Genomic DNA, 72,089 nt, shown 5'->3' with positions numbered 1-72,089 from the left:
TGAGGTACTGTTAAGGTGCCTCGGGAAGACAGAATACATGAAAGTCATGGGAGAAACCCATGAGGGGATCTGTGGAGCTCACCAAGGGGGAAGAAAGATGTGCTGGTTAATCAGAAGGTATGGCTACTTCTGGCCAACCATGATGAAGGATTGCATCAACTATTCCAAAGGATGTGAGGCCTGTCAAAGGCACGGCCCAATCCAACAGGCCCCTTCGGTTCCCATGAATCCAGTAGTAAAACCATGGCCTTTCAGGGGATGGGCAATGGATCTCATTGGCAAAATCTATCTAGCCAGCAACCAGCAGCACTGTTTCATTATCGTTGCCACAGATTATTTCACAAATGGGTAGAAGCCAAGCCAGTAAAAACCACAACATCCCAAGAGATCATCACTTTTATAGAAGAACAGATCATACAAAGGTTTGGCATTCCAGAGTCAATCACAACCGATAGGGGTTCTTCTTTCATATCTAGGGATATGCTAGATATGGCAGAAACATTCAAGTTCAAACTGCTTCAATCTACTCCTTACTATGCTCAAGCTAATGGACAGGCAGAATCAAGCAACAAGGTGATTATCAATATCATCAGAAGAATGCTGGAGAAGAATCCAAAGCAGTGGCATGAGAAGTTATCAGAAACTTTGTGGGCATACAGAACTTCAAAGAGAGAAGCAACCGGCATGACCCCCTATGCTCTAACCTACGGCCATGATGCAATTCTTCCCATGGAGATAGCAGTCCAGTCTCTTAGAGTTGCTCACCAGCACGGTCTCACTGGCGAGGATTACTCTCAAGCCATGTTGCTGGAATTGGAAGAATTGGATGCAAGCAGAATTGACACTCTCAACAAACTCTTAGCAGGAAAACAGGCTGTGTCAAGGGCCTACAACAAAAGAGTCAGAAACAAGAGTTTTGAAGAGGGAAAGATAGTCTGGAAGGCAATTCTGCCCCTTGGAGCACACATAGCGGGACATGGAAAATGGTCACCTACATGGGAAGGCCCTTTTATAATTAACCAAATCCTCGGAATGGGGGCATACAGGTTGCAGGACCGAGATGGAGTTATTCATTTTGCCCCAATTAATGGTAAATGGTTAAAGAAGTTCTACCCAACCATGTGGGATTCGCAGGCTGTACAAACAGATCCCGGGATGGAAGAGGAACAAGATTGACCCTTTTTGTTTCTTGAAAAGAATCTTGTTTAGATCTATTTTTGCTTTAAAGTCATTTTGCTTTTACTTTCAAGACCGTGTCTGGTTATTGCATCAAGAATGAGTAGAAAGCAGTAAAATATTTTGAAAGATTATATAAGAATAGCCACCTTCGCGGCAAATTATTCAAACAATAAAAAGGAAGAAGAAACTAAAATCCTAGTTTCCTAAGAGTCTCTTGCAGGTTCGCCTTCTTGACAGAAAGCTCTTTCTAGAGCAGCACCCCTTGATGAATTGAAGCCTCTGCAATTTCCAGGGCTGGCCTGGAAGCCGCAACCATACTTTGCACAAGGAAAGTAGCCTTGGTCTTAGAACTCAGTCCAGCCCCAAGCCTGCTCTGCACCTCCCTGCATTCTGCCAGTTGTTTTTGGAGCTCTTCAATCTGCTTCTCCAGCTTGTCCGCAGTAGCCCTGGCTTCCTTGTATCCGGCCACCATCTGATCCAGTTCTGCTTTCTGCTTTGCAAAATCAGCCAGGTTGGCTTCATGAGTGGCCTTGCAGAATTCAGAAGTCTTGAAAGTGGGCCTGAGATCCTCATAGCGATCATGCAGATTGAGCACATCTCTGGCCAAGCTTAGGCCCATCTCAAGAATAGGCTTTGGAGCTATGTTCTGTCTGTGAAGCAGGTCCAGGTCCTTCACCAGCTGATTTAAGGCTTCATTGTCTTGATCAAACTCCAGCTCATTGGACTGCTATATTTTCAACCTCTCCATGGCCTCCTCCACTGCCCTAGATTTTGCCTTGCCTGGAGGAGAGCTGAGCTTCTCCAGTCTGTCCAATTGGGCATCCAGATCCATGGCTTCAAACTCTTCAAGTTCTGGATCAACAAAAGAAGCCGTGGCAGATGACCCTGGAAGGGAATGAATGGGCATCTGCAAGAAGAAAGCATAAGTTAGAGACCAGGCAGAAAATGAAAAATAAAGGCCCAAAAGATGTGAAGACTTACAGCAACAATGGGAGGCTTCAGGGGACTGGTCACCGCTGCCAAGACGCCAACGGCTGTAGGCACTTCTACCTGAAAAGGCGACAACAGTTTAAAAAAAAAAGGGGGAGAATTGCAGGAAAATCTGGACAGATAAGAAAGAAGGTTACCACAACCACAGGGGCAGTGGCGGTTGTCTCCACTCCAGCCTCCGGAACTACAACAGACAGTTCTGCCTGATCCACAGGCTCTGATGCAGACTGCTCCGCCTGATCCTCAGCCGCTGGAACGGCAGTAGAGTGCTCTGCCTCGACATCCTCAAATAAGGCCAGTTCTGAGCTAGTCAGCTCAGCCCTTGGACCCCCTTGTTGCTTCTGTGCCAAGGCAATGCTCTCTGCAATCACCTCAGCAGGGATATCCTCCTACAAAAGAGGGGTCAGAACAGAAGAAATGGGGGAAGAAGGAAATTGATGCAGATCACGGGAATAAAACTCACCTCTCCTTCCATCACTGCCGTTTTCTCCTGAGGCGTCTCTTCCAGCTCTTCCAGTTCTTTTTCCTGCTCCACCTCCTCAAAAGCCTCTCGCAGCTCTTCATCCGTCCCAGAGGAGGAGGGGAAGGACTCCCAGCTGCACAGAACAAAAAGCAATATTAGGGAAAAGAGGCAAGACATAATAAATTTAAAGGGAATGGTTGGAACATCACGAGCTTACCTGAAATACCAGGCCGCGTGGTATTGTCCGAAGGAGGAGCATGTCCTTTTCTTTTTCTTCTGCCAGAAAGAGCGGCCTCAGCAGGGGTTTGTTCTGCCTGGACCTCATCTCCTTCATCTGCAGAGGGGAGCTCCAAGTCCCCGGCAGCTATAACAGAAGAGACTGCACCAAGGCATTAGACATGAGAAACCAATCCAGCAGGAAAAGACAGAAGAGAATTAAAAAGAAAAAGACTTACCAATCACTTCTCCAGCATGACCGGACTGCCCACCTACGCTGGTCAAAGAAGGATCTGATACAGACAGAATAGACATTAGAAATCGATCATCAAGACAGAATGAATCCCAGATAGAATCAGAAATCTACCTTCTATGATTTGTGCGTTGATGTCTTTGATAGTCTGGATCATGTGCGTCTTGGCATCCCCATCCGCAAAGATGGCCCAGTTATCCCAACCATCAAAAAGCACCTTGAGGGCAGTAACAAAAGCAGGCAGACTTTGGAATCTGGTTTTCCACCATGCGTCAAAGTGGCAGAACTGCAGGAATTCAGCTCCCACGAGGGATAGAGGGCATCCGTGCTATTGTTGATTTTGTTCACTGCACATCGAGCATCCTTGTGCACCTCCAGATCATCTGCATCCCTCCAAGAAGAGGCCCGGTTACAACTCCGATATGATTTCAGCGGAATGAGTTGGGGACAACCAAGCTGCCTTGCGCAGAAGTTGGGATGGTAGACTTCTGCCCCCAGATGATAGTTTGGAGGTTTGCCCCCACCATGGGGTAGATCTCTGGGCGGAGTAATGCTCAGAAATTTCCTCCTGAAGTCTGTTCTGGCGGCTTCATCTTCTGGCTCCTTCTCAAACAACCGAAATCCGGTCTGGAACCAAGGATAGGTCCTTCTGATGACCACTTGCCACTGAGTTGCCGACCTTTTTGTACAATGCCTGAAGAGCATCAAATACTCCTCAATAGAATGCTTGGGCAGTTCTGCCGACATCAAAGGAAGAGCCAGGACTTGGTCTTCAGGCAGAACTATGTCTGGGAACCTTAGTTCTGGAAAATAAACCTGCAGCCAGATCTGGATCATCCAGAATGCGCCAGGGGCTGACAGGTTCAGTGGATTCTCCAGGGTAGCAGTGTGCAGATTCTTGAAAAGGTGAGCCAGAACTGTAGGTCCAAGCCCCACATCAGTATGGTTGTGAAGTGCTTCTACCAAGTGTCTGTACTCTAGCAGAACTGCAGAAGACCGATTGGGGAGAACGAACCGATTCAGCCAATACAGAAGGAACAACATGTGTTGCTGATCCTTGTCCTTCTCAGCACTGAATTTCTTCAGATAGTTGGAGAAAGAGCAGTTCTGGTTGATCACGGCTGGAGGGATAGTAAAAGGAGTGGCCACTTTCTCTTGATTCCTTCGCCTATGATAATCTCCAACGGCATCAACAGGCCTACCATGGGGCCTGAACCCAAAAATCTGGGCCATATCTAGCAAGGTTGGCGCCATTGGACCCACACGGAAATCAAATGTATTGCTGGCAGAATTCTAGAAGCATAAAGCAGCGGCAAGCAGATTCTCATCTCTGTTAATTGACTGCTTGGACAGAAAAATGGCGTCATAAATCCCAGCTCTCCTCTAGTGACCCCCATATCTCGGGAGGAGTCTATCAATCCAGTCTGCCCATTTGACCGGACTGTTCCTCACCTTGCTGGACGGGAAGGACCGACTCAAATTCTTGCTGACCCAAGAATAAGAAGCCAGGGCAGAAGAACTCTCAAAACACAAAGGAGCCTCGGCATCCTTTTTTAGCAATTCTGCCATCTCAGCTGGAACAGGACCAAACCAGTGAGGCCCTAACACCAGGGTGTTCTCGAACAAATGAAGGACATTCTCGTCCAGATTCTTTTGGGCAAAGGGATGAAGCTTGCTCCTGATTTCTATCGCGTGAGCATCAATCCCGCTCCCGGTGATATAGTCGGGAGGAACTGGAGCGGAAGAAGACTGAGCGCGGGACCTTGGGGAAGACATTTCTGATTCAGGGGAAGAAGCAGAAGAAAGGAAGGTCTGAAGAAAGCTATGGAAATCTCAGAGAAATGCTCGCAGGAACAAGAGTCGAAAGGTCTACGGTTTTTCTTTTCGAAAGCTATGAATTTGAATTTCTTTTAAAGAGGGGCTCGAAAACGTGAGAAGAAGAAGATGGGACGGCACCTGATGATTATTAGCTAGTAACTAGCTAATAACAAGCCGTTTTCCCATGAACTCTAGTTCGTAGCAGGCAAACGTGGCAGACGTGGGCGAAAACACGGAAGAAACTGGCGCGCGAATTAAATGGCAAAACATTAAGTCTGAAAACGTTCCAAAAACGATTCAGACTTAGGGGGCATTGTTTGGGCCCAAATTCGGCACGCCCAAGTCCGAAAGACAGGCCCATGATAAAATTGCCTGCCCAGCCCAAAGACTTGAGAAAAACAAAAATAGGATCCAGACAGATTGGGCTTCACACCAGAAATGTTGAAAATAAAGCCTCTGCCCAAAGAAAGCCCAAATGTGGAAACTTTCGAAATGGGCTTCGAAGATCAGCCCGTAATTTTTGTTAGGTTCAAACCCAAGGGATCAAAGACACACCCACGTGATTGCCTCAACTTTGAAAAAGTCAGCAATTCCAACTAAAGTTTAAAATGTGAGAAGGACGTCTCTGAAACACTGCCAATTGAAGATCAAAAACCCATCTGTGTTCGAGATTTTGCTCCAAACCAATACACCATCTCCCAAGGAATTCACGGATCACGCTTTCTAAATTAGAGCAGGAAACAGGGAACCATTCAGGAAATACAAAAGAAAAAGAGCCAAACCGCCATAAATCAGCTCACACAGACGGTGGCGTTGGTTGAATTAGAAAGTTGCCACCTAGGAAACCAGGGAGGGGACTGCTTTAGGAGGCGACTGCTCAGAACCTATCTGCCTTGATTGATAAGAAACCCTTCTTACTTTACATTATAAGAGATCTTTTTGCCGCCCATTATTTAGGATTAAAAATTACCTCATTAGGAGGATCTCTTATAAAAAACGAAAGTAGGTAAAAAAAAAGGACACTCAATTCATCGATCAATCAAAAAAAACAAACAAGAAAACAATCAAAAGCTCACTTGGATCCCAAGAGAAAAATAGCTTTAGATTAGAATTCCAAAGTTCAGACTTAGAAAATAAGTCTTCTGAAAACGAGATCCCTCTCGTTACAAATCTGGTTCAGTAAAAGCCAAGACAAACATAGTTTGAGTTTTCACAAATATGAAAACCTCAACAAATTTTACAGCGTAGTTCCAGCTTGCTAAATCCTTGAGAATAGCCACTTCTGTCCCTTCAAACTGAAGAAGCTGCAGTTCTGCCCGCTCAAAAGTCTCCCAAGGCTTGAAGTAGATTGAAAGCTCTGCCAAAATTGAACTTTGGTATCGATTTACAGCTGAAGCCAAGCAGCTAAAGTTGTTGACAGCACAGTCCAGCACAGACATACCCAGTCCAGCCCGGATAAGAAGTTTCTACCCAGGCAGAAATGGGATTCCAGCCATCTTTTTGTCTTTCTAGAGTTGATTTCTCCCTTCTTAATTTTGTAAAAGGCAGTTTTGCCTGAAACAGTCTACCTTATTATTATCTATTCTGGCCAGAACAACCATTTGATACTGAGATAAATTATGAAAGTCCCCACCAGTCTGAGGCAAGAAAAGAACTTACTTGGGAGATATTCCTCACCCAAATTCACAATCATTTGTTTTAGAAGTCAGTAACTTGAGGCGCAAGTTATCCACTCTAAAAATAGGTCTGCTAGAATTTACATTGCTAGCAGTGGCACGCTCACACACACCAATGAAAGCTGACTTGTCGACCAACAAGTGGTCTCCAAGCCAGTGGGGAACTTCGCCCTTCCACCTCAGGAGTAAACACAAGAACGGGTGAACAAGTACCTTCATTAGCCTCGTCCTCCTCATCAACAGCAATACCATCCTCCTCATCATCTTCATCCTCTTCATCCTCCTCATCCTCCTCATACATACCTTCATAACCAGATTGTTCAAATTCAGCAGTTATGTTTCTTGCAATAGGACCCCTCTCACTCCAAGCCACTGCAGATTCATCCACATTAAAAACAGTGGGGTGTTCCAAGTAAATTATAATCATCTTTGAAAGCTAGGAGGCACCAAATTATACCAATCAAGTAGCTAAGCGTCACTATCTATACACATTTTTTTAACATTTTGTATCCCTGTCACAACCACTTGGTCATGATGCCCAAGCTCTTTTGCGTAAGCATATATCTCAAACAAATTTATGTAGTCCAAAAGACATCAGTCCAAATAATCAACAGAACCCTCCACATAAAACCACCACTCATTGAGGTTTGGGGATTTTACCATTTTACCTCCATGGTGTACTTCAAAGGTGACTATTCCTTTGTCATCTGCACAAAGAACATAAAAACACACACTTCAACCACTGCCTAGTCATATGTATAGCAACACAACCACCAAACTACCAATCAACACTAAAACGACCCTTAAACAACTAGCAAACAAGAACTAATAAACAAGAAAACAACTAGTAAAGCACTAAAACGACCTTTAAACAACTAGTAAACAAGAAAACATAACAGCAACACATAGGGGACCACAACACCTTTGGACCCGACCCATCAAAGCAAGCAGATACTAAAGAAGTTAAACCTGGACCACACTTTATAAATCTATCGCTTTCGTCAATTTCATTTCAAAAGCAAAAGCAAAAGGCCACTTACCGTACTTGGGTTGAGTACCTCCTTTGTCTCTCGGCACCGTCATTGTCCAATCTGTCCAATATTTGGGCAATGCCTAGATTTTAATTCTTCTGATTTTACTCTTCTGCAATTGTCGGTTCTTCTTAAATGTTCGAATCTCTCTCTTCGATACAGTCCAAACCTTAATCTCCCCAAATTATATCGATTGAGAAGGGGTCTTTGGCTAGATTTTACGAACTCAGCCGCTTAGATTAGGATTTTCAATGCATGTGGGGTCCAATATGCCACATAGGCAGCTGACTAAGGTCAGCAATTGGCCCACGTGGGTGCTTTTACCATAATGCCTCTGCCACGTTAGCCTTTTTCACGGTCTTTTGGATGGCGTTAACGGTTTTGGGGGAGAGAGGGGGAAGTGGAAAACAAAACCACGGTCAATGGGGCAAAGTGAGCCATTTTAACTTTGGGGCGGGTTAAGTAAGATTTGACCGAAATTTCAAGGGGTGCTACAGTAAATAAGCGGTTTAAAAATGTATCTTCATGTGACTTTCATTGGAACTATTTGTCGAGTCAAAGGATGTAATTGCCTCAAAAAAAAGTTCATGGACCCAATTGTAACTGGGAGCAAAGTTCAAGGACGTCTACAGTTAAAAACCCTTAAAACAATTACCTCTGCAACTCAAAAGGAGGCTTTTACCCCTCATTTTGACAGACAAATTGACAAACTTGAATGGCAGGACCCAATTGGAACAACTTGTGAAGTTAAAGGATGTAATTGCCTCAGAAAAAAGTTTACAGACCCAATTGCAATGGGAAGCAAAGTTCAGGGACGTCTACTGTTAAAAACCCTATAAAATATATATAAAAAATTCGAAGTCTAGTTCGATCCAGCTTAGTGTCATACCAAACAAAGGACACGACTCAAAGTTCAAGCCAACCAATACTTAAAGCCCAATCCAAATCAGTCCAATCCGACCTACAAAACGAGTCCTTAAAGAAATGGATAAGGTCTTATGAGTCATTTTATAGTGAGAGCCTTATATATGGCCATTTTGGTCCCATCTCTTAACTGTAGATCATGCTAATTAATTTGATCCAACGGTTAAGAGATAAGGATTCATCTAAGGGCCATTGATAAGCCTATATTTTATATATATTTTATGCCTACTTTACTTATTTATTTGTTAATTTCCTTGGGTTAAATTGGTTGTTTAATTTGTTTTGTGAGATTTGTGAAGGAATTGTGAAATATGATAAATTGAGGTAAAAAGGGGCAGGAAGATGAAGATTGGAGATTAATCAAGTCAAGAAGCCAAGTCATTCCTTTTGTCGCAAGGAATGTTGTCAAATTTCTTAGTTCAAGATGGTTCAAGTCTTACCAAGACAAACAAATAGGGAATTTAGATCCATCACCCATATAAGGCTTAAGGAGAAATATCATCCCAATAGTTTTGAGGTTATAAAGCATGGAGCGCAGTTGAAGAGAGTGTTAAGGGCTAGTTTGGTATTGTTATGCATAAAAAAAAAATTATATATATATATATATATATTTTCCTGTTATACAAGAATAATCAGATGTAAAGTAGCTAGGCGTTTGATAAATTGTTTTTAGAAAAGTAACCTAAGTACTTTTACATTTTTTGAATATTGTTAGCCCAATTACAAAAAACAAACAAACACACGCACAATTTGCTATGTACTTTTTTTATTTTCTCGTATATCAAATCATCCTAAAATTCAATATCCAATAAACTTCAAATTTCAATAATCAATGTAGCAACAATTCAATTATCAATAACTCCAAAGGTCCATCAAACTTTAAATTCAACATCCATATCTAGTTATTATATCATTAGAGGACTATATGTAAAATAAAATTAAAATTAAAAAAAAAATAAAGGATTTTAGGTGTAATAGTCCCTGAACTTTTGCCCGTTTCGCATTTTGGTCCTTCAATTTTCAAAATGGTTGCGATGGTCCATAAACTCTAGTTTCGTTAGCAATAGAAGTCTTGTTGTCTGATGTGTTATTTTTTCGGTTAAATTCAAGGGTAAATGGGTCTTTTTATATTGATTTTAGAGTCCAACTTTCTAAACCCATCTTTCCTCATAAATCAATTCCAAACCCTACCCAAAACAACCTTAAATTGCGAATCCTTCCTCTTTTGGCATAACTTCTTCTCCATCCATTTTTCTTCTCTTCTGGACTCACCCACGGCAATTGAACTGTAAATTTTGTAAGATGGGTTTTTCTTTTCATGCTTGTATCTATCTTTTTTCAACGTGTTTACCCACCTAGACGATTCCAAAACAAATCACTCTGCGGAAGCTGGAATAGTATTGGAGGACCCCGTAGGTCATGTTCTTCATTCTCTTTTCAATTAGATTTTGAGTGCACCAACAACGGAGCTGAATATGAAGCTTTAATCATCGGATTGGAAATTTTACTGGAACTTAATGTCACAATAGTAGATATTTTGGGTGATTCTCAATTAGTTCTGAAATATATTGTAGGAGAATACAAATGCACTAATCCCCAGTTCGCTACTTATTTGGTAGCAACTCAAAATTTGTTACAAGAATTCATAGATGCCATATGGGGGTACATTCCTAGGGAAGAAAACTTTGCAGGTAATGAGATGGCATAGATCGCTTCTGGCATTCAATTTCAAGACAGTTGTTCAGAACAGTTGTTTCAGGTCAAGAAACGTAACCTACCCTCATTTCTGACCAGAAAAATGGATGTTGATATCCATCCAATAGATTTATCATAACCAAATTGGCGAACTCCTATTCTCCATTATCTCAAATATTCATAATTACATGTCGATCGTAAGACTAGAACACTTCCTCTCAACTATCTCCTTTGGAATGGTGAGCTAGTCCGACGCAATAAAGACGATCTTCTCTTAAAATATCTAGGCTTATTTGAGGCAATGAAGGTCATAGGTGAAACCCATGAAGATCTATGTGGAGCAAATCAAAGTGGTCGAAATTATTTTTGGCTTATCAGTAGTTATGGCTACTATTGGCCAATAATGACTTTCATTGCCTTGAAATCCAAGTAGATTTGAGTTTAGATCCTTTCAAAATTGTTGTGTGATCCTGAAGAGTCTGAGCATAGGGCAACTCTAAATCCAAACTTGATAGAGCTTTTATGGGACCGTCTTTTAATACCTTTCTTTCATAATCTGCTTGAGCATCCATAGGCCGCTCGTGTGGTCTGAAACAAAAAATTTGGGCCATATCTAACAGAGTTAGGGTCATTGAACCAACTCTGAAATCAAATGTATTGGTGGCATTGTCCCATAAGCATAGAGCTGCTTCCAGTAAGTTTTCATCCCTATGAGCATCCGATAAGGAAAGCATGATGCATCATATGTGCCATGCTTTTCCCAGATGGCTGCATATTGACCATGCATATCTCTGGCCCATGAAGACTAAGAAGTTGGACTCTTTTTCATGTCGGACATAGGAAACCCTCTATTCAGATTCTAAGTGTTCCAAGAATCGAAATTTAGGCATGTTTCACAGTTGTAGGAATGTAGAACAGTGCAGTCTTGCTCTATGAGTTTCTTCATGGTTGATGGATTGTAGTGAAAAATCTGGGACCCAAAGTGAACACTCCTTCATTTAAACGAGCCGGTGCAATGTCATATGTGTCTAGAATATTACCCAATTCCCCGCAAACTGCATTGGCATGCTTGACGACATCAGTTTCACAGGTAGGGTGGAGGGTTTTGGATTAGGAGGCCATTTTTGGGGAAATTAAGAAACTTTGGTTTGGCAAGCAAAAAAGGTTGAAGCTTGAAATTGACACAGTTCAGAGTTGGTCGGAAATAGAAGAATCTTTATCTGTTTAGGTTGTCTACTAGACGAATTTCGATTCGGAATGTATTGAAGAAGGAAACATTTTCGAATGGTTAAGTGGAAGGGGAAATGGCACGACTAGAGCAATTGAATAGGGAAGGCGCATGATTCTCACAGTAACGGTCAAATCCGTGTCAAACACGTGTGAATAATCCCAAACGTCTCTTTGTTATTTTCTTTGCCAAGCCCCCTTGGTATCGATTGCCAACTAACTCCTTCAAATGAAGTCCATTCTGGTGGCGCTCTATTTATCAGCTTTCACTTGTTTTCATTGGTTTATTTACCTTTATCGTCATTTCCATTGTATTAGATAAATTATGAAGTCCTTATTTGTCTTCAGGCATAGAAAAGAACCTTCATGCATTCAATTTACTATTTCAATCACAATTGTTTGATTTTAAGTCATTTACTTGGTGCACAAGTGACAAGACCTGCCACGGATTCCCGTGATGAGCCTTGTTCTAGTCCCACATCAGGTAGATGTCAGACTCATTTCACTAAAACACCATTTTCTCTTATAATTTAACCAAAAATATGCTTTGACTTCTACCAAGGATTTGGCAGAGTCTCTCCTATAATTGGAACATTTCTCAAATTACAAACATCTGCAATCAAGCACAAAATAATCCCAACTTTCAACATGCACAAGGTTAAGGCACACACGATAATTAGGACGATTCAATGAACCTCAAGCCCTCTGCCCAAACTTAAAACAAGCAACTCAGAGCAACTAAAGATTTAATTTACAACTCAAGAGAATGGGGTAAGGGAAGAAACAAGGAAAATCCTACGATAGAAGATGGAGGAACGAACACCGATAATGTCTCGACGTGGAGTGGCGGACCTTAGCTAACTATATCCTGAGGGCACAAAATAGAAAAAATGTGAGTGGACAAAAATAAAATTTTAATATAAGTTATATCCGAACATACAAACCCCACCATTTTAGAAAAAATGATGTAAACCATGCAATGAAATCTATCTTTACATATATATATATATATCATTATTTGAAACCATTGTAAATCCATAGCCCATATTATAATATGTTATATAGTTTTCCTTTTCCACAAAGCCAAATACAGAAACATTTATATTATAAATAACATATAAACAAATTGGAAAGCTTTTAAGGTATAATGAAATTGAAGAAAACAAAATAATAGGTAAGTAAAAGCAAAATAAATAATAAGTAAGAAGGTGAGTTTGGTACGGTGAAGCACATCAAAGAAGCTGTCCTAAAGCCTTTGTAGCCTCCCTACATATAGGTACTGATGGTGTACACAAACTCAAGATCTGCTATGAGCACGTTCATAGATCTGCTATCCAAATCACAGAACCATTGCCAAAATAATAATATAAAGTAGAAAATATATATAAAGGTAGAAAATGAGAGAATTAGTTTGTGGTGGTGATTGTGGTATATGATATTCTGATGGTGTATTGTGAGTGTTTAAATGTGAATGAGGAGTGGCCTTTTATAGGCACCCAAGAACATGTAACCTTCACCACATTAAACCATAAAATTAAGGCATTCAATATAGAAATAATACTTGAAAATTAAATATGTATAACCGCCACAATAAATAAAATAAAATAGTCAAAATAATTAAATAAATAAAAATGGTTAAATTTTTAAAACCTTTTTAAAATTCTAACATAATATAATATAATTCAAACTCACTTTCTTCCTCAAAACATATCCTTCCCAAAATTATATGCTTGCAAAATATGTTATGCCAAGTAAACTCCACACACGCACACACACACACATACACACACCCATGCAGCACATCAAGATATGTAACAGGGAAAACAATCCAACTCGGGGACTGTTTATTGTCAACTACATGATAGGATCCTGCATTACGCATGTGGCTAGGGATGAGTAGTCTAATCAGGAGACTATTGCTACTCAGCATGCATGCTGGGACCTTCATAGCACGTGCGGCTGATCTAGTCATAAGCGTAGACTAACATCCTGACGCATCTCCCAAAGAGTATATGTGTGCACTGATGTTTCCCAAAGACCAACTATAAATCTTTTCCATAACAAACCAGGGAAGGTACAACAAATGGTGTTTAGCCACATAAATTCCATATCCCATAAACATATAGTTACAAGCTTAATAATAATATTAATAACACCCAACTGCTTTTAAGCATAACCATAGTAAATGATAAAATTATGAAAAACTCCACACCATCCAATTCCAGCAAATCACAAATCAAATCCAAACTAAATCATGGCTATGCATGCACTTGGCAATATGAAAGTAATGCTCATTTACAAAGAAAGTCCATCCACAAAAAGTCCGAAGCTAGCTCAATCCTGAGCGAGTTCATCCTAAGCGATACGTTGCGCATGAGAACCTGATTTAAGAGATACTGGCCTTAGAACAAACCAAAAACAAAAACAAGAGTTTAATATACAATCCTAACTTCTTCTCGGAACCCTAAGTGTGTGTGAAGTCTAAGTAGTAGGTCCAACCGTAGTTTCACTTGTCCTCGATGCCAGGATGATCACGGAAGACATTTGGTCAATGGAGTCAAGAAGGCCTACCTTTTAGGTCAACCGGGCCAGCGAGGCCCACAACCTCCAATTTCCAATCCAAAAGTTTCTACATGTCTAACACAATCTACTAAACATGTTTCAAGAGTTCAGTTTCATTCGAGATGTCGGATCAAAGCCAATCGCATGATTGGACTACGATCGATTCACCTAACCCTAGAATCATTGACTCAAAGTATCCGGGACTTCGATTCTCAATCCACAAGTTCCTACATAATCCTAGAGGTACATGGAACAACATAATTAAAATTGGAACTGATCAAACAGTCCTAACCTGTCAAACGGTAACCAACTTCAAATTCGAGCATGTCCTCATGCTCCGGATGACGTGGGGAACATTTTAGAACATAATGGGTCGCCACCGGCAGCTGTGGGTGGCTTGAGTAATTTCTATCAATGGAAAATCTTAATAACTCCGGTCAAGCCCTATACCAACATAATCATAATTAATTATTTTTTTGTTCTCGGTTGTCTTGATTGATTTCTAAAATCTCATAATTAAACCAAAATAACCACACAAACAACAAGAGCACAATGAGAGGATGAAAAACCATACCTTAATTGACAAAAAAAAGTCACCAAAAAAGCTATTAACGGCTGCAAAAAGCTTTGAAACCCTCGAAGCTTCCCTGAGCTTGCAACGACGCTATGCTGGTTGAGCTCATCGAAGATGGGGCTGGTCGTGATCACCAGATCCTTACCGTCCTTTCTTGACCGATGGTGCAGCCTGACATGGTTGGAGCAAAGACATCGTCGGCCAAGTGTAACTGTCCTAGTTTTGCGCAAAAGGAGAGAAATGAGAGAGAATCGCGAGAGGGGAGAGAAATGCAAGGATAGAATCTGACCTGGTATTTAAATTTCAACTTCACAAAAATTACGGTTGCTCCACTGCACTTCCGTAGGTCATAACATCTTCGTTTTAACTCCAAATTGAGCTCGTCGTCTGTCTACGGGCTTGTATCAATGAGCTCTATGCAATAGTGTTGTTCATTTCCCCAAAATCATTCCAAAACAAAAAATGACAAAAGTGTCCCTACCCTCAAGGGCAAAAATGAAATCTCACGTTTAAAAAATTAAATAAAATATTTAAATTGGATCGAGGTGTAACAGCAAGTCTTTTATTTATTTATAGTTATTTATATTTCTATCTATTAGAATTAGTTAATTGCTAATAGTGGCATTCTCACAACTCACATTTTACCAAAATCTGTTCTAAGACTTTGTTGCATTTTTCAGGGTAAACAATATCCTTATAATTTGGACAGTTATTTGTAGTTCGTGCAACAGTTTATTAGGTACATGCAAAATGATAACAAACATCCAACGTGGTTGAGAATGTACTATGTGATCAATAACACCATTTAGAATCGATACCGATTTTATGTTGAATAATTCAACCGACTATATTAATGAACAGGTGATAACACATAGATTTTGTCATATTATGTCATTTTTAAAGAGCTTTGACTTGTAGATAGTGGCGGAATTATGAATTTTTCAGGGGAGGGGCAACATCCAAAAAAAAAATTTGTTGACTGTCAAATACCCTTAGATAATACCATTACAAACAAATACAAAAGTCATTTATAACTCATGGAAAGAAAATACCATTACAAACAAATCTCCGATAAACTCGCTATAAAATGGGAGAGCAAATCTCCTATTCTCAAATATCTAAAGTGATCCTATCATCTTGGTTTTATTTTTGGCTCTGTTTTGGGGTTTCCTCAGTCAAAAAAACAACAATGTTTTGAAAGGCAAGGCGTAAAGGGTAGGCATTTTGTCCCTTAAGGCGAGGTGTAAGACCCTTAACACTTGACATAGGCGGCAACATGGTTTGATGTCTTGGACCATGCCAAGGGAAGGTGCCATGAGTTGTGCACAATGACAAGACAAGCATGGCTAGACGGATGTCAAATGGTCTCGGTTGAAGCTTGCGAGAAGCATCGGAAAATTGGCTTGGAAGCCTCGACAGCGCATATGTGACAAGTGTGCAATGCACATAGGCAGCACAAGCAATGCAACACATCACAGCAGTGCACACAGGCAGCTAGTAACGCATGCTAGCAGATCATGTGGGTAGTTTGTTGGCAGGTTGCGTGCGGGTTGCTAGCAGGTTGTATGCAGGTTGCTGGCAGATTGTGTGGGTAGTTACATAAGTTGTTGTGGGGAGAAATTCCAGTAGATGTGCAGGGAGATTTAAGGGCATGTCTGGGCAGTTACGTATAGTAGTGGCAGAGTGGCATGCATGGGATGCATCATGTGGCGTAGGCAATGTCAGTGGAAGGAATGGGCGGTTACCTTGCACCTTTGTAGACATACAACATGGAATGACATGGCCTTGACATTGACACATGGTGCCACGAGCAAAAAGAAAGCCTCAAGAATATGAGTTCGTCGGTTTCTTAATGGGATAGTGGCATGGCAGTTTTTAGGAGGAAAACTACCTATGCCATGGTGGTTGCGTGCATAGCAGACACATCATCTAAGCAGTTGGGGTTGTCAACTATAATGCTTTTATAAATACCTTAGCTTAGGAGGGCTTAGGTAGATTGGGAGAGACTAGACTAGTAATCTCTTGGGAGAGATCTCAAAAAGAGACGAAACTGGGAGAGTGTGTCTAGAGTAGGCATAAAGAGGCATAGATAGGGGTATGGCAGTAAGTGTTTGTGCTGACCTACCAATTCCTTGAGAGAGAAACCCGTTGAGTTGAGAATGAGTGTCTAAAGAGTTACCATGCCTTAGGTGTGGGCGAGATTGAGGCATCAAATGTGTTGTGGTGACCCAATGCGAAACAAAAGCTTGTATTCCTTTTATTGTTGAGTAATATAAAGGTTGGGAGTGAGTTGTCCCGTAAGTTTTGGTGTTTTTGTGTTCCACTGTGAGAAATCTAATGCCTCACGATTTGGAGGTGTGAGAAGGCTGACTTAGGAGGAGTCTAAGTGCCGAACAAGGGTAGAAAAATGAAAGGAGTTTTTCACCCCTGTTACAGTTGGTATCAGAGCACGCTTGATGTGTGTTTCTGTGCTGGGAGCAAGTTTCGTCAAACTATGCCTTGTGATGCAAACCTAGATGGTGGTTCCTTATCGATGGAAGCAAAGCTAAATAAAGGTGGACGCTGATCAGGAGAAGCAAGCCAAGTTTAGATGGCGGTTGTTTATCAAAGGAAGCATGTCGATACGTTGGTGGTTGCTGATCAAGAGGGTTAAGCCAAGAAGTTGCTGTAACGGCGAAGTTCGTTGAACTAGATGCAGGCTATCCAGAAGCTTATGAGTTCAAAACCAATTAGGTGGATACCCAATCGAGTGAGTGGCTACCTGGGAAGTTAGGCAAGACTTTCAAGGGGCTCAAGAAGATCTTAATTGTACACAGATCTAGTTTAGAGTATAACTAAGTCAAAGTTGGCACATGATGGCGAATGGGATTGGATATGGTCTTGTTCGCAAGTGCAGGTCTTGTTACGGAAGAACTTGGTTCTTGCATTTAAAAATGGAAGCAAGTCAAGCTAGGAAGAGTTTGATGATGCAAAGTAGAATTCTTGGAGGAGTTCTTTGGTGCTGTACAATGTTTTACGCTGGTGCAAACAGAGCAAGATTGGTGTCATCTTCTGGAGGAGGTGCACTTGGCTAAAAGTTGAAAAATGGCATAAGCGTGGCTATCCTGAAAGAGAACAAAACCTAGAGATGAAGGTTGTTGTTGTGAGAAGTCAATGTCAAGATGAGTATCACAACAAGAAAAGAGGTGATGTCCTAATGGTCACTTCAAAGACGAAGAAGTCGATGTCAAGGTGGATATCGCAACGAGAAAAGAGGTGATGTCCCAATAGGCACTTTAAAGATGGAGAAGTCGATGTGGTGAACATTGCAACGAGAAGTAGAAGGTGCGATACTAGTAAGTGATTCTGAAGGCAAGAAGTTGGAGTCATTGAGAAGGCATCGCAAGAGAGAAACCATGGAGATGGTTGAACCTATGAACTCTCGAAGACCAGTGTGAAGAGTAAAGTTCTCATTGGAGGCGTGTAGGTTCGTGTTGACAAAGATAGGCTTCATAATGAGAAGCAAGAGGCAATGATACAAGGCATCACAAGTCATGAGTATGGCATGGATAGGCGTTGGGCTAGACAGTGAGTAGATTGGCTAAGTGTTGGAAAGGGCAGCATGCAGGTCACAAGCAAGAAGGATGAAGGTGTCGAAACATGAGGGCTGCACAAGATCCACGTATAGACCAATCAGTGGCTACAAGTAAGTGTTGACAAGTGCTTATGACGAATTATGGGCGATTCATGGGTGCTTAGCAGCAGGTCCTTGTAGTTCCTTATGTCATGGAACTTCCTAGGAGGGGAAGGGAAAGATGAAAGACTTGGTGGAGTCAAGCATGGAAGAAGTGGGCAAGTGCATGTCATTGCATAACTTTCAAATGTTTCCAACGGAAGCAGTGAGGTTGACCTAGAAAGAATGTGCAAGCGTCGAAACTGAGTGCTTATATACCCCAGGTTCGACGAGGACGTCAAACTCTTTTAGTAGGGGTGGTTTGTAAGACCCTTGACACTTAACATAAGCGGCAACATGGTTTGATGTCTTGGACCATGCCAAGGGAAGGTGCCATGCGATATGCAGAATGACAAGACAAGCGTGGCAAGATGGATGTCGAAAGGTCTCGGTGGAAGCTTGCGAGAAGCGTCAGTAAATTGGCTTGGAAGCCTCAACAATGCATGTAGGATAAGTGCACAGTGCACATAGGCAGCACAAGCAACACAACCCAGCCTGGCAGCGCTCAGAGCGTGCTGGCAGATCTTAGGCAATTGTGTGGGCCGTTGCATGGGCAGTTGCTGGCAGATCATATGGGCAGTTTGCTAGCAGGTTGCTGGAAGATCATGTGGGCAGTTTGCTGGCAGGTTGTATGTGGGTTGCAGGCAGATTGTGTGGGCAGTTACATGAGCAGTTGTGGGGAGAAATTCTTGCAAATGTGCAGCAAGATTTAAGGGCATGTCTGGGTAGTACGCATGATAGTGGCGGAGTGGCACGCATGGGATGCATCATGTGGCGAAGGCAATGTCAGTGGAAGGAGTGGGTGATTACCTTGCACCTTTGTAGGCAAACAACATGGCATGATGGCATGACATGGCCTTGACATTGACACATAGAGCCACGAGCAAAAAAGAAGCCTTAAGAATAGGAGTTCGTGGGTTTCTTAGTGGGATAGTGGCATGGCGGTTTTTAGGAGGAAAACTACCTATGCCATGGTGGCTTCGTGCATGGTAGACACATCACCTAAGTAGTTGGGTGTTTTCAACTGTAATGCTTCTATAAATACCTTAGCTTAGGAGGGCTTAGATAGATCGGAAGAGACTAGACTGGTCGAGATTAGACTAGTAGTCTCTTGGGAGAGATCTCAAGGGGAGACGAAACGGGGAGAGTGTGTCCAGAGTAGGCATAGAGAGGCATAGAGAGGGGTATGGCAGTAAGTGTTTGTGCTGACCTACCCATGCCTTGAGAGAGAAACTCATTGAATTGAGAATGAGTGTCTAGAGAGGCACCATTCCTTAGGTGTGGGCGGCATTGAGGCACCAAATGCGTTGTGGTGACCCATTCACAATATACCTATTAATGTGATGGCTTTAATATACCTACAATATGTATATATCCAATACAATATAATAGGCAAATTATTATCAATACAATATCATGTACCTACAAATTTACCTATATATCTTGTATATATCCAATACGACTAGATAAATTATTTTCACAATATACCTATAAATGTGTTGGCTTTAATATACTTATAATAGGTAAATTATAAATTATATTATTGCATAATAAAAGTTAGGTATATTATTTGGATAATAAGTAAATTAATATAGGTACATTATTTTTCGTAAAAGAAGTAATAGGTACGTTATCTTTTCAACATAAAATTGTATGTATGCTATTATATTTATAAAACAATAATGTAATAGATAATTAATAACGTATAATTCATAAGTAAATAAAAAAAACATTTTTTTATTGAATAAACTTATTAGGTATGTTAAATCTGAATTTATTGGTAAATTTTAAAAAAGTTTCTAAATTAATTCATACATCTGTTTGGAGTTCTTTCCAAATTCAATGTGTGTCATTAGTTACATTCCAATTAAAATTTATTTCTATGTTTGTTCCTACATTAATATACAAAATACAATAATGCTTAGTTGGGGGTTTTTAGGAATCAATAAAGTACTATAAATTCGATTTTGCGCTTGATTGGGTAACTTGTCTAGTTGGATCCTAGTCATTGGATTTTATTTAGAAAAAAAACAGGATTTTATTCAAACAAAAATAAAAAGATGGGTTGTAGTTGAAGAAAAATGACTTTGAAGGAGTTAAGCTAAATTTACTAATAAGTATTAGATATGTTATTAAGTTTTCCAACAACAAAAAATAAAGATATGTTCTTAAGTGGGCATAAGAAACTGTAACCTATTCAATTAAGGAAAATGATAGGGAGACCACATTTTATATACCACTTTTTGTACCACCTCTCTAATATAAAATATATTCTCCCTAGTTTGACGCATTCAATTAATATGGGAATTTCATAATCTTTTGTCTAGACCAAACAAAAACTTACGCATGTGTTTAAGTTATTGAGGGCTCATCTTTTTGGGCTCTACTACCAAAACGCACCTCTTGCTTTTGGAGAATTGAAACTTAAATTAAATGATGAGTTTCATTAAAAGACATCAAAGAAAGAGAACGGCGTCGCTCTAGCAAAAGAAATTAGGTAAGGTCTTCTTTGTGAAAACCTTGCACCTCATATTCTATAGTCACTGTCTTGATAGTGTATGTGTGAGAAACTTCTATTTCTTTGTAGTTTAGACTATGACTTGTATGTATAAAAAAAAGTCAAAGCCTAACTCTAAGTCTCTAAAACGTTTCAACACGAATGATAGAGACTTAGAAAAGTAAAATGTTTATATGGAATCAATTCAAAGGGAATCATATGCATTCCATCAAAGCGGATGTAATCTTTCTCCATAATCGGACAAATTTTCAGAGTACGGATTAAATATATTAAATAGCATAGTTAATATCATCTCTCTCTTTTTTTTTCTTCTTTTTTGTCAAAAAGTTATTATCATCTCTTTGAATTGTAGGATAACTTGAACTTTCCACCCTTATTTCGCACATGTTAATGAAGTTTTTCTTTTATGCTATGTTAATCGAAGTTATTGCAAAAGAAGATAAAAGGAAAAAAGAAAAAAAAAAAAATATATATATATATATATAAGGTGTAAAAGAGATTGTGGTTAGATTGGAGACCAAACTACAAAAATGAGAATTTTTGCTTGGCACTTTAACTCAAGGTGTATGCTCACCACTCTTCTCAACATTTGATACATGTCCATAAGCATAACTATAGTTACATAAATCAAAGTAAAAAGTTAACCATAGTTTGGTCTATAGACACGTATCATGTATTAAGAAGAGTGGTGAGCATATACTTTGGGTTAAAATGATGAGCAAAAATATTTCCAACTGCAAAACCCCATTTCGAAAAGAAAAAAAAAAGTGAAAAGAGAAAGAATTAATGAATTAATTGAAACACATGAAAAAGAAGGAGAGCATTTTTGCTCACCACTTTAATCCAAAGTGCACCCTCGCCACCATTCTCCATACTTGACACGTGTCTATTGACATAATCATGGTTCTATAAATACAAAGCATAGAGTTAAATATGGCTATAACCACTGGCGGACCCAGAATTTTTTTAGCAGAGGTGCAATATTGACTAAGTATGAAAAATGGTTTTTCTGAATAATCATTTTATCAAGATAATTTTTGGCGGCTTTTATTCCTTACACATCAAATAAGAAAACTTGATTTTAAAGGATTTTAGTATGAAGTATATATTGACTTAATGAGCCATCATGTTTAGCCTAAATCATATTTTGCACTAAAACTGAATTTTCATATTTTGATTTGGTGGGAATTTGATTTTCTAGTATTTTTATTTGAATTCAAATGGAGGATACTTCCTTATTTACATTGTAAACTTAAGTAAATGGAATAATATAAAAATAAATAAAAGTAAAAGGACAAAGACATTTACTTAAATGTTGAAAATGAAAATAAGGTAATTTATACACCAGTTGAGCAAATGGGCAATTTGAAGCACCTACAATAGTTTTTTCGGCGAGGGAAGGTGCAGCTGCACCTCCTTGTATCTTACTAGGTCCGCCAGTGGCTATATCAATGGATACGTGTCAAGTATTGAGAAATGTAATAAGGATACACCTTGGATTAAAGTAGTGAGCAAAAATATTTCCAAAAAGAAGCTGCCTAATGGAATTGTTAGGGTATACTTTCCTTCTAAAGGAAGCAAATTTTGAAACCATAACCACCATATTCCATATATATGCTCTTGATTCCAAGTCTTGGAATTGGAGGTTGAGAAGTCGTCGACTGTTTCCTAAATTTGACTTTGAAATGGTAAGCAATGCCGTGCGGTGCAGATGCAGATACACCAAATTGGACTTCCAACAGCCACAAAGTGTTTGTTTGTTAGGTATATATGTGTGTGTTAGTCAATTGCTTACGCCTTTGCAGCATTTGGTTGCAATCCCAAGCACGTCTTTCTCATGCAAATCTACGTACTTTGACTATTGACTACAAAAACCCTATAGTCCTATCCTTTTATCCACTTTCTTCTTCTTCTTTTTTCAACTTAATTTTCGATTACACCACTTTATTTTTATCACAAATGATTTTTTTTTTTTCCGAAGAGATAACAAAAAGTTTTATTCTTTGTTATTACAAGAAAATTAGTTCAATTGGGAATATTTATGTAGGAAGCACTTGGGTTCATAATTGTTTTTTTTTAGGGCTTGTCTTTTATATAGAAGTGTTTGTTCAGAGAGTACCTGGAATGGTTTTTGAAGAAGTGCCTTTAAAAAAACAGTGTCAAACACTATTAAAAGCAATTTTTATTATCAGAAATCGCTTTTAACTTTTTTAGAAGTACTCTCAAACAAATATCTGCAGTCAATGGCGGAGGTGTGTTTAGGCCTGCAGGGGCTTTGGCCCTCCCAAAAATCTGAAATACTATTATATATTGGGGTTTGTATGGGACAAATTAGGATAATCTATACTAGCCTCTCCACACGTGCTTCCGCGCCTAAGAGAGGCATTTTAAAAAAAAAAATTTATTTTATTTTAAAATTGAAAAATATAATGGGTAGTTGTGTTCCATAAAAATAGGATTTATTATCTAATTTTTCTTTACATTTTAAATTTTTTAAATATGAAAAAGTGTGAATTTACCATATTATCCTCATTTAATTAATAATTTTAATTCTTAATGCTTGGATTAACTAAGGGCATTTTCTGCTATTTTGAATGTTTCACCGTTCTGTGCCTTTTGCTTTATACTACTTTTATGGAACATAACTATCCATATTATCTTTTCTTAATTCTAAAAATATAATAAAAATAAAAATAAAATTAATTGGCACATGCATGAGCGTGTGTCAAATGGCTAGTATATATATTAAAATAATTCTTGTGGCCCTCCACAATAAAGAGGATGAGGGATTTACGTTTCCCCCTCCAACTAAAAGGCTATTTCCTTAGCAAAATAGCTAAGTTACTCATGGACTCCACCAACATAATTAATAAAAATTAAAAAAAGTAGCCAATTAAATCTTTCTTTCATAAATATATTTAAGAAAATAGGAAATCAAAGATAATTAGTTATTTATTTATTTATTTATTTACAAGCTTTGATTTGTTCATATGCTTACTATGTTTATTGTTTAGTACATTTATTACATTTGGCTTTAGTTGCATCATCAAGAGAAGTTATTCATGCACACCACTTTTTCACTAATATTGTTGATGCTTCATGCAAGTATATAGATGAATTAAAAAAAAAATGGTCAAGCTGCTGAAATTGCATGCATGATTGCTATTGATAAGTCTGACACTGAGAAAGAAATCAACCTTAAACTCTAATATATTGGCCCCTCAACAAATAAATTCCTAACTCTGCCACTGTCAGCAGTCCAACAACTTGTTACGCTAGCCGTGTATGGTTTTACTGTAGTCCCTCAAAAGAAGAGAAATGGAGATGGGAGAGCCCATTTTACATTTTTTTTTTTTACTGTAAATGAAACCAGTTAGTGGATAGAGATGATGAAAGTTTTGCCATTATCCAAGCAAATGCCGAGTAAAAGTGTTTAACGAGAAACTGTGTTACTGAGTAGTGATGCTTTCGGTGCCATCATGCTTATTATTATGATTACTATTGCTTTCTTCAACATATAATCATTCGTCGGACCTAGGAAGCAACTCCACTGCATACGTACCTTCTGCCCAGCTCCCTCAGTATTCTCTAATAATACTTACTCGGTTTTAGAAAATAAAAAATAAAAATTTGCAACGCAAACTCATGAAAAATGGCCGTGTAAATACAAGGAAAGTATAAATCGGAATAATTATACACATTTCTCATAAGTAAACATATCATAAGAGAAACTAATCACTTGGAATGCCTTTGTAGTCAACAAAATTTGATGATGCGCTTTGGAATTTTAATGCAAAATCAGTGTAGTTGGTAGTTACTTTAGAATGAATTTATACCCAAATTTCCTTGTCCGATTCAAGTCCGATCTCGAGACCCTAGAAGCAATATGCATAATAAAATAATTTATTATCAATGTAAGTTAAAGTAATAAAGGTCAAGTAAAAAAATTATCAATGTACAATTTCATCATTAACCCAGCAAAGTAATTTATAGAAACTAAATTGACTGTTAATTAAATTAGTGAGACCTGCTACTACATCATTCACACAGTATAATGTGTACATGTCTACAATTATGAACCTTGCTCAACATGATTCCGTTTGATTATGATCTTAAATGCTATGATTTGATGGTTATATTCATGATAAGCCATGAATCTATAGCTATGAATGAAAGGTAACAAATGCTTTATGTCACAAAAATCCATCAAATATTTCAAAAATTATCATCACTCTTTTGGTTAACATTCCTTTAGTTCAGGATTATCCCGGCCCAATCCCATCCTTTTCAAACTTTTCTGGTGCTTTTTATTCTTTCGCTATTCCCCTTCATCCTTATTCTCATGTGTCTTGCTTCTTTTTCTCTCGTTTTTAAAAAAAAAAAAAAAAAAAAAAATTTGTTTGATAATCTGTTATTCATCTTTTGTCTGTTTCTTTTAAGTTGTAACTTAGGATTTAATTTAGGGCTAACTTGGGCTTTAAATAGGATTTTAAATTAAGGTTTAATTTAGGGTATATATTAGTTCAACCCAAAGCTATCCCTACTAACAAGACCTACACTGCAATAGAATTCTCATCATATAACACATAAATTAGTAAATATAACATGACCCAATTATAGGTGATGTGGAAGAGCTCTCTGAGAAAACCCTAAGGAAAAAAAATCCCAGCTATCACCCTCTTTGGGGGTTGGTGGCCTCCCTTCGTACCCCCTCTCCCCTCTCCTCTCCTTTCCTCCTTTTTCCCTAAATATCCTTATTTGTTAGGTTTTTTTTTTTTTTTGGGTAATGTGAAGCAGCATTTATGTAACGATGTCGTTGTTATGGTATATTCGTCGTCTTTTGGCCCACGTACACAAGGATTTGGCTCTAGTTGTCAACCTTTAAAATAATTTGTGAGTTGCAAAGAGGAGAAGATCTCGGGTTGCGTCGGGTTCGGGTGTAGCTAATATAGTATTTTGGATTTAGACGAGATGGAACTTATGGCTCTCTTTGGGTTTCCTGGGAGAATGTGGAGCGGTGATCATGCTTCCTAGTTTGTTTTAGTCTAATAATTTTTAATAACTTTTTTGGAGTATGCTGTGTTTTGTTTTCTATTTTGGGTATTTCATTTCTTTTTAGCTTTCGCCTTTCGATACAAATTTGTTATTTTTGCCGTTGCCCGGTAGATCTGTATTGCATGTTTGAGTACATGTGCTTCTAATTGTTGAATCGAGGATTTTACTAATTTTTGAGTTGTGCGTTATTCTCTCCAAATCAATTCAACCATTTGGTCACTGAAGAAGATTTACCCATATTCGGCACATAATTGCTTTATATTTTTGTTTATTCATTAATAATAATCATCACTTATTTATAAAATAAAAATAATTATTATTTTAAAAAATTAAAAAAAGAGGACTTCTCATCACCATGTTTATGCACACGTTATTTACGTGCCAATTGGGGTTTTTTTTTCTGAGTTTTATAATTATTTTTTTTGGGCTAACTTCAAAACAAACCTCTAAAGGTTTGGGGTCATTTCAATATGGGCCTCCGAATTTCAATTTCATCAATTTACATTCTATTATTTTCAAATTTGACCAATTTAAGCATTCTGTTAAGTTGACTATTTGGTCATATATTAATTAATGATGTGTGCATTGTGGGGCCAACCCACTAACCAATTCAAAAAAATATTTGTATTAAATAATAAAATAATTATAAAATAAAATAAAAATGTTACAAAAAATCTACCCGATTGGTGACCCCAGCCCCTTCTCTCCCCTTCTGCAACTCTCAGCTTCGTTGGATTTCATCCTCTTCGTCCTCTCACACATTCCTTGTTGGGCAAATTCCAAAACTCTATTTACAACATAACCTTCGAGAAGAAACATGGTGACGAATCCTTGTAAGCTGTATACCATGGATTGGCAGTTGTTTCTTTGGACAGAATTTTATTTGGTATTTCTTTTGGAGAAATAAAAATGATTAAAAGGAGAAGTAGAAGACGAATATTGGAGTGGAAGGATCATAAAGCAAGCAAAAGAAGGAATAACGGGTCACCCTACTTGCTCCATGTTTCCTTGTTAACTAATGCTGCTACCCTACGCCGTAAATCTCAACAAATAAAAGCCCATCATAAATAAATAAATAAATAAAAATTCCCCCCCTCCCTCCCTCCCTCCCGCAAATCCAAACTCATTTCTCAACGTACAAATGATGTAATATCCATTAAAACCGACCAAGGGAACCCCTCGCTGGGCCACCACCACACCACACCACCTCCTCAATGCTCATTGCTCATTGCTCATTGCTGCGTGGTCCCCACATCCCCACCCCACGTTCTCCTCTCCATTATACGCTTTTTTCGTTCAAAAGTTAAAATCCACTCCATCCCACGTGTACTCCATTTAATCCCAGCCCTTCATTCACTCCCACGATCCTAACCCCCATCATCCAAGGGTTCAGATTCCATTACTCAAACACAGCGCCATACAGACAAACACCACCGCGAACTGAACTCTGAATAAAATAATAGCGCCTCATTTGACCAGAGACCAAAGAGGAGGAGAGAGAATATTTTTTTATAATTAAATACAAATAAAATCAGAAAAAAAAAGTAAAATGGTGACGTCAGCGTACCTTTGACTCTTTTTACTCTCTTTTCCCCGTTTTGTCTTCTTTAAACGCACAGCTCCTCTTTGTCTTCTCCATTCTTTCTCCGATTTATCTCTCTCTCTCTCTCTCTCTCTCTCTCTCTCTCTCTCTCTCTCCTTTTTCCATTCTCCCCCTCCACCCGAATTCACAGACACAGAGAAGATGGTGAGGGACGACCTGTACATCGCGGTGCCTAGTTTCTTCCGGTGCCCAATTTCGCTTGACGTCATGAAATCCCCCGTGAGCCTCTGCACCGGCGTCACCTACGATCGCACCAGCATCCAGCGCTGGCTCGACGACGGCAACAACACGTGCCCCGCCACCATGCAAGTCCTCCACACCAAAGACTTTGTCCCCAATCGCACCTTGCACCGCCTCATCCAGATCTGGTCCGACTCGCTCCGCCCCCACCGGGTCGACTCAGTCGACAGCGACTCGCCTTCTTCCCCTTCCGAGTTACCGGCCAGGGACCAGGTCAGCGACCTAATCCAGTGCATGGACTCCGAGCCCTCCTCCGCCTCCTCGCTTGACTCGCTGTCGAAGATCGCTCGCTTCGCGGCAGAGTCCGACGAGAACCGGAAATTTCTCGCGAGCAGCGACGGGTTCATGTCGCTGCTCGTCGACTTTATCGGCGGCGGTGACAATGCCGTGGATGGCGCTCAAATTGGCGTCCTGGAGCAAGCAGTGAGGATCATCCATTTGTTGCTGGACGACGAAATCCAAGGGCGCGAGGAGCTGATGAGATGGATGTTAAAGAAGACCGGCCGCGACTGCCTGGCGTCGCTGCTCGTCGTCCTCCAACAAGGAAGTGCGGACGCTCGAATCGCATCGGCTAGGATTTTGGAGTCAATCGCGGTCAACGCGGAGGCCAAGTTCCTAATCTCCGAGAAAGACGGCTTGCTATCCGAATTGCTGAAATTGACGGGTCCGGAAAAGGACCCGACCCTGATCGAGGCGGGTCTTTCGTGCCTAATCGCGGTGTCGACGCCGAGGAAGGTGAAGGTGAGGCTGGTCCATTTGGGAGCCGTGAAGTGGCTGTCGAAGCTGCTGGGGGACCCGAACTCGGCGACGTCGACGATCGAGAAGGTTCTCAAGGTGCTCGAAATGGCGTCGTCAGTGAAGGAAGGGAGGGCGAAGATATGTGAGGACGGGAAGTGCGTGGCGGGAATCGTGCAGAGGCTACTGAAAGTATCCGGTGCGGCGACGGAGCACGCGGTGACGATACTGTGGAGCGTGTGCTATTTGTTCAAGGAGCGGGCCGCGCAGGAGGCGGTGGCCAAGGCGAACGGGTTGACCAAGATCTTGCTGTTGATGCAGAGCAACTGCTCGCCGGCTGTTCGTCAAATGTCGGCCGATTTGCTCAAGATTTTTCGGGTCAATTCCAAATCGGTTATTTCTTGTTATGATACTAAGACCACTCATATCATGCCCTTTTGAGAAGGGAAAAAAAAAACAGAAGAATCAAACGATTGTAAATGACACAAATTTTGTTAGTGAATACAAAAGGAGAAATTCATTTAATTTTTAGTTGGGTATTTTTGTTTTTATTTTAAATTTATTTATGGTTTCGTTCGAAATTTGCAGTTCAGTAGGAACAGTAGCCTCAACCATAAAAATGTGGTGTTTTTATTGATAAGAGACTTGTAGTTTAAGCGGTTATTCGATGTCCTAAGTTCAATTCTTCGACGTGTAGATAATGATATTTGATAAATGACTTATAGTTCAAACGGTTACTCGTGTCCTAAGTTCCATTCGGCAGAGTGGAGATAATGGTGATCCATGTTTAGTGGGTAATTGTTGGGATTGTTTTGGGATGGTAATGTGCGTTTAGGTTGAGGGTTTATTTATTATTATAACCCAGGCATTATCTGGCTAAGCAACTTGCTATTAAGTAATTAATTATGCTGCAGCAGCAGCAATCATTCTAATTTTTATTAGATGGTAACAGTGATTCCACTTTGGATGGCGAGGCTGCATTTTCTATAATCCTGATTTTTGGTTGTGATTGTTTGGTAATTTGTAAAAAAATTCATAGAAAAACAAGAGCTGCAAATGCCTAGCCACCGAATGTTTACATCATTGTATTGAATTACGTCTAGCACCAAAAATATGTTAAAATGACAGATCATTTGTCTTTGTTTCGTGTAAGAGAAAAATGGTTTTTGTTTTGTTTGACCGTCATTCAATTAAAGATGTTCAATCAACACCCTTGAAGTGCTTAACAAGAAACAAGAGAAATGCTGGTATTTGTCTCACAGGCATTTATCTTTTTTTATTATAATGACTTGAACTTAAAGAAAGACCAATTCTAACACATTAGAGAGAACTAACCAACCAATTGGTGCCCTCAACTAATATTAATGAAAATAGTTACATTGCATCTGAATTTTGCTGCCAATTAATACTTCTCTTTTCAATATTAAAACCCGTAAATCTCTTTTTAAATATTAAAAGCCGTACTAAACTAACGGAATACAGCGTTCGAATCAAATCCCTCACCCTCAATATCTCTTTCTATAAGAAAAATAAAATGGTATGGTGGGTGTGGGGTGAAACCTATGATCTAGGTTTCTGATGCATTGAATAAAATACTAGTGGTGCAGGGTTGCAGATGGTGTATTCCGAACGCATTAAAAAGTAAGCGAGATGCCGGGGATTGGGCAGTCGGATGCTCAGAGACTATAAACAATTGAAGGCAACCCACCGACTCGGCTGCAATTAATTAGAGATAAATAAAGCAAGTAAATTAATAAATAAATTTTCAGAGTTTAGAGAGTAAGACAGAGATGAGAGACAAAGTGCCGCAATTGCTGAAATGGTTGCTGACTGTAACCTAACAAGCTTTCCCTTTCAATTAAAATTTGGTTGAAAGAGATTGGAATCCAAATCCATAAAGAAATGTGCTAAAGGAGAGAAAGATATACAAACTTTGACCACTCCCCAATCCCTATGACATTTATATATAAAAATATATTTATATATTTATATTTCTAAGGGGGAACTAGAAAGATAGGCCCTTGAGAATGCACTACCCCCAAACAAAAGAAAAGTGGGGTGTTGAAAAGAGGGGTGATCACTCTCAAACCATGCATTACAACTAAATAAACACATTAAAGGTGCTTGTTTTGTATTGGACTTGTGGTTTGCAAGTGGATTAGGATTTGGTCAAAGACAGGCAAAATCAAAAGTTGGGTTGGATGGTTTCCCCAAGCACTTGGGAGGAGGAGGCCCTCTACTTTTCTTATGTTTTTGTTCTTCTCCGTCTTTTCTTGCATTATTAATTAATATGAATTTTTATCACAAATTATTTTTGAGGTTTGTGAAATTACCAGTTCTTTTTGTTTTTTTTCACACATTAATTTGATCCATGATGTTAAGTTTCGTCAAAATTTTTATTAAATTGATGATGTGGCATGTATATAGTACTAGCATATCCAATAAGATAATGCCACATGGATTTAAATACAAAAAAATTGGTTTTTTAAAGTTGCAGCTCTGCTTCGTCTCCCCCCACCCTTCTCTCTCTCTCTCTCTTTCTCTCTCCCTTTGTTCTCTCTCCCCCTCTACTCTCCCTGTCTCCTCCCTGTGCTCTCCCTGTCACTCTGTTTTTTCTTGTCCGCAACCCGATCGCCCCCATCTCCACCCGCAACCTACGCCCAACCCCACCCTCTCTCTCTCTTTTTTGCTCTGTGGACTACTTCTAGCAGCGTCAAAATTTTAAAGAAAATATTAAGTTTTTCCATGGGTTTTAATTTTTGTATTTAAATCTCATTTGGGATGTGGGGTTTTCATTTGGTGGAGAGAGAGAGAGAGAGGGGATGGGAAGTTGCAGCAGGACTTGCAACTATAAAAATAAAAATAAAAAGATTTTGTAACTATTTTTTTGACGTGGCATTATTTCATTAGATATATAAGCACCACATATATGTCATATCATTAATTTAATAAAAATTTTGACGGAATGGCGGGACTAAATTGATGCATGATAATTTCACAAATCTCAAAGATCATTTGTGATTAAAAAAATCAATTAATATTTAATCTATATTTATTACATGAGACATCCCCAACCATATTTGATATATTTGATGACAGAGTTGCATATTTTTTTATTATACTTTAATCTAATTTAAACTACGAGAATGATAAGTTAGCCGGTATTTGCTGACACAGTTGTATGTTGGTGAAGTGGGTTTTCGGCCTAGACAAGGGAATGGCTGATGCTAGATGGCCAATTTTTTCGTAATGGTGAGGCCCCTTGGTTGCTGTCGTTTTTGGATTCTGATTTGGTGGGGGATTATTAGTTGTTGTTTTTATTGACTTTCGTTTTATGGATGTTTACTACTCTTTTTTCTTGATCAAATTTTTCTTAATGTTTTACGGTAAGGTTTTATTGGGCCACTTTTCAGCATCCTGACTCATACTATTTGTACTTTTTTGTTGTTGTTCTCATGGCACTATTTGTACTTTGGATTTGTTGGAATGAAATTCATTCTCTTTGTTAAAAAAGAAAAAGAAAAAAAAAAGAGAAAGGGTCGAGTAAATAAATTATTACTTCTTCTTTTTTGTGCCATTAGTCTTTCACTAGTTGCAGTGATGGGTCAGACAAGTGTAGAGTCCACTAGTTTTGGTAAGGTTTGATAACGTAGGGCCTGGGTATCAAAATCCACTACTATCTTCAGAATGGGCCGATGGGTTAGTTAAATCTCCTTGATTTGAACAGACTATCCTTCGGCTAAAAGATGAACTGGAGCTTCAATTGGTTTGGGTGAACTTCGACGTGTCAAGTTAGGGTAAATTACTCAAATGGTTCTCAAATTTATATTCGATTTACATTTTAGTCCCTCAATTAAATTATTCATTCAAATGGTTTATCAACTCTATATTATTCGCTCAATTGGTCATACCATTACATTCTGTCAATATTTCCGTTAAATATAAGGGCAAATTGGTCATTATTTACTCTAAAATTAGGTTAAATTTAACAGAAAATTAGACAGAAGGACCACTAGAGTGAATAATATAGAGTTGATGGACCATTTGAATGAATAATTTAGTTGAGGGACTAAAATGTAAATCAGGTATAAGTTTGAGGACCATTTGAGTAATTTACCCTGCCAAGTTATTATTGATAATGTTAACTTGTTTTGGGTCGGATGAATCCAAAATTCATACCAGACACACACATTAACATTTTTCTAAATATAATTGATAGCCGTAACTATAAGGAGAAGGGGATTTCTCACACACACACTATCATAATGTCATGAGGATTCGAATCTAAAACCACTGATCTGCAAATTAAGGTTCTTTTTCATTGGGCAAGTTGGCACATTCACATTATAAGGCATAAATGACTGAATATGTGGAAATTGTTGGGCTTTGAGTTGAAATGTGCATTGTTCCATTGTCCCCAATTGGAAATTTAATGGGTTTACATAGCCTTTATAAGAGTGTCATAATGTCATGAGGATTCGAATCTAAAACCACTGATCTGCAAATTAAGGTTCTTTTTCATTGGGCAAGTTGGCATATTCACATTATAAGGCATAGATGACTGAATATGTGGAAATTGTTGGGCTTTGAGTTGAAATGTGCATTGTTCCATTGTCCCCAATTGGAAATTTAATGGGTTTACATAGCCTTTATAAGAGTGTCATCTACTTCTCCTCTCACTTAACTGAACAAAAATGTTAACTTTTATGAGAACAAAACAAAATTACCAAACGAGCATTTTGAACTATTCATCTTCTCCCCTTCACACTCAATCGTTCTCTCTATGGCATATAAATTCCACAAGCTCTATAAAATGCATGGGATAAAAGCAGATTGAATTGAGCCAACTAAAACATGGAGAACACCCTTGAGCTGGAAATCACTCACGGTGACCGGTCGGAAATTATGAGAAGCTACATAGCTACAAATCTTTATGTCGAGCACATGAAAGCACGGGAGTCATTCCGAATGTATTGCATGTCTAATGTTCACTTATTGAACTATAAAGCAAATTTTCATATGGGTCAAGTGAGAGAATGTAAGAATATTTTTATAATATTCTATGTAGCCCACATGATATAGTCTATATGTTACTGAAATTATTTGCTATTAAAATGGTTTAGTAAATATTATTTCGGAAAATTCTATTGGTTAGATTAAGGGAAGTAGTTTCCTATTATATTATCGTGATGAGTGTTAATTAATTAATTAGGGTTACACTAGGAAATTTAATATTTAAAATAAAAAGACTATGAAATTTAATATTTAATCTCAAAGCTCCTATTCCTTTGAATAGTTTACTTAGCTAATAGGCTCCAAACTAAGCATGTCATTGATTTAAACTGAATAAGCAAGGGACTTGTAGCTCGAAAGATTAAGTATAGTTACCCATGCTCTTGATAGGGATGGCACAAATCTCCGTTTTCCCAGCCTAACGAGGAGAGATTTCACTAGAAAACCAGGAGTTATAGTACGAGGATCCCCGAATTTTGAAAATCCCCAGTAGGGCAAATGGGAATGGTATTCTTATTCTTGTTCTCGAACCTTGCCTGATAAGTGATGTATTTATTTTTTAAGTAATATAAAATATAATATAACTATGTATTGTTATAATATAATCAATAAATATATAATATAATATAATATAATATTTATTTAGTTTTGTCAAATTGAATTGAAATGATTATGAGTAGTTGAGTTGAATTTTATAGTTCAATTAAATGCAATTGAGTTGATTGATAGTTTAAAGTGAAATTAGTGTTATAATGTAGGATAAGCATTTTTGTAATATAAAAAAATCGTGAATTCAAGGCAGGTTTGAGAGATAGCCCTTCAACGGGGACGGGTACAAGAATTCCTTGAAAATTCTTACCGAGGATAGAGACGAAGACGGGATCATGGATTGGAAGTAAGGGCGGAGATATTATGGCCATACTCAGCCTTGAATTGGCCCATTTCCATCCTCATTCTTGGACCAACATGTTGCCATCCCGGTCCTGGACTAGTCCGTTGCCATCCCTAGCTCCCAAGGTGTATGTTGCACGGACACTCCAAACTATTGGAGTGTCGGACATGCTGACAAGACTCTGACACGCCTCTGACACGCATTGGACACGGTCAACGGTTGGGACACGGTCAAGACACTGCTCCGACACATTTCAAACACGGCTTTAACACGGTCAAGACACGGCAGTAGGCCTCATTATTTGGCCAACGGGGTCATGGGCAGATGGGGGCCTGCCCGGCCCATCGAAAAAAAAGCCCAGCTCGGCCCGTTATGGCCTTTGGGCTGGGCTAGACTTGGGCTTGGGTGTCTGAAGCCCGGCCTGGCCCATAGGCCTAGCCTGATTAAGCCCAAGAAAGCCCGGCCCAGCCCGTCCACAAAAGTCTGGCCCGTTAGGCCCGTATACATATATAATTATGTATAAATAAGAGTTTAGGTTTAGGATTATGTCACTTAAATCACATATATAATTTGTTTCATTTCATTTACTTTTCTTTACTCATTCCTAGTTTATAATTGGATGATTAGCACATTAATTTGTGTCAATTATTAATTTAATAATTATATATATAAGATGAACAACATATCACATCACCAAATATAATCATATCACGAAACATAATCGTACCACCAAATATAATCATGCTTTTCTTGAACACATCACCAAATATTTGCATATTTATTCATACCATCCTTTAAAAAAAACAAAAATTTTTTGATACTTATTATTTTTTAAAATGTATTACGGTCAAATTATGTAATAACCTCAAAAATAATGCTTGATTTTATTATTTTTATGGAAAATCTTATTAAGTTGTGTGACTTTATTGGGTGTTTTATGAATTTGATTTGATGTGAAAATATTGGAATTAAGTGAGTTTAATCTCAAATTTGGACTAAAATGCCCTTATGATTAAGTTTATGATTTTTTTTTAATGAAGTAGGCCCGTTTAAGCCCGGTCCATTGGGCTTAGCCTGGCCCGGCCCGATGGGCTTTCTCAAGCCCGACCCATGGATCGGGCTTGGACTTTGAATTTTCTAAAAAAACCCGGCCCGGCCTTACACGGCAGAGACCTGTTTGAAATTTTGAAAATAAAAGCTGGGGTCTAAATGTGATTTTTGAAACTTTGGTAGACTGATTTGAAATATTTTTTTTAAAAGGGCTAAAAGTGGAAAAAGACTTTTTAAAACCTAAATCTCACATTTTTGCTGCCAAACTTCATTTCCTCCATCACAGCTCTTCTCCTCCCTTTCTCCTGGTTTTGCACAAGGTAAGTCTCTTTGTAATTTTTTTTTCTCTATTTTCAAATGCATTTATTTATGTTCTTTTTTTTTTTTTTGGCTCATAATTATTTATGCTCTTTATTTTCTTTTCTTATCTCCCTCCACAACAGTAGAATAGTTGGACTTGGTGGTGAGGTGACAATTCTTTCTTCTGTTTTTTTTTTAAAAAAGAGAACACAACAAATAATAAAAAGAATTTGTGGCCGAGAAGGTGAGAGTAGGATGTGGGATGTTGGTGGGGATGGATTTGATACTATGAACTTGAAAAATGCAGGTGTGTTTGAAATTGCAAACCTTTCACTTGATGAACCGGAATTAGAGGGAGTGTTGTTTTCTAATAACAACAACAATGAAGACATAGATGATTGAAGAAGATTGTGTTCACCTGTTTCGTTTTTACTCATGTGATAGAAGGGTAAAGTTCCCCAGTGCCTTGGAAACCATTGACTGGTCAACAAGTCAGCTTTCTTTGGTGTGTGAGCGTGCCACTGTTAGCGATGAAAATCCTAACATACTTCTTAAAAATGGATAACTTGCGCCCCAAGTTACTGATTTTTAAACAAGTGATTGTGAATTTGGGTGAGGAATATCTCCCAAGTAAGTTCTTTTTCTGCCTTAAGCTGGTGAGGACTTCATAATTTATCACAATATAAAATTGGTAATTCTGGCCAGAATAAATGATAATAAAGTAGACTGTTTTAGGCAGAACTCCCCTTTACAAACTTAAGAAGGAAAAATCAACTCAAAAAGACAAAAAAAGATGGCTGGAATCCCATTTCTGCCTGGGTAGAAACTTCTGATCCAGGCTGGACTGAGCTGTTTGTGCTGGACTGAGCTGTTAACAACTTTGACTGCTTAGCTTCAGCTGTAAATCAATACCAAAGTTCAATTTTAGTAGAGCTTTAATTTACTTCAAGCCTTGGAAGGCTTTCGAGCGGGCAGAACTGCGGTTTCTTCAGTCTGAAGGGATAGAAGTGATTGGACTTGAGGACTTAATGAGCTGGAACTACACTGTAAAATTTGTTGAGGTTTTCATATTTGTGAAAACTCAAACTCTGCTTGTCTTGGCTTTTGCTAAACCAAATTTGTAACGAGAAGAGTCTCGTTTTGAATGACTTATTTCTCCGAGTCTGAACTTGGAAGTTCTGATCTATAGTTGGCTTCTTTTGTGGCTCAAATGACCTTTTGGTTGCTCCAGTTTGTTTTGAAGGTTTTCAGTGATCAAGTGATCATTTTGAGTTTTTGCCTTTGGTTGATTTTTGATTGTTTGATTGATTGTTAAATTGTGTCTTCTTGCTCTGTTCACCTTCTCCTATATTTATAAGAAATGCTTTTGAAGTATGGTTTCTTTCTTTTAATAATGGGCGGCAAAAAAAATCTCAAAAGATCTTTCATTTTTTTAAATACAAAGAAGAAGAGGTTTTCTCAATTCTGGCAGATAAGTTGTCAACAGTCAATTCCTACGGCAGTCACTTCCCTGTTGTTTTTTTTGAAAGAGAACCTGACCCTTCTTTAATTCCCAACTGCCCCTTGTAAGAGCTCAATCGTGATGGTCAGTTTGCTTCTCTAGTTTGAACAACTTCCTGTTTCCTGCTTATCTTTTTAGAAAATACAGTCTGCGTATCCCTTGAAAGGTGGTGCCTTCTTTGGAGTAGAAACAATATCTCTGAATATAAAAAGGTTTTTTTTTATCTTCTGGTGGCAAAGATTTCAGAGACGTCCCTTCTTTTTGCATGCCTCTGTCAACTCTTTATCAACCCAGTTGAAATTGTTGACTTTCCTAAATCAGAAAAAGAGATTCACGTGGGTCTATTCCTTTTGGCTCCTTCCTATTTTAATCATGCCCAACCCCTTTTGATTTTTCTGGAGCCATGGGTTGATTACTTTTCTTTTCGAGGCCTAAGTTTATTTGCAGAGTCCATACTGCTTGGACCCTGCGTTTTTGTCTTTGTTGTTTTTTGGGCTTTTTGGGCTGGGCGTGCCAAATTAGGCCCAAATAGATTGAGAGTTAGATCATTTATGTTTTATTTTGTGGTGTATTAATTATTATGTATGGATGATGAACATGAGTTATTTGTTTTGTTTTATAGAATTATGTGACATTGAAGTATTGAGAATAAATTATTATTTTAATTGCCGTGTCCTAATTTTTTGAGATTTTCCTTGTCGCCGTGTCGCGTTCCCGTGTTCCCGTACCCGTGTCCGTGCAACAACCCCACTTCCCCAACATCGCTTGTATTAAAAATAAAAAATATATCTCACACACAGGGAAGGCTATAGAACTGCGATCAAGTCGCATAGCCCTTAGTATGATTTTGGAATTAAGACATAGTATGCCAAAACTTCATTAAAAAAAAGAAGAAGGATAATCATCCACTAGGTAAGCAAAATATATGATCACATGCTCTCAATCATAGTCACTGCAATCTCTTAACGATAATTAATTAAAGGCTATTTTTAATAGTTCATGTTCCAATCTTTCCAAGAAAAAAAGAAAAGAAAAAAAGTTCATTGGGTAAATAAAGTATGGGTACAAATTGAGGGGGGATTTCACGATTTAGTGTTAATTAAATTAAGGGGGTCGATCTTTATGATCTCGAGGATCATATCTCTCTAATGATAAACTAATTAGAATTGAATCATAGATAAGTTATAAATGGAGCAGGAAAATCTCCACCACCAAGAGCCTGAATGCCAGTGGAGCAATGCAATTTTAAAGATATGAAAAGGAATTTGAAAAATAATGCATGGGCTACAATCGCTGAAGAGGATGAGTCCTTATGAAAAATAAGGGCGCATGTGCATGTGGTTGAGGTCTACATCTGTGTTTTTCTGTATAAAAATCATACAAAGTCCTAGATTCGTAAAGCAAGGTGCATGTTTAATTTTTACATAAGAATAAACATTAGCATATAGCTTTGCCTTCGTGTCTCTCTCCACGACCAGGTGTTTTTGGGTTTTTCCATTTTTTTTTTAATAAACGAAACGATACATTATTGATTATTTAATAAAATCATAAGTCTCGAGCAATACATTTGAGATAGTATCCTGTCATTCTCTAAATCAAGTATCAATATGAAGCAAACGACGCACTGGTAGTGTAGTGGTTTGGAACAAATGTCTTTTTTAGAGAAAATCCTAAAGTTGAGCCATAATACATGTGTAGTGTGTATGAATTTAGTAAGCTATCACATCTCTTAATAAGAACAATTGCACAATACGATGAGTATCCACCCGTGATGGGAATAGAGTGGCGCATATAGTGACTCTTTTTGTGACTAAGCATGGGGTCATATTGATTGAAATCAGGGGCGGAACCATGATTCAATATATTTGGGAGGCCAAAAACACATAGTTTAATTATGTAATGATTTTGGTCTATTGAGTAACTATTAATATTCATATTGAAATACTGTACAAACAAGCAATAAGATAAGTACGATAATGAATTTTCATGCACGTGGAAGGAAGAAATCCATTCAATGAAAAATCGAGATAAATTTATAGGGGAGCATGCCATAATCTATTAGAAATGGCCGAAAATTAAGGATTGAATTGAAAATGAATAATAATTTCCGTTAAGTGATGAACATTGTTGTAGGAGAGAGAAATTCTCATGTAATAGGGATATCACTTTTTGTTATCTCCAATCAATAACGCAAAGACATATAAAATAACTTTTTCATGTGTTATTATGCTATTCACCAAAACTAATAAATATCCCCGTTAAGTTTTTTGAATGAAAAAGAGTCAAGCATGCAAATGTGAGTATTAAAATAGGAGTCCACCTTTTGGCTTTAAATGAGAGGAAATCGAGGGAAGATAGAGCGGAGATATGCCGCGCTAGCAACTAGGGACCAAATCATAGGTGCCTCAAAAAGTTTATATTATAAACATATTCAATTCTTTTTCGAAAAAACAAAAATCATATTCAATTAATTAAAGCTACAACTTGATTGGCAAACACCAACCATGCACACGGCTTTGCTTCAATACTAGCTAGTCTTCTCTCTCTCTCTCTCTCTCTCTCTCTCTCTCTCTCTCTCTCTCTCTCATGCGTATATAAATATATTTATGAAGCATAATAATGGTGTTGATTTTGTTGGTTCTATATATATTCATATCTCTTGTGATATATAGCTCAGTTTACAGAGATATATATATATTTCAGCCATAGTTTGTCGACTGAAGAAGGATCAGGTACAGAAGTGCTACCGATGGCTTGATCAGGTCAGTTTAATTTCAACATTAATTCTTCATTTGAATTTCCTCAGTGAGTCTGAAATTCCTTACCCTCAAAGCCACACGCACATACATACACACATATATATATGCATCTGCAAGTTTACGATATCGATAATTAATTTTCATGTTTGTTTGTAAATTGTATTGTCATGGGATATTGTCTGCAGGCTGATTTTATGAGAATTCTTGGCATCATTTAAGTACATTAAAACAACAATGTTGAGAAGAATTAAATTGTATTAATCTCTCAGTTTATCTTATATATGCTGAGAAGAACAAACCGAAAGAAGAAGAAAATATACAAGTGTTGAGAAAAATTAACCTATACATTAATAAAGATATCAAGCACCATATATGTAAATTGATCGCAGTTGGTACAAGAAATTGCAAAGTCTACTATAGACGCACTTGCAATTATTGAGTGAAGTTGGAGATATCACATTTATGTACTACATACATGTAATCGAGACGGAACCCACCCATACAATCGGTGTCATTCTTATTATGAAGTGGCATACCATGTGTTACATAATATGTTCTCTCTAACATTTTTAACGGTCTCATTCAAACAAAAAGAGCGGAAAAATACGTTGGTATATCAAGATCAACTCCTCTTGCAAGTTGTATTTTCTTCGTTTTCAATAAGTGTATTTGCTTCTTTGATTCCTAGAACTTAAGAGTAGCAACTAGAATAGTAGAATATACATAAAAGAGTACAGGAATTAGGAATTCAAATTGCTCTCCAAGTTTTCCTGGCACTAAGCTTAAGATGGTACAGTTAATATTTAATGTACTGTTAGAGTAAGACAAATGGACATTGTGGACGTGTATAGTGTAAATTTGTCCACCTGTCATGGTTGTTTTTTTTCTCGATAAATAATATGTGTTAACCAAAGAGAAAGAGGTCAAAAGCCATTTACAAACAAACTTAGAAAAACCAAAACAAGAAGAAGAAAAAAAGCCTACAAAGAAACATTTGTCATAGTTTTGTCAAAATATTCGTATTTGGGAAATATTTATGCATTAATTTCTTTAAGGAGGTAAATATATGTTTACTCAACAATAAATGTTAACTCTGTATGAGTTTGATGTTGTCGTTAAATTTTTCTGTATTCATTTGTAATTTTTTGTGAGTAGTTGTCCTGACTCTTGTGACTATTGTATTTGTATTGTCCTTGCGGCGTGCCACGTGATTAATAAATACAATCTCTATTTTGTTTGTATTAAAAAAAAAACCAATAAAGGTCAACTGAGGGTGTATTCTTATGGGAATTTGACGCACCAATATGGCTTGTTAACTCAGTTTCTTTTTGAAAAAGAAAATAGTAAAGGTCAATTAAATTAATCCTAATTACACAAGAACCTATACAAACAAATCTCCTAATTAAACCTAATTCACACACGCCAACACCATTAGTTCCACTTTCGTGCAACATTCCTTCGGTAGGTCTACATAAATATGGCAACTATAAATAGAGAGAAATTGGTCCCAGAGAAACAGATAGAGTTGTTTGTTTGTTTGTTGTTGTTGTAATGTGGACACCTAAGGTGAGGGTAGATAGTAGACACCTGTCAGTAATAGGCTCTCAGTGGTGGTGTTGTTGTGAGTAATCGCTTTCTTTCTCTAGGGACTTCTTATGGAGGGCACTAGCTGATCTGAGGAGCTATTGAGCCATCTTTTACTTTTAGCCACCAGCAGTCGTCTTGTCTTATTGAGTGTGGCTACTAGCACTAGTTGTACTAGGTTGCATGTGAGCCCTTCTCATGGAGGAAAACTTCCCTATCTCGATTTCATTGCTCAATTATTTCTATCTCATTTTTCGTGTCACTTATCAAAAAATGTGAGATAAGAAAAAAATGTAATGAAATGATGTTATATTGCTTCACTTTTTCTATCTTTCTTCTCGTGTCACTTATAAAAGAAGAAGAGAGATAAAAAGGACACGACAATCAAACAATTCTAACCTCTAGGGAAAAGTATTTCTCCTACTCATCACACAACATGTATGCTTTGTTTTGTATTCTTCTTTTTGTCTTATTATTTTACTAAGGTTTTTTTAATGCTGTTTGTAAAGTCTCAAAATATAAAGCAGAATTTACAAACATTAGAGAACCCAATCCCAATTGTACTGTTTATATTTTATATTGTTTGACTTCTTACACTTACGTTATAGGGTCACTAATTGTATTACATGCACACAAGTTTGACATCTTTTTTCTTCTTTCTCAATTGGGTTTTGAATTTACCGTTAATTGGGTAGTTTAGATTGACTAATTTCAGCATGTGGGTATCCTTCATACTGAATGCTCTGCATTAATTCTCCATTAATCTATAATTTACAGTTAAGTTTTCAGATTAACCTGGGCTTCCTAAACTAGAAAAATTTACAAACAAAAAATAAAAAAATTCTTAATTGCCTTGCCTCCCTCTCTTAATCTCCATGAGATTTTACAGTTTACATTGTCGGTACTTTTGCAGAGATTGTTGGGTAGTTTTTAGCCTAAAAGAACTAACCAAAAAGTAGAGTGGCTGCAGCACAAGCACAAGCAGAGGTTCTTGTTTCACGGGCCACGCCGCTCGTGTTTATTGCTTTGCTCCTCCTGCGCCTTGAAACCCTTCACTTGACTTGAGAGTTGAGATCTCGAGGCCAGCCTTTGGACTTGGCCTCCAAAACTGACAAGTGTTTGCAGCCTTTCCTTCCTCCGCCATTTTCTCTGGTAAACCAAACCCTCATAGCATTTGGTTATTGGGTTCAATACAAAGCACTTGAGAGAGAGGAGCTTTTGGGTTTGTTTTGTTGCGCCCAAAGGTGTGAAAGCTGGCCTTTTCAAATATATTGCATTGCCCACCACAATCACAGGACGGTCGGCTATATTCAACAATATCACTCTTGCTTTGCATTCAAACCGAGGTATAGTCTTCGAACCTGGAATTCAGCTTTGGTCTCTTTTCTGCATTTGAATATTTGTGCCATTTCCGGATTTTTTGTATGACATTTTCATTTTTTTTAATATTCTATTGCTTTTAGTATTTGGTTAATTGTATATATGTATTTATATATTATTGGTGTTTTAGAACATGCCAAAAATCGGTTGGCTATGGTGGTTCCTATCTTGGAGTTGGCAGTTGGTTCCTCGTACTTATCCATGCTTGTTTATTTAATATTCAGTTGAATTACTTGCTGTGGATGCCTCATTGTGTTTGCATAGTTAAGGAGAAAAACTCGGTCCGTGAATTGAGGGCTTTGGTGGGTTTTAAAGGGGTTCTAAGTTGTTTGTTTGATTTGCCTGCAGCTGGAGGAGTGTTAGAATATACTGTGTTTTTTGTATATGTGGAATATTGGTCTTAAGTGAGAGACATGCTGAGCTCTGATGATGGAGAAAATGATGTGTTCTTCGACTCGGTGGACTTATCATCTCAAGAGTCAATTGTAGCAAAAGAGGAACCGGGGTGTAGTAAGTTGGAGTATGAAATTTGGATGAATGAGCCACCAAGTATTAAGGAAAGACGGGAGAGTTTTCTACGAAAGATGGGTTTAGCTGAGTTTGATTCTGCAAAGTGTGGTTCTGTGGAGATGGAAATGGAATCTGGTGCCTTATCAAAGATGATGGGATTGCAAAGACTTTTGGAATGCAGTAGAGCTGCCTCAAGCTCTTGCATCTCTTCTTCTAGTTATATTGAAGAAAATTTGGGTTGTTGTAGAAGGGAAGGGGACAATCAAGCAAATCTTATGCAGAATGAATTAGATATAAACCTACAAGATAAGTTGAATTTAGTCTCCATCCAGGAGGCTGTTCGTATTATTTCACCTTCTGTTCGTATTATTTCACCTTCTGCTACAGATTCTTCCCAGAGAGAAGTTGAGGCTCCAGTAGAAGAATGTGGGAATTCACATGAGGGTAGAAAGAAGAAGGAGAGTTGGTGGAAACAGTTTATAAACAAGACGAAGAGAAGAGGAGGGAAAGTTGTATTTGAGGGATCAAAACCAGATACCGAAATACTCAAACAAAATAGGATGAAGGTCCAGCAGAACAGTAAGAGGTGTATGGAGTTCGCTGCATTATGCAATGGGCAAGAAATTCGTGCGCACAAGGGGTTTATAGGGGCTATGAAGTTTAGTCCTGATGGACAATATCTTGCAACTGGTGGTGAAGATGGGGTCGTACGCATTTGGTGTGTTACATTAACAGATGCCTCTTGTAATTACTTACCAGCTGAAGGCAACTTTGATAGCAAACTTAAAAAGATCAAGTCTGGTTATCGAGTGATCTTTCCTGATAAGGGTTTTCGAATTGAAGAGTCACCACTGCAAGAGTTCCATGGCCATTCGAGTGATGTGTTAGATCTTGCTTGGTCAAATTCAAATGTGAGTGCTGAAACATTACTTATTTAGTTGACTCGTATTTAATCATATTTACAACTCTTTAGTTCAGTTTGTGACTGACAATATATATGCTCCATTGCAGTGTCTTCTTTCTTCTTCAATGGATAAAACTGTTCGTCTGTGGGAAGTTGGTTGCAGTCAGTGCCTAAATGTTTTCCATCACAATGATTACGGTAAAGATTCAAATCAGAACATAAATACATATATATTAGTACTTCCTCAAATTTTAATGTGATGTAATATTCTGAAATTTAAATCAGCAACTTTTTAAATGGTACCAGTGACATGCATTCAGTTCAACCCTCTCAATGACAATTACTTCCTAAGTGGATCAATTGATGGAAAAGTTCGAGTTTGGGGCCTTTTTGAGAAGCGAGTTGTTGATTGGGCTGATGTGCGAGATGTTATAACTGCTATATGTTATCAACCAGATGGGAAAGTATGACTCTTAGTACTTGATTAACCATGATTTTATTACACTGCTACGAAAATCTCCTTCATGATGTTAACCATATCAATTTCTTCTGTACAAGCAGGGGTTTGTAGTTGGTTCTGTTACAGGCACTTGCCACTTCTATGAAGTATCAGGTACATAAACGTTGGATGTTATCTTATTGTTGAATTTGAAGTGTTACATTTTTCTCACCTGGGGAGTTCCCAAACTGATTTTGTGGATGGACAGGGGAATATCTTCAGCTGGTTGTGCAAATGCATATTCATGGTAGAACTAAAACCTCTGGCAACCAAATCACTGGCATCCAGGTATTGCACTTAGAAAACTTTTCTACTTCATTTCTTCCTCCCTCTCTCTCCCTCACTCTTTTTTTTTTTCTCTGCTAAGCTTCCATAAGATGCTATGTTTCTAAATAATTCATTAACATTAAGATTCATTTTCTCCCAGTTTTCCCGGGAAAAGTTGCAAAGAGTTATGATAACATCAGAAGACTCGAAAATCCGTATATTTGAGGGAGTAGAACTTATAAAGAAATACAAAGGTAAAGAACCTTATGACCATCAGAGACTATTACTGTTGATTGTTGTATTCTTCCAATCAAATTGATTAACATGCAATTGATAACCCTCAATTTAAATGGCATGATGTTGACTAGGTGATAGGTTTGGTAGTCAGATGTTTGTGTTGTATTGATGATAGCCTCTGTGATTAAATGTTCAAACCAAATGCTAATTATGCTTTTCAAACAAAATCATAACGTCCTCCATTGTTTTTGTCCTCTAACTTCTGGAATCAGTAAAGTCACATCCATGCTACAACTAGATAAGTTTGTAGTTGCTTGAGTAATTACTTAGATTGACCCTCAAACATTCATGGTTCACACTGCTACTAATTTTGTGGACTTCATAAGCATGTAGGTACCAACCACCTTGTTTGCCCGTTTTGGCGTAGTTTGTGTATAATGATATCTTGATTTTGTGTGGATGATTGCCCATTCTCTGCAACAAATGCTCAGATGCATCTTACTCATTCATTGTATCTGAAATACTTAGTCATAAATTTTTGGTGTTATGATGTTGCTTTGTATCAGTCTTTACAGCTGTAATATTATCTTGGACATTGTTAGCATCTATCCGTATGCACAGGTTTTCATTCCTTGTTAGCATTTATTCTGGCATTATGACAATAATAATGATATGCATTTTAGACATACAATGAATCTCAAATCATTTGAATAAGTTAATATTTGTCTTAGCTTATACCTTGGATGGATTTGTTTGCAATTAATAAAAGCGTTCATTCAATAACTAGATCCTTCTGAATATAACAGGTCTTCCAAAGTCAGGATGTCAGATGTCAACTTCTTTCACATCGAATGGGAAACATATAATCTCAGTTGGAGAGGACTCGCATGTTTATTTATGGGACTATGATGGCTTTTGTGTCTCATCCTCCAAACAAATAAGATCTGTTAAATCCTGTGAGCATTTCTTCTGTGAAGGTGTGTCTGTTGCAGTACCTTGGTCAGGCATGAGACCTGAACAAAGGAGCCTAGAAACTGCTAGTGGGCGATATTGCTCACAAAGACAAGGCCACCTAGAGCCTGCTTATGGAAGCAGAGATGCAGAACGTTTTTCCCTTGGAAGTTGGTTATTCTCAAATGGTCCGTGCAGGGGCTCTGCAACTTGGCCTGAGGAGGAACTCCCTCCACGGGCTCCGCAACATCAAGATCATCAGCACCACCACCACAATCACCCTGCTAGACCAGATACATGGGGGCTTGTCATTGTAACTGCTGGATGTGATGGAACAATCAGGACATTCCATAACTATGGATTGCCCGTCAGGCTCTAACTAAGTTCAGTTCGATCACCCTGCACTGGCTCGTCACATTTGAAGTCTATGTTGTAAGATGATGCCTTTCATTTCTGGGACATCTTGCAATGAATCCTTAGCTCATTAAATAGGCAAGAAGAATCAGCAGTGGAGAGCCTGCGTCCTGCTATTTTTAGTAGGATAAAGATTTTAGTAGAATAAGAAATCTTTTGAAGGATTTATTAGTCTGTACATTGTTATGTGAATAATAATTGATTTAGTGATTACGTAGGTAAGAAGTACAATTGAATAATTGGGTCAATTCCAGCTCATACATAGTTCTCCTGCAGACTATAGTCCTCCAAGTGAGGAGTAGTTTTCATTTTACCACAATGAAGTTTAACAAGTTTCAACCTGTGATACATCAAGTTTTTTGTCTCAGTTGCATATATAACTATTTGGACTAGAAATTGAAAAAGCCCCATTAAGGGCTGTTGGGGTCTTTAATAAAGTTTTGGACCAAATGTCTAGATCAAGGGAAGAATGGGACTTGGGTTTGGACCAAGTTTTAGATCCAAGTCATTTTTCAACTCAAATTGATTTATTCTTTTACCAAGAGCTAATAACCCACATCCTAAATGGGTTTACCCGGGTAAATACGCTTTACCCAAAAGGACTTTGTTTAACTTTGACAACTGAGGAGGATATCAGGCGGTAAACTGAGAAATGAGTAACTGCTGCTCACCCTGAAAAACCCTACTGAGGAGGATTTTAGTTGAAACCCCGCTGAGTAGGGTTTTTTCAGAAGGATATCAGTTGAAACCCTACATAAAAAACTTGTCGAAAAAGAACCATGTTGGAGCCAGTTCTCCCTGTCAGCGCAAGGATCAAGGGACTCGAGTTTATCAGCTCACCTGCAAAAGAAGGACTGACAATAAACTCATCCATCCCTTCATCAAGCGTGCAAGTTCAAACACCAAGAAGCCTATATATTAGCAAGTTGGAAAAGCACTTGGCACACATCACAACTTGATCTGAAAATAAAGAATATTTCCGAATAACCCAACATGCATATATTTTCACTTTCACAAGTCTCATCTACCAAAATTACTTATAATTTAATTATTCCAAGAGATGTAGAAAACGATATCATATTTATGTGTTATGGGCATGAAGAAATAGAGATTTTTGAGGTGTTGTTTATGTGTTTCGAAGACAATATAAGAGATTTTGTTTTGGGTCAAAATGATGAAACTTCATTGAAACATAGGGCATCACCCCACAAGTACGAGTAGGGGTGGGTGCGGTCCGGTCTGATTTCTACCTCACATCGGAACCGATACTATTCAATTGGTGCTGTTCGGTCTAGTTTTGGTGAAAATATTTATGAAACCGACTAGTCTAGTTTAGATCGGTTTTGATGCGGTTTTCGGTTTTTCTGGTTCTGGACCGAACATTTTATAATTATTATATCTTTTTCAATTTATTATTTTTCACAAATTCCAACAAATTTTTTTTTTTTGGGTTTAAAAATTCATAAATGACCCAATTTCATATAAAGAGAGATTATTGGATCTAGAAAAGATAGGTGCTTTGAAGTTGCTCTTGGGAAAATATTAGTTATGGGATTAGAAATTTAGCATTAGACTTAAATAATTTTTTTTTTTTATAAAAAAAATACATAATCGGTCTGGTCCAATCTGATTTGGTAAGAGTGTGAAACTGGCACTAAAATCAATTTGAATCGATTCGGTGGCGGTTTGTTGACTTTTTAGTCAACACAGTTTTTTCCTTCTAGTGCGGCTCGGTGTTCCGATTTTTTGGTCTCGATGCCTACCCCTAAGTACAAGCAAAGTAAGACAACTAAGCAAAACCAAAATACTGCAAGGGGAACTAAGGTAGCATTTGGTAGTGCTTAATTTTTTCAAAAAGCAGCTTTAATAAAAAATTGTCATGAGTTGGGTGTTTGGTAAATGAATTTTTGACTTTCCCATAATACCCTCACTTATTTTTCAAATTGACAGTCTTTTGTCCCTCCAATTTTACAAACCCCTTTTTTCTTCTCCATTATGCGAACTCCATTTTCTTCTCTACTCTCTGCTCTGCTCTGCTTCTGCTGGAACTCTCATTGTGCACATGAGAAAATTAATGCTAAGAAAGTTGCCCACTCATCAGTAACTTAATTACATTTATGATTTTTCGATTTTTTACTTCTCAAACTTTCTGCATCTAGGGTTTTCTCTGTCAAATTGGGGGTTTTTCTTGGGGCTTTCTATTTGTTGCAGGTTTTAGGAAGAAGAGAGAAAACTAGAGTGAGTGAGAGGGAGAGAGTGATGAGTGGGAAACATGAGATATTTTTGGTTAGATGAAGGAATGAAGAAAGAAACTTGTAAATGGTAGAAAGAGAAAAAATAGACATTATCAATCCAAACTTAACAATTAAAACAGCAGGTATGCCCTGTAACTTGTTAGACAAACAATAATTTGAACAACAAATAGAAAAAATTTTAAACTTAAAAGTAATTAGACCTTCAAAATCTAGGCATAGATCAACAACCTTTGTAGTCAGAAAACACTCAAAGCTTAAGAGAGGTAAAGCTAGAATAATGTATAATTATAGGAGATTAAATGATAATACTTATGAAGATAGTTATAAATTACCAAATAAAGATGAACTTACGAATAAAATTCAAGAAAGTAAATATTTTAGTAAATTTGATTGTAAATAAGGATTTTAGCAAATTAGATTAGCAGAAGAATCCATTCAATGGACATTTACTTGTCCATAAGGACATTTTGAATGGCTTGTCATGCCATTTGGATTAAAGAATGCACCATCGATCTTTCAAAGAAAGATGGATCAAATTTTTAAGAAGTATGATAATTTTTGTGTGTATATGTGGATGATATACTTGTTCATAGTAAAAATAAAAATGAATATAGAAAACACTTAGATATTATTTTGAAAGAATTTATTGATAATGGTATAGTTATAAGTAGGAATAAAGTAGAGCTTGAAAAACAAGCCATAGAATTTTTAGGTATGTATATTAAGTCAGGACTATATAATTACAAGAACATATAACTAAAAAAGTGTTAGAATTTCCAGATAAAATAGAAGATAAAAAACAATTACAAGCATTTTTAGGATTATTTAATTATGTTAGAAGTTTTATCTCTAATTTAGGAAGAAAGATTGCAGCATTGCATAGTAAAACCAGTAAAACCGGTCAAAAATATTTTAACAGTAAATATATTAAATTAGTTTAAAATATCAAACAATATATAACTCAACTTAAACCTTTAGCATTACCATTAGATAGTAATTACAAAATAGTTGAGACAGACACATCATTAATAGGGTGGGCGTGAATTTTATATCAAAAGAGACATAAAGAAGAACCTAACTCTGAAGAAAAGGTTTGTAGATATGTGTTGAGGCCCAAAAAAATCTAGGGGTGGGCCCAAATAAATTCCCAGCCTAGTGCGACACCTTATTAAGAAAAAATCCGGTTCGGAGCAGGCGAAATTCATCATGCACGCTTGCACAAGCCACGACCACGTGCCATGCCAAATAAATATGCAGTCCGTCACGCTAAGAATTAAAATCAGCCTATAAAAGGTACTGGCTCTACAAGCTCATGTTAATTATTCTGTCAAGCATCATATCCCTTTTTAAAGACGATAAAATTCAAGCACGCTAATCGACATGCAATGCCAAGCGAAAAATTATTATTTTTATATCTAGCCACGCTACAAGGTTAAGTGGGCCCAAGACACGCAAATGCCTGGGGCTTGCTGAGTGGGTTGTGTTATGGATGGTAACGAGCTTTCATGAGGTCCATTGATGAGCCGAGAAATGGAAGTTTTGGGATGCTTGGGATCCCCAAAACTCAAGCCCATTTCTTGAGCCCAAATATGCTAGTAAGCATAATGGAGAGAAAAAAGCCTGATACTCTAGGAAAAATAACCTAATACTTTAGAAAATTGGCCCATCACCTTAATAAAAATGATCCATCACTTTAGGAGCTTGGCCCATTCCCTTAGTACACTGACCCATAACCTTAGGAAGGCCCAAATGACCAAGAAAATATCTAAAAGTCTCCAGCTCATGGTTGGAGACAAAACCACGACAGAAGCCAAAAGCCACTCACGAAGGCAGATTGATGGGAAGCTCCAGCATATGGCCAAAAGCAAACTTCAAAGTAGATCATCCAAAAAACCAAAGGGTATTAGCGCTCGCAGGTTGCTAGGAGAAAAAGCACCCTTCAAACCAATGCCCTTACCTATTTCTTTTTCCCACCAGCTCTTGACATGAAAGAGGGGAGGAAAGTAGGTGAGATAGTAGCCAAAAATAGGAGTTTAACACTGAAGCAGCTTTGGGAAGGCCTTAGAGCTCCCAAAAATCTTGTCTTTGTGTGTTTGGACAAAGGAAGATTTCACAAAAGAGGTTGAATCAAAGGAAGAGAAGAGAAATAGAGGAGAAGACTTAGCAAAATTAGAGAGAACCAACTAGTGGGGAGGAGGAGCTTCCAACGGCTATAAAAGGAGGTACCTCCTACCTATTAAACACAACCACACCCACTACTTCACCACTAGCTACAACACAGATCCAGAGAACAAGCTTCATCTCTCATCCCTAAAACCTCTGCAATTTCGAGCCCCATTCCTCCATCTCCTCCCATTTTATTTTTTGGTAAATCGTTCCAGAGCTTGACAGAGCTTTCTTTAAGCTGTCGGAAACTACTCAACACACCCATTGTTATTCCCCCCCCCCCTCTCTCTCTCTCTCTCTCTCTCTCTCTCTCTCTTTCTCTTCAACGAACCCTCTTAGAATCCCTTCCCTCTTGCCTTAAAGCTCATGTTTCTCATAGGAACTCACATCCCTCTCTCTCTTTAATGCTAAACCCATGACTGCTTTGCTTCCATGCCATAAGCTTCTCATGCCAAGTTAAGAATCTATCTGTAAGTGGCTGTTGTTTTTGTTATTGAAGATAACCAGGGTGCTTCCTAAGGTTTCACTGACCTTTCAAAGCATTCTTGGGGTTTGATTCTTGAACTCAGACACAAGGGGAAATTTCACACATTTGGCTCTTTATAGCAGCCTAGGCCTATTTGTAACTGTCGGAATGAAAAAGTCCCCACAATATGTATCAGGTAAATTTAGTGATATACAGGCTAAACTTCTAGACACTGACTTAGAAATTTTAGGAGTCATCAACTCCCTTGAAGCATTTTCATTGTTTTTACATAATGAGATATTTACTATTAGAACAGATTGTCAGAATATTGTGTCTCATTATAATAAAATTACTACTAATAAACAAGCAGCCTGAAGATGGGTCAATTTTTTTTGATTCTATTACAGGAAATGGATTTAGACCAATATTTGAGCATGTTAAAGGTATGGATAATACATTAGCAGACATCTTATCCCGTATTATTCATTATCAAGTATGCAATATTTTGGAGCATCATCCTCTAGCAGCAAAAATAATGGTACACAATCACAGGGTGGTAATCCATTAAGCATGAGTAGTCAAGCAAGACAGTAGTAAATACTTATTATTATAATGGAATTCCAATACAAAAAGTCAGAAATCCTGCTTTAAAATATCGTACTCAAACATCATTAGCATATAAACAAAAAGTTCTTTTAGACAACTTTTGGAACATTAGAATTAATAATGAAAGCATGAGAAGAGGGCATGATGAAAAACTTATTGAAGCCATTGAACAAGAGTTTTTAGCATATAATTATGATTATAAAAGAGCAAAACAACAATTTTCGTTTTTGCAGGAAAAACATGAAGAGCAAAAGAAAGAGTATGATACAATAGTAAGAAATTTTATAATTATTAATTTAAGATGTCAAAATTTAAGCATGATTTTACAAGAAAAAGAGGCTAATGAGCCCAACTTACTTGAGCATAATAGAGAATTTTCCCTTGAGCAAAAAACTAAAAATCCATATTTTCTTTAAACCATAGCTAGAGAAAGGTATAGATTTTTACCAGAAGATATTAAGAGTCATATGATTAGATTAAACGAAATCGGGATAAACACCAATACCTATTACAGGTAAAAGGATCGAGATCGAAACAAATAATTCTCGCGGTCCAGAATCATTATTACTAAAAGCTATTCTCATTATACTATTTATTTAGCTAGTATTAACATGGTTGAATATAGAGAACTAAATTTAGAGCATAACAAAAAAACTATCACAATTACTCCAGCATTTTTAGCAGAGTATGGTTATTTAAGTCAACTTTATATTGAAAATAGTCATCATTTAGATTTATTTTCCTCAAAATTAAAAGAAGTTTATATCCATCTCTAGAAGAACGTAAAATTATATTTCACCAGCAAACCCCCAGAGTGGTTTACAGATAGTATTTACCCAGATATAACACAACATAGTATTATTATTTCTCATAATAAACTGCTTAGTCCAGCAAAATCAATAAATACGAAGATCTCTACCAAGCAAGATATTCAAAAATTATAGAGGAGCAATAATAGTTGAGCAACAATTGTTTAATGATGATCGTCTGAACCTCCTTCACCAATCCAACTTTATTAAGATTTATTTAGAACTTACATCTAGGAGACCAGATGACACATATGAATTCAGGATAAGAAAAACATGAGAAAAAGTTTTTGATGAAATCTATAATCAAATAGCAGAACAAATTGAAACAGAAGACAACGACAGCTCACACTGGAATAGCTTAGGAGAAGAAGAATTACACAATATAGAAAATATGATGGAAGCATAACTCCATGTGAAGACCTCGTCCTTTCACGTGAAGGATCATCCCAATAGATGAAATATAATTTCCAACCTTTTTGGCTTCATACGACATCATATGAAAAGAAGAAATACTCCTTAGGCAATATGAAAATGAATAAGGGCATTATTGTCCAAACACTATAATTTTGTCATTTTTTCATAAATACTTCATTCATTTTGGGCTGAATCAAAAGTTCCCCAAAAAAAAAAAAAAAAAAATTGCTAGTTAGCAAATATATATATATATATATATATATATATATTTGATAAAACTAGTTAGCAAATTTTTGGGTACACGCAGAATTTCCCGAAACAATTCCCGCCAAATCGTAGTGCGCCGAACAACATATACCTCTCAATTCCTTCCAAGTAAGTAACCCTAAATTCCTTCTGTCTTCCCAACTTTGATTAACAAAGATAAAATTTAAAAACCCCAAAAAAAAACACAAGGAAGAAAATGAAAGGAGGCACAGTTCAGATCAACTGGCACGACACTAAGCCCGTACTAACCCTAGATTTCCACCCAACTTCTGGTACTCTCGCTACTGGTGGCGCCGATTTCGACATCAAGGTACTCACTTCTACTCTCTCTCTCTGCATTTTCACGAATCTAATGGGTGGGCCAATTAATATTAAAGCTTCTTCTTTTTTATTTCCGTGCAATTTCGCCTACTCTCAGCTCAAATTGTTGATTCAATGGAGCATCAGAGCCTTCCTTTTTGTTTTTCGGATAAAGGGTTTTTCGAAATTTTCTTTTTGTTATTAGGTTTTATTTAGCTCATTCGTAAGTGTTCAGTTGATATACTTCTTGATGTCATTTTGTTAGTTGTTAGACTAACTGTGTTCATTTTATTTAATTTTTACAAGCTTTGGTTAATAAATTCGAGCGAAACACAGAAGAAACTCCCAGCAGCTTCATATCAAAATAGCCTTTCTTACCATAGTTCTGCTGTAAATGTCCTTCGCTTCTCTCCTTCTGGTAAGTGAAAACCTATGCCCTCCTCATTGTTGTCTGCTCCGTGAGTGATAAATATTCTTTACTTTACATTTGTAATTGCATGAAACTTCATTTCATGATGAAATACTATGGAGGGTTCACTATTTCCTGGAAGATTACTAAGATGATAGCTAGCATGTCTGTTCTTCTTGCTTTGGTGTTTGTAATCCTGAGTTATTCACAAAGATATTGATTATGAAGAGAGAATCAAGTTTCTGACTTTAGAAATATGTTTTTTGGTTACCTTTTCTTTCTTTCTTTCTTTTTTTCCCGTCTTGTTTCCACATCCACAAAGAGTAAGAATGCCAAAGTTGTAGTGTACCCATATTTCCATACCCACCATCATAAATTCAAGGAAACAACACAACTAGCGCAGTTAATTCGAAGTTGTCTTTCTTCATCCTATTCTTAGGAGATGAGAGCTCAGTGTTATTGTAGGCGAGGACCAGAATAATTTGATTGCGAGGAATTGTTTGTAAGGAAGGAGGGAAGTCTTCAAAGATCTTTAAAATAATTAAGCATACATACCTTAGCATTCTATTGGCATTGTACAGAGTTCTTGATCCTGTTTTGTATGTTTTGGCCTTAACCTAAAGTTGAAGTCTAAATAATTGTCTTAGGTGCATAATCCATGGTATTAGATGTACGCTCTAATGGGAGTACCAACTTCTGCTGATCTAGGCTAGGGACGGGCAATGGGTACCAACCACAGTCACCATCACCACCAACACCCCACCACTATCAGCACCACCTAATGCTTACCAATGTGGGCCAATGGGTTTCCACTGCCCATCCTTAGCTGTAAAAAAACCTTATATTTTGGGATGATTGAGCAAATTGAGCTGATTTGGTTTTACCTAATCCAAGATTACTGAATGAGCTAATTTTGTTCATTTGATTAAGTTGATTTGGATGATTCTAGGAATTTTGCATTGGTGTTAATATGTAAGGAGGCTATACAAGGGTGTGCATATTACTCAGTTGAATCAATGAAAAAAATAATACCGTATCACTTGAATCAATGTAAGGAGGCTATCTGTTTTGTTACCCTTATCCTACTTTGACCACCAAAAAGAAAAACAATGAAATTTCTTCCTCTCACTATTATTCCTCACGTTTCATTAAATCTTCTATTTCGGATCTCATACCTCTTGAATTATGTCTCAGTTATTGTCTTGCTCAGATGATCAGATCTTATTTCATTTGTCAGCTCGGTTTACTTCATTCCCTGTTGGTACCAAAACAGATAGCAAGATCTTCCTCTTCTTTGTCTTTATACTAGTGTAAAAATGAAGAGTCCTAATTACTATCAATTGGTCTGAGCTATCTAGGTTTTTGAAAGCTCGTAAACATGTTCTTATTCTGTTTGCAGCAAAATGGGAGTTGCTGATACCCTATTCTCCAGCTTGAGGGGGAGTCTCAACAACCATATAGTTAGGGATACTAATTTGGCTAATTCTTTTGAGCTAATTTAGTTATTTGGAGAGCTGATTTGGATGATTTCCAGTGTTGGTTTCTAAGAATGTTTCATTGAATTTTATTTGTTAAGAAGCATAATTACTGGGATCTCAAGCCCCCCTATCGTGGAAAAGAAAATAAAGCAACGAAAAAAAAAAACAATAAGGGAGAGGGAGGGAGAAGAAAGAATTTCCATGGCAGAACAGAGCATTGATAGTAGACTCTAGAACATAGAAGAAGCTCTCATACCTTGAATTTTTAATCTTGAATCAAGATGGAAGAACATGTTTCATGAGGAAGAAGTTTTAGGATTTAAGAGCATATCCAAGGGAGCGCTATCCAACTCTTAGCCAAATTTTTGCCAAGATCACTAGAAAACTGGTATAGCTTAGCACTTTTGAAGTGGTTACGCCAGCCATGCGATTTTAGATATTCACCATATTTTTCATTACTTTTTTAACTTCAGCACTAGGAGCCACTTTCTCTCTCCTTTAGGAGTTCCCAGATGCTAAGCTATTTTAGGAGCTAGATAGCTAGTATGGTTCAGCCCTTTGGAGATGCTCTGAGTGCTGAGAAGTCTGAAGTCTGTTCTTCTTGTAACAGTGGGCAATAAGAAAAAAAGGCTTATTCTAATGAAAAACCGAACTGTCTCTCACATACAAGCTTCAATTTTTGTACAGCATTGGTTTGTTGATTAAGATTGGCTTCGCAATAAAATGAGATTTCCTTTTTAATATTTAAAAAATTGAAGCTTGGAAAATTGTGTTATTGACACATGTTCCCCCATTACGGTTCTCTTTTATGGTGGAATTGATGTCATTCCTTTGATGATGATGCAGGAGAACAGCTTGCCTCTGGTGCAGACGGTATGAAGATCACTCATATTACTTAATTATTTTTATATATACTTGACCATCTTTATTCACTTATTTTTGTAGTTCATTGTTCCCTTAAAGTACCATTTCCTCTTTTTATTTATTTATTTTCTATTAATCAGGAGGTGAGCTGATTGTATGGAAGTTGCATGCAACAGAAACTAGCACAACGTGGAAGGTCCTTAAGACATTGTCGTAAGAATTTAAATTGAATAGTTAACCTTTTGTATGCATTGGATATTTGTTTGAAGTATAGTTGGCAACACAGCAAGCTTAGGTGATTTAGGGTGGACCAAATCAGGGACGGGCCTATTGATCCTATGCATTTGACTTGTGCAGTTTGAAACCAATGTGCTATGTGTATTCTTGAAAATAAATAGATCAGATATATATACATGCATACATGAAGCTTCAAGTGAGGATGTCCTCATTTAAGAAAAATCTGCGAACATCCTCACCCCAACACATGGTCCAAATGGTCAGAACCTTTAACTTTTAGGTTCTCATTCAAGGATCATCCATACAAAATATCCGTTCAAATGGAAATTGTTTAGCCATTTGATTACAATCCAATTTTATTTAGTGGACACTTTGTGGGGCCCATTGTGCATTGTAGGTTGACTATTGGAACCATCTATGGTTTAAGTCCCTACCAAAAGATCAACCTTGCAAAAAATGAACCAAATCCAAAACTATTAAGACATCTAATTGTTTTCAAATAAATAGACGAACATAGTGTTACCATTTTGGCTGAAATTATCACCCTTAATCAAATGATTGAATGGTTTTTTATTTAGCTAATTCTTTAATTGTTTTGGCAATGATGATCATTTGATGGAAACTTAAAAGATAGACTTCAGATTATTGAACTACAATGTGGAGTGGGCTCCACAGTGTGCCCCTTATATTCAAGGGGTCCTTCAACTAAAGGGGACTGTCCCAAAATCTGAGACTTAAAACCAAGCGATTGTTGGGCCTGATAGAAAATGATAAGTAATATCTGTTAGATCCAGGCCCTTAAGGTGGATAATGTGAATTCATTCTAGTTTTTGTTGGTTTAGACCTGGTACTCTGGCATGTTGGAGTTCAATTTGAGATGTTGGATTTCAACCAAGGTATCAGATATGAAGGCCATGATAATTTATTGTAACTGTTTAGACCTTTGTGGGCCATATATTGCTTCTTTGAACCTGACATTTTCTGCTGTTATAGATTTCACCGCAAAGATGTGCTGGACCTCCAGTGGTCTACTGATGGTGCATTTCTCATCTCTGGGTCAGTTGATAATTCTTGCATCATATGGGATGTAAACAGAGGTAAGAAAGACATTGCCTAATCAGCACAACTATAACAAATATCTGTTAAATTGTCAAAAGATTAAATTCTGATTTTTCCTTTTTCTATTCCTCAGGTTCTGTCCATCAGATTCTGGATGCCCATGCCCATTATGTTCAAGGTGTGGCATGGGACCCATTGGCCAACTACGCTGCTTCCCTAAGTTCAGATAGAACTTGTCGCATTTATGTAAAAAAAGCTCAATCAAAAGCAAAAGGTGCCGAGAAGACAAATTATGTTTGCCAGCATGTTATTTCAAAGGCCGAGCCTCCACTGTTGGATGATTCTAAGGTTAGAAGTTTGTATTCTCTACGTATTTCATTGATCCTAAGCATAGATGGAATATACATGTTCTTACCCTCTTGTATGTTTTTATATGCAGTCTGCAAAATACCATCTCTTTCATGATGAGACGTTGCCATCTTTCTTTCGAAGATTAGCATGGTCACCTGATGGATCATTTCTACTTGTTCCAGCAGGTAGTTCGCCTAAAATGTATGCTCAGTGAACTGTGGGCTTATGTAGTCTAATTCGCTCACCGCAATGGTTGATTTTCCAATATAACATTGTATATTTGTTCTCCCCATCCAACCTTTTGTTGTGACTCACTGAAGTATTGAGTAGAGCCTTATCTGAGGACTGTACCAGAGCTTGCTTCAGTAGCATTGCCATTGGGTTTGTCTACTTTGGGCAAATGTAAGTTTGTTCCATTATTATAACCTATGAGGTGGATAGACAGTGCTATTCTCCTGAATTCCACATCGGTTATACGTTGGAAAGATCTAGGGTACTTAAGTAAGGTCTATGAATTCAGATAGCACTTTTGGAGCAAGCCTTGGGTCATCACAAATGGTATGGGAGGAACTAGTCCAATGCCTACAGGAGACTCGAGCCATGATTATGATGATGTCTCCTTGGCAGTGAGTGAAAGGGGAAATAGGCCAAGGCTTAAAGGATGAGAAACTGGGATAACCCTAAATCCCACATCATCTATGTCTTGGGGAGTTTTAGTGTACGCAAGTCCTTTCAATTCAAATGTCACTTTTGAGGACGCCTTGGGTTGTTACAGATAGTGTGCTGCTAGGATTCAGTTTAACCTATTACCTGATTGAGAAGCAGAAAGACATTAGGGGTCTTGTCCTCTCCAATATTAAACACTGATTGTAAATATTCTAAGTCCCTTTGATGTGATGGCCTTAAATTTGTTATTTGGCTTTCCTTGAATAACAAACATCAAGTGAGGGGGAGAAATAATTGGAAAGAATCTTTGGATCTTTATTTTTATTTTTTATGGCTTTGTTTAAATTTATATTAGTATTTTTCTTGGTGAAAACTGAAAAGGATAATCTGAGGTTCGCAGTTTAGGTTATTTCTGTTCCTGAAAGAAGTTAGGAATTATCACAAGCTTCTGAAGCTTGACTCCCTACTATCGATTATGACCACTTATGTTTAGTTCCATTACAGTTTTTGTTGACATAAGAATCTTCCAATTTCAGGTTCCTACAAAATATCATCTGCACTGGAGACAATAAATACAGCTTATGTTTTTTCTAGAAAGGACCTTTCAAGGCAAGTCAGAGATATTACCTTTTAGTTCGGAATATTGTTGTCTTAAAATGATTCATCTGTATATTATGGAATAAAAGTACAGCCTGACATCCCTAGATTTCTAGTTGGGCATCATAGCATGAACGTATGCTTTTCAGTGTCATAACTGTCAAGCAAATGAAAGTTTGAAGGAAATTGTCTTCTTACATTTATATTCTCACGTTTCATGTTAATGCAGGCCTGCTCTACAGCTCCCTGGTGCCTGCAAACCTGTTGTAGCAGTTCGTTTCTGCCCTTTGCTCTTTAGCCTGCGGGGGTCAAATCAATGTACTCATGCTGGTTTACATTGTTATTTTGTAAAATATGTTGTAGCTTTGTTGGTTAGTTATAGTATTTTAACAGTCTTTGGTGAATATGCAGCTGGGTTCTTTAAGCTTCCCCATCGTATTGTTTTTGCTGTGGCCACTTTAAATTCTTTGTACATTTATGACACAGAGAGTGTTCCTCCAATTGCAATCTTTGCTGGTCTTCACTATGCAGCCATAACAGACATTGCATGGTAAAATTTGTGTTAGTGTTTTGCTATTTTTTTGTGCTTATTTTGATTTTGACTGCCGATAATGTTTCCTGTAATTTAAATTGCTGGTACTTTTTGTTGTTCTAAAGGTCACCCAACGCCCAATACCTAGGATTGTCTTCTCAAGATGGTTACTGCACGTTGGTAGAATTTGAAAATGATGAACTGGGATCACCTATCTGTTCATCAGGTTTTATATCCTTCCATTTCCTAAATATTTCATCACTTATTTTTATCCATAATTTCTTCCACTGTTTGGTTCATCATGGTTCCTGTTTAATTTTGCTCCAGAGGAAAAGAAAGTCATGCGTGACGAGAACAAAAGCCCAGTTCAGAAGCCAGAGGACATGGTAATTGAAGCTACTAAAAATGATAGTCTTATCGCTGAAGATAATGGAAGAACTGTTGAAAGGAATCAACAAAAAGAAGCTGAAAGGAAAGAAGAGAAAGTCATGGGTGAACAGAATAAAAGGCCAGCTGAGAAGGCAGAGGACATGGTAATTGAATCTACTGCAACTGACAGTCTTGTTGCAGCAGATAATGGAAATTCAGAAGCAGAAGGGAATCGAAAAACAGAATTAGAAACGAAAGCAAAAGAAGTTGTCGATTTAGAGAACAGAAGTCCAGTTGAGAACCCAGAGGACATGGTAGTTGAAGTTACTGCAAATGATAGTCTTGTTGCAGCATATAATGCAAAATCAGAAGCAGAAAGGAATGAAGGGATAACAGAATCTCAAAGCTCAATGAAGACTGCTACTGTAAATAAGCCTACCAAAAGGCGTATTACGCCTATGGCAATCGACCCTTGATAGCTGCCATTCTCACCTCTGTAAATTTTGTAATCAATTTAATCTTTCACTTGCTGGGTGCTTATTTCTCAGCCCTTTTCAATTGTAGGATTCAGTGTACTAAATTACTGATGCTAGAAAGAAGACCCTTCCCTTCCCTGGGAAGTATAATTTCTGTTATTTCGCTTTTGATCCTATATGGATGTTGTAGAACCCAAAGCGAATTGGAAGCCTATTGACTATTGACTAGAAAATTTCAATTTTCAATCCTATATGAATCTTGGCTAGTAAATGTGATTCCCATATAAATGTAGGCAGTTATTTCATATCCAGATGATCCTTGTGGGTTTCATTCGTCTCTGGAAGTGTAGCAAATCAATGCAAAATGCGTTGTCTGTGTATGACCCAAGGATACCTATTTACTATTGATGGGTAATCTCTGGTTGTTATACTGTATGTATGAAAATTGACCCAGTACCATCCAGTCTACCGCAAGGAGCAAGAATGTACCATTTATGTGGCAGGGGTGTGTGCATTTGCCCCTTAATAAAAATAAAAATTGATAATGCCTATTGAGAATGTCCGCCCCATTCTTTCTCCTCCCACATTTGGTGTTCAATTTTAACTGAAGTTACAAGTTACTAAGGAAACCAAACTAAACTAAACCAATCATGGACAGTTTGGTTCGGTTTGATTAGGGTGAGTTGTGCCTAGCCATATCATTTTTTATTTTGAATTTTGTTAGCCTAATTATAATAACAAAATTATATAACCTGTCTTTTTTATTTTCCAACACATCATACATCCTAAAAAATTGGCCAATGTAGTCTAGCTTAGGGATACGAATCCTCTGCCTTGAATTTAACAGTGTTCTCAAGTTCGAATATCTATGACACCTTAGCAGCATGTGAGAAAATCTCCCTCTCCTTGTATAACTTTGGCAAAAAAAAAAAAAAAAAAAAAAAAAAAAAATCCTAAAATTGAATTTAACATGCCATCAAACTTCAAAGAAGAAAGAAGTCAAAAGGATGGAGCAATCTCGAGAAGTGGATAGACGTCGACGTGCGAATGGTCATTTTAGCTGCCTGTGTTTCTTTCATGATGATGATAGTTATAATTCTAGCGAATTTAAATGCGATGTAACGAAGGAACTTGGTAACAAACTTGGTTTGATGGAATTTTGAATTTAGTTCGATAGAACTTTGAAGTTAGTGATCTTTGGTTTGTTACTATATTAGTTATTGAGTTTTGAAACTTGATGACATGTTGAATTCAATTTTAGTATGTTTGATGTGCTGGAAAATGAAAAAGATTAGTAGGTTATGGAATTTTGTTGTTGGTACTGAACTTGGTGTTTGGGATTTCTCTATGGTGAAGGAACCGGCAAGTATTTGTTGTGCTTGGTGGCTCTTCCAAAGTAGGGTGAAGAATGCAGAGAGTTTTCTGTTTCTTCTGAGTGCTAGGTTTTTTTTTCTGACCCTTTCTTTCGTCTTGAGGCCTTCTATTTATAGGCTCTTGTAGGATGCTTGACCTAAATAACTTTCTCTATTTAAAACCTTGTTTTGTGGGATTTTGATTTGATTTAAATCAATTCCCATAATCTGGCAATTTAACCAGATTATCTTCAATTGATTGACCTGATTAATATTTGATTTAAATCAAAGTCAATCACAGAAGATTCTTTCCTTTAATTTTGTCTTCATCTTGAACCGTTTGATGCACTCCATCGAATGTCCTTGTGTCTGCCCCCCTTATTTAGCTGAGGGTCTTGATATTTTCCGTAGAGGTAATTCCTTCATGAATATGTCGAATCTTTCTCTTTTCATTTTGATTATCTTGTCGACATATCAAAAGCAACAAATAAACATGTATGGGATGATTACATGTCCTGATGTGCTAGAAATGGTGGTGGACTCTTCACCCGTATTAGAACCGAATTACTGATGTGCAGGAAGGAATTACACCTCTTTAATAACACTTGACTACTCCTATGGGAAAACTACCAAGGAGTAAGAGACTGATTTTGGTCTGAATCTACAAATTAAAATTCAAAGGCAGGCCCGGGACATCATTCTGAAAAAGGGATAGACATTTCTCTAAAATAAAATTAACTATCTCAAATAGTTTTTTCTTCGATTAGAATCAAGTCTTTTTTTTTTTTTCCTGTACTTGTATTCCTCATCTATTTTAGTTCGCATGAAAAGTGGTTTCTGCAGGCAAACAAGAAACTGGAACCAAACTTCTGAATTTTGTGCTCATGCTCTTTTGGCCTTTGAGGTGCTTATGCATCCTAGGGTCCTTCGGCTGGCAGATTTCGCTAATGCACCTAGCCTCTCTGATAGTCTAAGGCACCACACCCCATTTTCAACTGACATACAGGGAATGCGTGCACAAAGACCTTTTTGTTTATGAATCTGATCATGATGACCTATATGATAGCTGGCTTGCAAATAGTAAAGAAATGGAAGCCCAAGTGAGTGACCTAGGAAAGACTATGCAGGCTGGAGAGCCATCAAAAACTACAACAGTTCATTGGGATAAAACGCTTTATGTAGATGGTTCATTTAGTAAAGAGACTCTAGTAGGAAGTGCACAGGAGCTCACAGCAACCATTGAGGATGTGGAGATGAGAGGCAATGGGGATGAAAATATGGTTGAATCCCACCAATTGCAAGACTCGATAGTTTAATATCAGGATATCGTGTCTCCAAATGTTGTTTCAGTTGCTAGAACTATAATTACAGAAGAAGTGTTTGGGAGGGTTGATTTGGAAAGTGGCCCATCAGATCAAGCAGATAGCAATGCGGTGGATGTTCTGGTGGCTAAAGGCGATGAGTCTCTTGGCAGAGACAATTACGCTATTACTTCGAATCCTGAGAAGAGTGTGGGAGCAAATTTTCCCACGAGAATATTCGCCCAAGATTCCTTCGTCTTCTCCGCCTCTCTTTCTCCCTGCAAAACAGATCGGAGTAAAAGACCACACCCGGGGGGTGTTGGCCAAAGGCCCTCCGATGCCTAAGTTAGGTAGGGTAATTCAAGGAAAATCGGGTGGCCGGAGCCGTGTGTGGTGGCCGGAGCCTTGTGTGAGAGAGAGAAAGAGAGGAGGTGGCTAGGGTTTTTGAGAAATAATTTCTGCAGAGCTTTAGTAAGAATTTAGGCGTACCTCAACCATTGTGTGGCTATGCTTTTATAGTAGTCTCGGAGGCTAGGGTTTCAGAGGAATAATTCCGTAGATGGAAGGGAATTATTCCTCCCCTTTTTGGAATTGATTTGATTAATTAGGGATTCGATTAATTAGGGTAAATCAAATCCCTAATTGTGGTAGGTATCAAATCAAATCCCGATTCAATTAGGCAACTCCTCATTTATTTGGGGATCGTGGTAATTAACCAAATCAATTCTCAACCTAATTAGGTAATGCTCAATTTAATTGGGTAATTCCCAATTAAATTGAGTAACTCCCAATTAGGTTGATTAATTCCCAATTGGGTCAAATAATCCCCAAATGGTAGGAATTATTTGACCTAGGGTTTGATTTAATTAGGTTCCCACAAATGCCCCCCAGCTTCTGCATGGCACGTGGTGGCATGTAGGAGATGTAAATTATCCGTTGGGCTGTCCAGCTGTAACTGGGCTTCCTTCGTGGACTCAGGCTCCTGAGTAGAGGAGGTGTTTGACTTGCCAATTTTATAACTCCCAAGTTGGAAAGAGTTTGTGATTCCTTGTAGGTCAAGGAATTTTTATCCTTATAAATGTAGGCTCCTCCAATTTATTCTTCACATCCAAAATCCATTTCGATTTCATTAGTGAGAGAGAGTAAACTTTGGAGAATTTTTTTTCTTCTTGAGTTCTTGTCTTCACCGCACACCTAAGGTAATTAGACTTGGGTTGTATTTTTTTTTTTTTGTGTCTTTGTTCCGATTTTTGGCAGCTTGGAGGCAGTCCAGCATGGGTGCATGTTCATGGGTCTGTGGACACTAGTTGGAGAATTCGTGCTGGAGCATGAATTGCAGGTTGTTGCTGTAGGCTGAAGCATGGAGAGGCTGGCAGGTTTGTATTCACCTGCGCTGGGCTCAAGGAGAATGCCACAAGGCGTTAGGCCTTGTGTGGGTGAAGTGGGCTTTTGCTGAAGCAAGCAGGCTGCAGCTGAGGCAAGGAGACGCTGGGCCTGGCGGGCTGGGCATGAAAGAACCAAGCCCAAGGCGCTGGGCTTTGGAGCAGTGGCCTGGAGGCGCTGGGCTGCATGTGCGAGCTGGGCCACGTGCTGGGAGCGAGCTGGGCTTCGATCGAGCTGGGGCATGGCAAGTGCTGGAGGCGCGAGTTGGACTGGGCAGCCTCTTTTTTTTTTTGTTTGTTGCTGCTGCTGCCCTTTTTTTTTTTTTTTTTTTTTTTTTGCATTCTAACTTGTAGAAATTTTGTTCTTTTTGCAGCTACTAGTTGATCACCCATGTCTTCCGGAGATGGTAGTAAGGCTCCAAGCTCTCAGGTCCCTTTGTATTTATGGGGAGGTTCCATAGTGCACAGCAAGAAGTTCGTGGCTAACTTGCATCGCGTCACGACTGATGCTCAGTTCCAGAAGTGGTGGACTGCTTATGCGTCTGCCATTCCAGATGACGTGCGAGTCAAGCTATTGAAGTCTCGGAAGGACAACGAGCCTTTGGTGGATGCGAATGATCTTGATGCTAGGATCATCACCTTCCGTCCCTTTTACTTCTCCTTGGGCTTCAAATTCCCGCTGTCAAAGCTTTTCAAGGAGGTGTTCTGCGCCATGGGGTGTGCTCCGAGCCAGTGTACTCCAAACGCTTACCGGGCGATCATGTGCTTCGAGAATTTGAGTCGTTTCTTCATGTTGGAGCTGACGGTGCGAGAGTTCTTTTATTTTTTCGAAGTGAGGCACTTCGAGCAGTATGCCCAAGTTCGCGTCTACAAGGCCAAGCTGTTCAACAGTCTTAGTCAAGGAGATCATGCTTGGCATGACGACGTGTTGGAGGTCAGCGGACGATGGGAAGGTGACGTCGGTGACGGCCCACTTGTTCCCATCACCTATTGCGATGGTATGTCTCTTTGCAATTTTTGATGCACTCATTTTATTTGAATTTCTTGAAGTGTGGCTGACTAACTTCTGTCTTCTGCTTGCAGTGAGTGACATCAGCAAGCAATTGGAGCTTGGGCCGGACATGGCTAAGGTCCGTCGTGCTTTGAACATCCCTCTAAGGTTTCGCGAGTGGCGCTGGCTGTTGAGTGAGTACCGGGTGGAAGACGGTGGTTTGCCCCTACCGAGGATGTCGAAAGGTGGAAGCAGAACGGTCCTGACCCTGATGATCTGTTTGGCGGACAGGAAAAATGTTCTGCTGAATCTCTCTCAAAGAAAAAGGTTGCTGCCAAATCTTCAAGAGGTGAAGCTACTTCTTTGCACGCAAAGGATGGGTCTCCATCGAGGAAGAAACCAAGGCTTCCTTATGCTGAGAAGACTCAAGTGGGGTCTGCTCCCTTATCATCTGCCAGGGTCAAGCATCTCGTGGGTGCAGATAGCACGAAGGTTGGTGGTATGCGCGGTATTCGGGGTGTTCTGCCCAAGCCTCTTGCTGACAAGCTCGAAAACCATGATATGTTTCGTGAAACGGCTCGTGCCCGACCTAGTTCTGTCGAGCGTCAAAGAGATGCAGACATTCCTCCTAGAAGTTCAAGTCGTCTGCATCGGTCAAAAGATGGAGATCGAAACGGGAGGTCTGCTCATGATCCAGCATTATTGACTCCTTTGGAGATGAAGTTAGCAGAGGCTAAGAAGATGAGAGAGTCATCTGCCTGGGTTAAGGGTTCTTCCTCCACGTCGGCAGTTGGTCCTAAGGTGAACAAGCCTAGCTCTGTAGGGGATGCATGCGTATCTGATCTGCTCAAGACGAACTTCCTATCAAATCCGTCGTCCTGTGCTGAGTTGGTTGATCACATCCGTCAGGCTGGCGATCTTAGCACTTTCTCGTGCCTTTCCTTGGAAAAACAAAGGGAAGCGTCATTCCATCTGATTCAAAAAGAACTGATTTTTGCTACTGAGACTATTCGGAACTCATCTGCTGTTGCCCCCTCTTTTGCCCAGCTCAGCGAGTTGGAGAAGAAGAATGCTGAATTGGCTAGCCAGCTTTCCGCCGAGCAGGCCCGCTACGAGAAGAAGACATCTGATTTGAGGGCAATGATATCTGGGCTGAAAAGCTCCCTTACCGAGAAGGATTCCGAGCTCAACTCTTCCGCTGCTGATTTGGCTAGTCGAAAAGATGCCTTCTTTCGTCTTGAGCATAAGAATGCTGACATCTCCCTTAGCTATGACAAACTCCTGGCTAGATTTCATGCCTTTCATAAGTCTGCTAAAGAATCCAAGTCTGAAGCCACCATAAATGCGTACAAGTTGGGCTACCTGTATTGAGCAAATGAGACTGATTCCTTATATGCGATTGACGAGGTAGACATCGAGATGCTCTGCCCCGACTCACCCCATATGGAAGGGGGAATTGAAGAGCAGGTAACCGGAGAGGATGAAGCAGAGGTAGACGCAGTAGACGAGATGATGGCAGATGTCATGGTTCAGGAAGATGGAGTTGCTGAAGACGTAGCTAGTCAGGTGGATGCCGAAGAGGCTGCAGCTTAAAGGTCTTCTGCTGGCGTCTCCAAGTAGACGAAGACTCTTTTTTGTTTCTTTTCAGCTTTTGTAGTTTACTTTTTTGTTTAGAATAACTGGTCTTATTTGACCATCTTCTTTTTGTTAACTTGGCCGGTTGGTCTATTTGTTATGGAAATTTCAGTTACATTTTCCAACTTCAACTTGCATATTTGACTTGTGAACTGCTTGAGTAACCAGCCTATGTTTTGATTGCACGTCCTCCTTTAGAGATTTGTGAGTACCAGGGTCCCCCTTGAAGGACTCCGGGCATGCACTGCATGTCCCGTAGGATGATTTCCCTTAGAAAGTTGGCGAGCACCAGGGTCCCCCTTGAGAGACTCCGGGTGTGTTCTGCACATCTCTAGGCTGATTTCCCTTAGGAAGTTGGCGAGTACTGTTGATTATTGCCTCAAACCAATAGTCAAAAGTGATGGCTATTGACAAGTTGCAATGTGAATGCATTAATTGGCTTTTACAATAGTCAAAAGTGATGGCTACAATAGTCAAAAGTGATGGCTATTGACAAGTTGCAATGTGAATGCATTAATTAGCTTTCACAAATGGTGGTAGGCTATTGTTGACTTGCCTAACCTTTGGCTTCTTTGAGAAGCCACTTCCTTTGGCTATAAATTGGAAGCAAATGGTTTCATTTGAAGCATCCAACCAAAATCCCACCAAGTGTTGAGTAGAAGAGAAAAATAGCAAGAAAGGCATTTTGCCAAAGAGAGAAACAAATTCTCTCTAGTTGTTCTTTGCTTTGTATCATTGTTTTCTCTTCCTTTGTGAGTGTGTGAGGTTGGGTGTATTTGGGTCTTTGGGAAATTGAGTGGTAAACACTATTGTATATCCCCATTGATTATAGTGGAATACTCCGTCGTCTCCAAACTGGATGTAGGCAATTGCCGAACCAGTATAAATCTTGGTGTTCTTCTTGTTGTAATTTTCTGTTCATTTTTTTTTCTCCTGCCAGTAGTTGTTTATTTTTCACTCACAGTTGGTTGACGCTTCCGCACAACAAGTGGTATCAGAGCTCCAGTTTTCGACTGGGGTCTCGTAGGAGTGAAAAATTTGCTGGTGCTACAGTACTGTGAACAGTACCCGTGAATAGTGCTCTGCTACAGTATCCGTGAATAGTACCAGGCAGATTTGATGGCTAGAGAAAAAGACGAAGTTTTGAAGGAGAAGGAGTCGGCATCGTCGTCGTCGGCACCTACATCCAATAGACATCCAATTGCCACTACAAGGTTAGAGGTTGATAAATTCAATGGCTCTAATAATTTTGGTATGTGGCAATGTGAAGTTATGGATGTGTTGTATCAACAAGAGCTGGATATGGTTCTGGAGGATAAACCCGAAGATATTGATGACAAGCAGTGGACGTGAATTAATCTCCATGCTTGTGCCGCTATTCGATCATTCCTTGATAAAGAGTTGAAATACCCGTATATGAAGGAAACTTCTGCTAAGAAGTTATGGATGAAATTGGAGGAGAAGTATATGACCAAGAGCGCAGAAAATCGGCTCTTCTTGAGGAAACGACTCTTCCGATTTCAATATCGTTAAGGTATTTCTATGCATGAACACCTCAATGATTATAATAAAATACTGGCTGATTTAGCAAATCTTGATGTGATAATTCCTGACGAGGATAAGGCACTATGTTTGTTAAATTCATTGCCTGATGATTATGATCATTTGACAACTACTTTGTTGTATGGAAAATCCGAGGTGAAACTGGATGAGGTGTCTGCGGCATTGGTGAATCATGAGTGTCGAAAAAAGGAACAGAAGACTCAAAATTCACAAACTGAGGCACTCGTTGCAAGGGGTCGAACAGAGGAAAGAAAATCTGGGAAGCGGGGAAAGTCACGAGGGAAGTTTCCTGCTAAAGATGAATGTGCCTTTTGTCGCCAAAAGGGTCATTGGAAGAAAGACTGCCCCAAATTGAAGAACAAAGAGAAGGAGAAAGCCGGTTCTGAAGCAAATGTTGCAAAATCTGGAGATGTTGATTTCGAGTTTGTTTTGGCTAGTTCATCTGCTGATGGTCACTCAACTGAGTGGATTTTGGATTCAGGTTGCACCTATCATATGTGTCCCATTCGGGAATGGTTTTCTAGCTTCGAGGAGCTGGATGATGGAGTCGTTTTGATGGGCAATAATAATGCCTGCAAAACACAAGGGATAGGCAAAATCTGTTTGAAGATACATGATGGAACAGTCAGAGAATTGAGTGATGTCCGGTATGTACCGGATATGAAGAAGAATCTCATCTCATTGGGCGCTTTGGAATCCAAGGGTCTCAAGATCACCATGGAGGGTGGAGTTCTTAAAGCTGTGTACGGGGCACTGGTGGTGATGAAAGGTACAAGACGAAATAACTTGTATTTCTTACAGGGGAGTACAGTTATTGGTGGAGCAGCTGTCACCGAAGCTGCTGATGCAAATAGCACAGACACCACAAGGTTATGGCATATGCGTCTTGGGCATGCTGGTGAAAAAGCGTTGCAAAGATTGGTGAAGCAAGGCTTATTGAAAGGTGCGAAGGCATGCAAATTGGAATTCTGTGAACATTGTGTGCTGAGTAAGCAAACTAGAGTGAAATTTGGCACTGCTATTCACCACACTAAGGGCATTCTAGATTATGTTCACACTGATGTTTGGGGACCTTCCCAGAATGCATCTTGGGGAGGTAGCCATTATTTTGTCTCCTTTGTTGATGACTTCTCTAGAAGAATATGGGTGTACACCATGAAGCGTAAAGATGAAGTCTTGAAGATATTCCTGAAGTGGAAAAAGATGATTGAAACGCAAAGCGGTCGAAAGATCAAGACTCTCAGATCAGACAATGGTGGTGAATATAAGTCTGATCCTTTCTTGAAAGTTTGTCAAGATGAGGGTATTGTGAGGCACTTCACGGTTAGGGAGACACCGCAACAGAATGGGGTGGCAGAGCGCATGAACCGTACTTTGCTTGAGAAAGTTCGGTGTATGTTGTCTAATGCTGGTTTAGGCAAGGCGTTTTGGGCTGAGGCGATTACTTATGCAAGCCATCTCATTAATCGGTTGCCTGCTGCTGCGAATGAGGGCAAAACGCCCATGGAGGTATGGTCTGGTAAACCTTGTACTGATTACAAGTATTTACTCATATTTGGTTGTCCTGCTTACTATCATGTCAGGGAAAGCAAGTTAGATCCAAGAGCAAAGAAAGCTCTATTTATGGGATTTAGCACTGGCGTGAAGGGATACCGACTTTGGTGTCCAGATGAGAAGAAATTTGTTGTAAGCAGAGATGTGACTTTTGATGAGGCTGCTATGGTAAATCAGAACAAGCATGAAGGTGAAATTGAAGCAACTAAGACCATGAGTAGTTCAAAGCAGGTGGAGTTACTGAAAACTCCAGTTGTTCCAGTAAGGTCTGATACTACAGACACTAGTCCTACAGTTGATTATGATGATGAGGACAACGATGATGAAGAGGAGGCACCTACCCAAGAGCCTCCACAGCAACAAGATTCTATTGCAACCAGAAGATCGAGAAGGGAAATTCGAAAGCCTGCTCGGTTTACTGATATTGTGGCATATGCACTTCCCGTTATTGAAGAGGGAGATATTCTTCTTCAGAAGATTGGGACTGCTGACAATCCTGCGGATATGTTGACAAAGCCAGTTTCGTTGCTCAAGTTTAAGCACTGCTTAGACTTAATTGGCATTTGTAAAATTTGTTGATTGCCCCATAGGGGATTGGGAGACGACTATTGGGAGTTCTACTTCGAGGGTTTGAGCCAAGGTGGAGATTGTTGATTATTGCCTCAAACCAATAGTCAAAAGTGATGGCTACAATAGTCAAAAGTGATGGCTATTGACAAGTTGCAATGTGAATGCATTAATTGGCTTTTACAATAGTCAAAAGTGATGGCTACAATAGTCAAAAGTGATGGCTATTGACAAGTTGCAATGTGAATGCATTAATTAGCTTTCACAAATGGTAGTAGGCTATTGTTGACTTGCCTAACCTTTGGCTTCTTTGAGAAGCCACTTCCTTTGGCTATAAATTGGAAGCAAATGGTTTCATTTGAAGCATCCAACCAAAATCCCACCAAGTGTTGAGTAGAAGAGAAAAATAGCAAGAAAGGCATTTTGCCAAAGAGAGAAACAAATTCTCTCTAGTTGTTCTTTGCTTTGTATCATTGTTTTCTCTTCCTTTGTGAGTGTGTGAGGTTGGGTGTATTTGGGTCTTTGGGAAATTGAGTGGTAAACACTATTGTATATCCCCATTGATTATAGTGGAATACTCCGTCGTCTCCAAACTGGATGTAGGCAATTGCCGAACCAGTATAAATCTTGGTGTTCTTCTTGTTGTAATTTTCTGTTCATTTTTTTTTTCTCCTGCCAGTAGTTGTTTATT

General features: G+C 38.4%; 5 protein-coding genes across 6 annotated transcripts in view; all 5 read left to right on the top strand.

Moving 5' to 3' along the window:
* LOC109949647 overlaps positions 1-352 on the top strand; it is a 2,134-nt gene extending 1,782 nt beyond the window's left edge. Inside the window, exon 2 of the mRNA XM_020565733.1 lies at positions 1-352. This exon is cut by the window's left edge and continues 1,209 nt beyond it. Coding sequence (XP_020421322.1) covers positions 1-352 — 352 coding nt within the window.
* LOC109949646 lies at positions 598-1,176 on the top strand. Its single transcript, XM_020565732.1, has one exon. It carries the CDS (start codon positions 598-600, stop codon positions 1,174-1,176), a length of 579 nt encoding a protein of 192 aa, XP_020421321.1.
* Positions 27,382-29,002, top strand: LOC18773238 (U-box domain-containing protein 27). The gene has a single exon (XM_007205184.2). The coding sequence runs from the start codon at positions 27,638-27,640 to the stop codon at positions 28,910-28,912; it is 1,275 nt and encodes a 424-aa protein (XP_007205246.1). The 5' UTR covers positions 27,382-27,637; the 3' UTR covers positions 28,913-29,002.
* Positions 42,258-47,071, top strand: LOC18773275 (WD repeat-containing protein 44). 2 transcript variants are annotated; one of them, XM_007206261.2, is made up of 8 exons: positions 42,258-42,916; positions 43,299-44,371; positions 44,472-44,562; positions 44,671-44,828; positions 44,926-44,977; positions 45,072-45,151; positions 45,291-45,384; positions 46,174-47,071. In XM_007206261.2, exons 2-8 carry the CDS (start codon positions 43,364-43,366, stop codon positions 46,695-46,697), a joined length of 2,007 nt encoding a protein of 668 aa, XP_007206323.1. In that variant the 5' UTR covers positions 42,258-42,916; positions 43,299-43,363; the 3' UTR covers positions 46,698-47,071. The 2 variants fall into 2 exon arrangements, with proteins under 2 accessions (XP_007206323.1, XP_020420877.1); XM_020565288.1 differs by having other exon boundaries at positions 43,175-44,371.
* LOC18773563 (chromatin assembly factor 1 subunit FAS2) lies at positions 53,708-61,324 on the top strand. Its single transcript, XM_007207945.2, has 12 exons — positions 53,708-54,025; positions 54,322-54,433; positions 56,749-56,775; positions 56,907-56,979; positions 57,997-58,100; positions 58,196-58,410; positions 58,502-58,598; positions 59,616-59,688; positions 59,906-59,994; positions 60,088-60,226; positions 60,334-60,434; positions 60,536-61,324. Exons 1-12 carry the CDS (start codon positions 53,912-53,914, stop codon positions 61,051-61,053), a joined length of 1,662 nt encoding a protein of 553 aa, XP_007208007.1. The 5' UTR covers positions 53,708-53,911; the 3' UTR covers positions 61,054-61,324.

The sequence above is a fragment of the Prunus persica genome, chromosome G6, assembly GCF_000346465.2.
Source record: "Prunus persica cultivar Lovell chromosome G6, Prunus_persica_NCBIv2, whole genome shotgun sequence".
Classification (NCBI taxonomy): domain Eukaryota; kingdom Viridiplantae; phylum Streptophyta; class Magnoliopsida; order Rosales; family Rosaceae; genus Prunus; species Prunus persica.
The sequence above is the reverse complement of the archived record's forward strand: the minus strand, read 5'-3'. Positions and strand labels throughout refer to the sequence as shown.

Bases quoted from the DNA above. Each gene is read 5' to 3' on its own strand.
- LOC18773275 (XM_007206261.2), top strand. From the start codon at position 43,364: ATGCTGAGCTCTGATGATGGAGAAAATGATGTGTTCTTCGACTCGGTG. The intron at 45,152-45,290 runs GTATTGCACTTA...ATTTTCTCCCAG, and splicing joins ACCAAATCACTGGCATCCAG to TTTTCCCGGGAAAAGTTGCA. The intron at 45,385-46,173 runs GTAAAGAACCTT...TGAATATAACAG, and splicing joins ACTTATAAAGAAATACAAAG to GTCTTCCAAAGTCAGGATGT.
- LOC18773238 (XM_007205184.2), top strand. From the start codon at position 27,638: ATGGTGAGGGACGACCTGTACATCGCGGTGCCTAGTTTCTTCCGGTGC.
- LOC109949646 (XM_020565732.1), top strand. From the start codon at position 598: ATGCTGGAGAAGAATCCAAAGCAGTGGCATGAGAAGTTATCAGAAACT.
- LOC18773563 (XM_007207945.2), top strand. From the start codon at position 53,912: ATGAAAGGAGGCACAGTTCAGATCAACTGGCACGACACTAAGCCCGTA. The intron at 56,980-57,996 runs GTAAGAATTTAA...CTGCTGTTATAG, and splicing joins AAGGTCCTTAAGACATTGTC to ATTTCACCGCAAAGATGTGC. The intron at 59,995-60,087 runs GTACTCATGCTG...GTGAATATGCAG, and splicing joins CCTGCGGGGGTCAAATCAAT to CTGGGTTCTTTAAGCTTCCC.